Source organism: Salvia splendens, chromosome 5, assembly GCF_004379255.2.
Source record: "Salvia splendens isolate huo1 chromosome 5, SspV2, whole genome shotgun sequence".
In the NCBI taxonomy this organism is placed as follows: domain Eukaryota; kingdom Viridiplantae; phylum Streptophyta; class Magnoliopsida; order Lamiales; family Lamiaceae; genus Salvia; species Salvia splendens.
The window spans coordinates 4,154,290-4,221,593 of NC_056036.1; the positions used below are offsets into that span (position 1 = coordinate 4,154,290).

Consider the following 67,304-nt stretch of genomic DNA (forward strand, 5'->3'; position numbering starts at 1 on the left):
ACTATTTTCAATCAACTTTTAACATTGAACATTTAAAGATTTTGTCAATTGTTGCCAATATAAAATGTATAAATGTTAACATCAAATCATTGCTTATATAGTACATACATGGATGTCGGTAAGGTATTGACCGAGAATTGTACCTAATAATGATCTCAGATACTTATTTAATTTTTGGAATAAACATATATACTATTTGACGCCTTTACATTAAAATATTGACCAATTAAGACAAGACCTACTAAAGTAGCTATTAAATTTACAAGGCCCATCTAAACTTTCAACATATTGGATTTATTATATTTAAATACCGAAGCTTTATGTGGGTGGCATCACCTCATGTTCAAATGCTCTGTTTAGGATTTCTTAAAAAAAATTAATACCCGTACAAAAGAATTTACTTATTCCCGTAATGACTCGAATGAAAACCAACTGAAATGCGTTTTATTACGACGGAGTCTAGAAAATGGATGGAAATTGGTGACCAAATTTCAATGCAACTTTACAGCATAAAACTTTCGGCAACGACTGGAATTTTGATCACGACGTGTTTGAAAATGATCACACTTCTTGCCTGCCTTAGCAATATCAATGACTCTTCAATTGATGTGGATTAGTTGGCTTACTAGACAAAGATTACATGGTCGAATAGTACTACTAAATCATCCACTAATTATCACCAAACCCACTAATTAACAGACAAGGATAAATTATAAAAGACGATAATTTCAAATTAAAAGTATTTTCAATAAGCAATGCAAATTTTGCCGCTTTCTAAGTCATGGTATGAAAAGTCCATGCAAATATTGGCCACCAATCCATATATTATACTCATATTTTATTTATGCACTAATATCTTATCTTGCCGACCTTATTTTCTAGAGTTCTATGTCCAGTTTAATATCACGTGTATATTATTAATTTGAACTTTATTGTAAATACTCCTATTTTATGTCAAAATAGGCGGAGGATTATAGTTAGAACTTAGAATGAAAAACTAAGCGAAAGCATACTCACAAGTCGTTACAATTATAATACAGAAATAAAACAGTATTGAGTAGTAATTTACTAATAAATAAAATAATTTACACTGCAGCGCATGTAGTTTGGTGGAATATCCGGCGGAGTTGGGCCACGCTGGGGCGGCGGCGGAGGTATCACATCCGGCCCGTGCGGTGGCGGTGAAGGCATAGGCGGCCGTGGGCCGTCTGGCAGAGGTGGAGACGGGCTTGGTGGGCATGGGAATTCTGGGCCGGGCTTGGGCCCAAGTGGCGGCCCAGGGGGCCTTTTTGGAATCGTGTCGAAATCCGAAACAAAAGTATTCCGCCGTGGCGCCGCCGCCGCGATCCATGCTCCTCCGATAGATTGTGGCCGTACCGGAGCTGAAACAATTTTACAAAGGAATTTCTTCAAGGAAATGGATGAGATCGACATTTTGGCTCAATGGGTGAAGAATTTCAAAGAAGTATATTAATATTGGATGATTAATTTATGTAGACGTGGCAGTCGTGGGACACGTGGATATCATGCAAAATATGTATCTTGTACTTTCTCAGATTAATATACGGAGTATATTAGAATCTCTAAAAATCACGATAGTATTAATTAAGATTGTTTAGTATATTTAATAAAAGGGTATTAGCATATTAGAATGTTACTCCACTCCCCATCAGCCATCAGCCATCAATCATTCCAATTTATCATTTTCATCCATCCATAAATAATTTCTATTTCACTAATTTTTTCTGGTAATGAACGTCACTAACCACCAACTTTATCTCACTCACATTTTATTATAAGCACTAATATAAAAATAGATACTGCATTTTACTAATTTTTCCATCCATTTCTATTACATTTCATTAAACCTAAACCAAGTTAAAAGCAAGTCTCCTATTGGCGGACGGGAGTATTTTTTTATTAATTTTTGTGTATACACGAGGAACAGGAGCAGCTAGAGAAAATGGAGGTGGTCTCGGCTTCTTGGAAAGAGTAAAAATTTGGTATGACATTTTCAAGACAGCAACTATAGGCCAGAAATCAAGAAATAGAGTAAACAACATGCCAACAACTGCCTGCCTTTAACAAAGAGCAATGTGCGTGTATTCTGTTGCAGTGAATTAGAAGGTACATCACATGATTTACCATTCAATGATAACGAAACATCTCTGTCGAGTGCTTCTAGCTCGTTGCTTTTCCAGCGACTCTTTGTGCGATCCACCCCAAACCATCATATAGGCCGTCACCGGTTAGTGCAGAGCAAGCCTGGATGTGCCAGTCGTGCTTCTTAATACTGTGAAGGGATAGTGCGTCGGTTATCTCAGCAGGGGTCATTGCGTCCTTCAGATCCTGTTTGTTTGCATACACGAGCACTACTGCGCTCTGGAGATCCTCGTTTGGAAGCAGACTGAATAGCTCGTCTTTCATTATGGAGATCCTGGCTCTATCCGTGCTGTCTATCACTACTATAACAGCATGTGTCCCGCGATAATAAGTTGCCCATGATGTCCTCAGCCTATCTTGTCCACCAAGATCCCACACCTGATCATGAATGGTGGGAGGTTAAAATGACATCACTCAGTGAATAAAACAATAATGAAGACACTGCCTGACTACTTTTTACAGTGATAAGCAATACAGAAGCAGATACAAGCATTTCGACCATATTCATACGTGCAATGCTTTATAGGAGTAATAGATTGTTGAAAAGTTCTACTCAGGCATATGCGAAGAACATAAGTATGGGAGCCATCTTTATAGATATAACAATTCGATACGTTAAGCAATTCAATACTACCAGGGAGTCTTTCTCAGCCCTAAAAGCTCAAGTTCAGACTCAAAATGTCACGGTTGTAGCCTAGTTAGTGAGGATTTGTCTCTGTTCATACATACACACTACATCATATCTGATATACAGCATATGGTATATCCAGTAGTTCTTGAAACAGAATGATGAATCAAACAGACAAGCAGAAGGATTCCAGAATTCGCATGCATACATGGAAATCTATGCGCTAACCTCTCAGCTCTCTTGAAAAAATCAGACAGCTCTAGGAAAATAGCGAATCTAATCTAATGCAACTAGTTTCAACAAAAACAGGCAACTCCACACAATTGTGAGGAACAAAAAGAATGAAGTTTTGACCATCATCATGCATCCTGCTTTTAATTCCTAGCTAAGTAAAGGCAGTGGGAGAGTCAGAGTCGAAAAGAGGATTCCTCACTTCTTTCTCTCATTCAAAACCGTGCATGAGACTTTCATCGCAAGTACAGAACTCAATATGTCAATCGCACATATCTGATCCACATTACCTTCAGGCTTGAGTGCAAAAGAAAAGTAGAGCGTTCATATGTCGTGGTATAAATTGATCCTATAGTAATATGTTGATTCAATTTGTCGTAATAGACATCCCAAACAAACACTACTAAAGAGAAACATAACCAAAGACAGCCCAAAATGTAAAGAAATGGGCGAAAAAAGCAGCCAATAACTCCCATATCAAGTAATTCTTACAAGAAACATATCAAGTGGAGTAATTCTTTCAAAGAAACAACAACATTCCTGATGCACCATATATAACTAGTCAAGCCAAGAAATACAGACTGAATATGTGAACACTTACCCCCAAAATCATCATAGAGCCAAAATTAAAAGAATCGAACATGTCATCAACAGTAACTGACATCAACCACCACCAAAAAAATCCAACTTGCAATTCAAACCCAATCGCTTCTGATCGACGATAAATAAAATAAAATTAGAGCTTCAAATTCAAGAAACACGCACCTCAAATCGAATATTTTTGTAGACGACCTCTTCAACGTTGCTGCCGACAGTTGGATGCGTGGTGACCACCTCCCCCAAATGAAGCTTGTAAAGCGTCGTCGTTTTGCCGGCGTTGTCCAGCCCCACCACCACGATCTTGTACTCCTTCGCCGGAAACATCATGAACCACATCTTCGACATCAGCGCCCCCATCGATCCACTTAATTTTTTCAATACAAAAGAGATTCAATAAATTCAGATCGGATGCGAACTTACAATTCAGATAGCTAAGAAAATACTCAGATGTCGTGAACGAATTTGGGTTTTGGTGATTTTGCTTTTTTGGAATTTTTTATTTAAAATATTCTTTTCTAAATTAGTGGAGGTGCTTTTGGATATTTATAATATTTGGAGGGCAGATGAGAAATAATTGTAAAAGTACTTGGATTTAATCTTGTGTCAGAGTTATTAGTACTACATCTATGTCACTAGAAAATCTATTTTTGTGATCTTTTCTTCAACTCAAAATAGCAAATCACATGAATGATTCAAGGTCATCATATTCATTCATAATTACCTCAAATAAAACAAAGATTATCACCTGGTCGCAATTTGAATTTTATTAGCTGCATTTTTTTCATCTTGTGTGAAAATGGTTAAATACGAACTTAATGAAAAAAAATGATGATATATTAATTTTGGGCTGGAGAAAATAAGCCCAATCATATAATGTGCCGGATTTGGGCTCGAACTGTCCATTTACCACTAGGCCTAATTGACTTCGGCCCAGCCAAGCGCTTCCACAACTTTGACAAATCTGTACTGAAATTCAAGTTTTGAATATTCTATAAACATTGCCTTATTCAGCAAGGTAATTTTGTTAGTAGTGAAAGCAACTTATTCATCACGATCTATTTATAGATGTGGCAAAAAATTGGAATTTAGGTATAAGTTGAAATTAGAAGAATCAAATAATTCAGTATTCACATGAACTCTTAGCTTCTCAACTGTGTTTTTTTTTTCAAGAAAATGCATTTTTCATCCTCTAATTGCAAATTTTCCTGTATTAGGGCTATTTTGCCTCATTTTTTATGATTTAAAACTAATACGATGTAGTAAACTTTACTCTTGACTGGTTCAAATTTAGAACTTCATTTTATTTAGATATCAACATCATATTTATGTATCAGTAAATGTTTTATAAGCAACTATCAATGTTGATGTGCTCTATGATATCTTCCACACACCATATTTTATTCCTCCCTATTTTTGGCTTTTTCCTCATGTCTTTTTCTACTGAGTTAGTCATATTTATTTATTTATATATGGGCAAACAGCAGTTAAACACACAAATTATAGGCTAATTTCAACGTTTTAGATTTCGACCAAGCTAAAATTTGTCATGGCAAATTTAAAGTTGATGTGGCAGCTTAATGCATCAAAAATGACGTTTTAAATATTAAAGTTAATAATGATTCCTCATTTATCCCTGTAAAAACTTGAATTAGTCGACTTATTAGATAGTGAAGAGGCGTTTTACTAACTATGTTGCGTTTTATAGTCATTTGACTACTATTTGGCATCCGTTCGCATCGCGCCACGCATGACACTAGAGAGCTCTGTTTCTTCAAAATTCAAATCAATGGCTGGCCTTGTTTAATTCAGCTAATGTTTGGATAAGCTAATTACATTAAGCCTTTGATGCTATTAAAAATAGGTGTTTTGGCACTTTGCATTCAATGCTTTTTCTAATTGAATCATTGCTCATTCATGTCTCTCTCTCATCTTGAGATAAGGCAAATAGGCCTTCTAACAATAAATATGTATTTTATTGTATATTTCGACAAGAACTATATCCTATAAATACAAGCTGTCTAAGTTTTTTTTTTAAAATCTAATGGGAATGTTGATGAATAGAAATGAACAAGTTCGTGAGTTGGGGAAAATAAGATGGCTCCACTAATCCATGACCACAAAATTATCTTTTCTTATTCATGTAATCATAATCAAAACTATTTTTTTCTAAAGAAGACCTAACTATCATCAAGATTTATGTCACATAGGCCCTGATTTCTTCATCTTTGAAGCTCTAAATTCTTAAAAGTCACTAAAATGTCCTATTTATATTAGTATGTTTTAAAACTCAGTGAATTATTCAATTACTTTTAAAATGTGTTTGGTATCATGAAATTAAGGATTTGGATTTGAAAATGGCTGCCAAAAATTTCAAAACTTTTGTTTGGCATTAAATTTTTCTTGGATTTGATTAGATTATAACATCATACCCTCTAAATTCAACGGCTTGAATTCTATACTCAAAATAAATATTTGAAAATTTTAAAATTGAAATTGACGTTTTATTGCATCAATTATTTAATTTTATTAGATAAAAGATTTGAAATAGAATAAAATTAAATATTGTCTTTAAATTCAAATCTATAAAATTGTAATTATAATACAATTAGAAAACAGATATGTTCAAAAATACGAGATGTCACATTCACATATTTACTCAAATACATACGTCACATAATTAAGTATGGGTACATATCTACTAAATTTTAATGGGCATTGTACTCGAATATGAAAAAGCAAAAAATAGTGTCATCATTTCTTATGCTCTTTATCAAACAACTTTCTGTCGTTATCTACCACTGTCCTTGCTTATTTTTAATCATGGTAGTATTTATTGTCATTTATTTATTTATTTATTTATTTCTTATGTCGTGTCGCAAACACTTCAAAATTCGGTGCATGGATATAAACGTATATTTATGTCTTTAATTGCAATCATGCACCATACAGTAAAAAAGATGAACCCTATAAATTGTTGTAGCTTTTTATACTCAATCATTTAGGAGATAAAGTGGCCTCTAGCTCTAGCTATCTAATTTAAAAGAATAAAAGAATTGTGGTGCCACGTCGTGTAATGTTTCATTAATCAGAAACTTTAGTACTACTATGTTATTTAAATATGAGTGAAAAGTTTTAAGTTTTACAAGTATATTTTAATTATGTGTTTGTCCTAATGAATTGCTGATCAACACTGGCGCAATCGACTTGGTTTGGGCTATAAATTAGATATTGTTTGTTATTATGGTTTTTCCTTATATTAAAAGCTTCATCGGCTGCTTTAGCTTTTAGACTGTGTAGTTTGTTGTATAGTTGTTTGAATATTGGCAATATAATTTCTTAAAAATAGACATTTATGATACTATTGTTTGTTAGTTGATTTTTATCTTAAGTTAGTCTTTGTGTTATTCCTCTAATATATTATGTTCTCTTAATAGGCTTTGCTTGTGAATTGTGATGTCTGGATTCCGAGTAATTTAAATATTTAATCACTGCAACAAAAAGAATAGCTAAGGATATTTTTAATGCTATTAAGAATGCTAATTTGTGTGTCTAATTATACTACCAATGCTTCATAAAGTGTTCTTATTATTGGTGTTTCAACTAAAATTAAGATACACAAATAGAAACGTTCTAAAAAAATAAAAGATTAATATAATTTGCATCAATTTAAGGATGCTTTCTTCTGTTTCCTCAATTATGCCTATTTTAAAAAAAAATTCAAAGGCTAGTGATTTGCGTCTTTGTGTCCTTAAACGATAATTTTTTTGCATTCATTGAATTTAGAGAGATTGGCCAATAAAAACATTCAATGCCAAATATAATTAAATTACTAGCATTGTACAGACTATACTTTGATATCTTTGATATGATGTAACTCAATACAATAGTTTAATCACCATTGAAACGACGAAATTAGAAGCAGTTGATTTTTTATATAAAATAATTAATACTAATAGATAAGAACATTATCTTGGAGGATTGCCCAAGAAATTAGACACTCACAACGTTGGATCAACTGTGACACTTAAAAACAAAGTTTTTTAGCCTCATATGATAGTATGTTATAATCATTCAATTATAAATAACAATTTGACTAAGACAATCAAGGCATGACATTAACATTTCCAAAGTCCACCGGAATTTATTTGGCATCGCAATTGGTACTTATTATCATCAAATTACTGTTTTACATTTAAATATATAGATTATTCATTTATTTTATACAAGTATTTGGCAAAGTAGTACTAATTTATAGGACTGCATGTGGTGAGTCATATTATACAATAAAATCTATATATACAATTATACAAATATTAACCTTGTTAGTGCTATAATAGGAAGAAAAAAAAAGCTACATAAAAAATGAAATTTAAATAATAAATTAAAGATTCACCTGGAAAACATGATTTTATGTTTTAAATTACAATGTGAAGAAAAACAGATGAAGTATAGCAAGAGCCTTTAATATAAGACTCTTGCCAATTAATTGATACACATTATTGGTGGGCTATATAATTAAAAGCTTGTGGTTATATCAATTATCAATATGATGGGATGTGCACTAAATATAGCATAACATCTCTATTATAGTTTATCAACTTGGAATTTCATGTCCATTCATATGTCCCACCGACACCCCCACACGCTAATTTCAATTATAATTAGCTAATATAGAAAATGACATTGATTTTGGAGTATTAGAGACCCCACCACCATCCTTTTCATGGTAAACCAATTTTGCGTTTTCAAGAATAAAGTTTGAATATCTCCATGATTATAGGATTTCCACACGTATTTAGGTAACTATAACATATATGTGAGAAATTTATATACTACTATATAAAAACTTTTATTTTTTGATTTATTTTAAGATTAAGGTTTGCCGAAACAACATTAAGTGTTAGCGATGATGTTGTCAGCGACACACTAGGTTTAAACATATACAAACAACATATACATATAAAATATTTGGGTTAATATATATTCCCTCTGTCTCACCGAAGATAACTCACTTTCCTCTTTGTTTTCTTCCAAACAAGATGACATATTACTAAAAATAAAAAACACTTTTATTTCTATTTTATTATCTCTCTACTACTTTACTATATACAATCATTGCACCAATTTTTGAGCTGCTGGAGTGTTATGAACTAGCCTATATGATGGAAATTCACCAATTTACTTTCTTTCTTTAAAATTTTATCTCGGAAATTCACATCAATTAATTTACATGATGTGGTAATAATGATGTTGTTGGGGCCCTTTTTGCAAAAATTGTGGTAAAGTCTTGATCAACTTTTATGAAAGTCACAAAAAAGGGGCCGGGGGAGTGCAACAAAGTGAAATACAAAAGGTAAAGGATTCTTAAAATTAATAAGTAGCCCATGTTCCCAAAGTCATCAAATAAAGAGTTAGTAATGAGCACTTAGGAGATTCAATAATTTCAAGACATCATCAAAACTCTACTCTCATTAAAGTTTCAGCACTAAAAACCAAACTTATTTAACTGTATATACATTATTTGAAGAGTAGTGCTAAATGACCACATTATGGCCAGCCATAAAAATAAAAAATTAATAAAAGATAGTGTGTTTAATGTTATTTTGTTGAAATCAATGCTTCTAAAAAGTATCAATTTTATTTGTACAATTGTACCCTTAGTTATAAAATATAAATATGAAGAGACTAGAATTTATTCAATTGGATCATTCAATATTTATTAAGGTTACATGATAATTAATTTAATTCTTTCTTATATTTATAATACCAACGTGGTAATACTTTTATTTTTCATATTTACTTAAAATACTCTAAATGTTTGTATATTTAAAAATAAGTAAAATTGAGATTTGATCAATATACTTATTTATATTAATAATCATGGGTTAATATTATAAACGACCACTAAACTACAGAGCATGTATCAAATTAGTTCCTAAATCAATTTATTTCTTAAGGAGTACTAAACTTTATATTTCATTCCATTTAATGTTTTTATTTAAATTTCTTAATTACTTTATTTTAAATAGAAGTAAAATTCTGCATAATCACTTCTATTTAAATTAAATTACTGAACTTTTTTATCAATTGAATCTAGTATAATATTCAGTTGCCACCAATTGAAGATTAAGAGGGCTGACTGCAATTGCAATTTATGGAAAACTATACAATTACAACAACTTCATGATAAAAAAAATATGCACTATAGGCAAAGTAACTAGTACCCTCATCCATGTATGCCCAAGAACAAAGTAGTAATTCAAAATACGGTAAAAAGTTTCTTAAAAAAAATTTCCATGTTGATATTATGCGTTTTACATTATTTTGAATAAAGAATGGTGTGGTAGGTAAATATTTTATCAATTTCATTTAAACTGAAAAAATTCTAACATATTCTAATCTATATTAACAATAATAATATTAATTGCTATTATAATTATATTATAATACACTATATTTTTAGTATAATTAATCGTTTTTACAATATAACATAATAAAATATTGTACACAATCTAACCGTGTCATAGCTTAGTTAATATTGATTCCAACTTGGTATAATAGGAAAACATTTTTAAAAGGACAAAAGCTTAATCTTAAATTAAAAAATAGTGTAAAAATAAATAATTGAAAACAGAAAATTAAAAAATGAATGAATCTAATAAAAGAAATACGTATAAAAGTGTAAAAGTTGGATTAGAGAAATGAAATAAAAAAACTAGAATTAAATAGAAGGGTAATAATGTAAAATTATTTGAGCAATAAATGACTTATTTGAAACATTAATAGTCATACTATCTAAATTTACTAAAATGTCATTTTATGGCCAGCCATATTATGGCCGCGTAGCATTATCCTTATTTGAATTGGATTCAATATGATTTTATCAATATTCAAACCTAGAGAATGACTTATAATGGACAATAAATTCAGACACCTCCTCCCAATCAAAAGTACTACTAGTTAGCAATTCTCTACAATAAAAAAAAGCGGCAAAAAATTAATAGGTAATTATAGGAAAAATAGAAATTTATTTATAGTGAATTTTTTGGAATTAGACCCCTTTCTTTATTCATAAATTGGGTCTCTACCCATATGTGCTTTACACTGAACAATAGTAGTACTCCCAACAACCTAAATTTCGAACACATTGTATAGCAAATCTTGATTTAAAAATATTAATATAACTACTAAGGGCATCCGCAATGGGCGGACGATGGCACGCCCGATGGCGCGCATCGTCCGCGCCATCCATCGTCCGCACCCATTGCAGGTGCGCGCCATAGGGCGCGGACGATAGTCGCGCCCTATACTTCGGTCACGGAGGATAGCGCGGACGATGACCATCGTCCGCGCCATCGTCCGCCCCATTGCAGCTGTCGCGGACGACATCGTCCGCCCCATTGTGGAGGTCGCGGACGATCAACCGCGGACGATGGCACGCGGTTTTATTTTTTTATAAATACCGTTCATGTGTAACATTTCATTTCACTCGATTTCATTTTCGAAACTTACATTTACATAATTACTACGAAATGGATTCAAGCCCCAATAGTCCTACGTTTAGCGCAGGGGCGCATTGGCCGGGTACAGAACCCGGCGATTATTATTCGTTCGACACCAACACCCATTACGATCCCGATTTCAGTACGGAATCGTGTGGGTTGTCTGACATGGAGCCGTCTCCGCACCGCCCAACCGCAGCGACCGATCCCGACCCCGCCGCGACCGCTTCCGCCCCAGCCAGAAAGAAGCGGAACCGGCAGCGGGAGCAGAAGTTGCCGCCTCCCGGTGATTGCGATGAGTACGCCCCCGGCCGTACGAACTACAACGACGATGAAACTCTCACTTTGGCCCGGTGTTGGGTAGATATATCGGAAGATCCGATATTCGCGAACAACCAGCGACAGATCGCGTACTGGGAACGCATCGCGGACCTCTACAATTCGGTCAAGCCGCCGACCGCGTACAAGCGCAAGCGTGAGCAACTCCGCAAGCACTGGGATCAAGTTGTAAAAATCATGGATTAAATATGCCCGGTCAATGGATTTTGACCAAATAATAAATGTGACGAAATATTTAATTTTGTGAAATTAAATGACATAGCGTCGATCTACATTTTACGTAGATAAATGTAGTATATTCACTTTCTCAAATCCGATTTCCGGTGAGTGAGAAATAGTGGATTAAAGTTGGGCATAATTAGCTTTTAATTAAAGCTTGGAGTTGGAGCTTAGAGAATAATTAACTAGTGTTAATTATCCCATATTGGAGGATTAACACATCTTTTAATGTGCTTAAATTAAGTGCCTTTATGTTACTTAATAATTATAGTGGACCAAGATGGGTGAAAGAGCCCACACGCGCGCACACGCGCGCGCTGCCTCCGCCGCCCGCCCGCCCGTGTCCGTGCCTATGCCCGTGCACGTGCTCGTGCTCGCGCTCGCGTTCGCGGGCCGAAGGCCTCGGCCCCGGGCCCGGGCCCGATCCCGATATCGATCTCGATCTCGAGCTCGATCTTGATCTTGGACTTGGACATGGACTTGGACTTGGATCTTGGCAATTGGTCTTTTGGTGGTCTTTGGGCTTGGTGCTTGGCCCAAACTAATCTTTTTAGACCACCGCCGAGTCAGCAGTCCAAGTGGCTTGACACGTCGTCAAGCGAGGCACAGTCACAGCTGCCACATAAGAAATCCACACGCTCCACACGCGAAAGGCACACTCCTGCCACACGCTCGTAACCGCCGGCGGTTACGAATCTGCCATGATGAGCCTTCATGGCTTGGTTGACCCTGCATGGTGGCTTGGCCTATAAATAGGCTAGCCATTCCACTGCATTAGTATAACATTATTCATAAGCATTCTCAGCATCATAAGCTCTCTCCCTCTCTGCATTGTTTTTCTGTCGAAAGCCCTGCCCTCTCCTCCATCCCGTTCGCCGGAGCTCTGCTGATTGCGGTGCTGCATCAAAAGAGACGTAGCCGTTTTACCTTTGGGGACGACACGCCAAACCGAGAGCACTACCGGGGCGTATCTCGTCTTGCGGGAAGAGGCCTCCTCGACTCGGCTATCATACAATACTGGTTTAGTTGCTTCATTTTTAAGTTGTAATTTCAGTTCAGTTCTTCATTCTGTATTCCTTCTTTTGGGTTGTATTACGCCCGGATTTGCTATCTTGTAATCCAGAAACCAACACAAGTCAAGAAGCAAGTGAACTTGTACGCGGCGGAGTTCGAGAAGTTCACGCGGTCACAGGGGAGCGGCGATAGCTTGAGCGACGTGCGCGCTAAAGCGTTGTTGTCGTACCGGTCGATGTACGGCGACTTCAAGCACGAGGCCATCTGGGCACTCTTGAGGGACAAGCAGAAGTTCTAAGGTGGAATTCTGCACACTGGTGCGCCGAAGAGGACGAAGACCACTGAAGCTGGTGATTACACGAACAGCGGCAGCGGCAGCGGCAATCACCCGGTTGACCTCAACCGGACGTACGTGGATGAAGGGAGTTCCGACACACCGGTGTCCGTCCGGCGTCCTCGGGGCGTCAAGGATGCGAAGGCCAAGGGGAAGGCGACCTCATCGTCGACCGCTGCAACCCAAGCTCCGGTCCCGGTAGAGCTCCCGACCCAGACGGCCACCGCATTTGAGTCGTTAGCAACAGCGTCGATGGCAAGGACGATGTTGCAGACGCACAGGGCCCTCAAGAAGTGTACCGACCCCGACGAAGCCGAATATCTCCGGGCGTTACTCGATGAGCTGCGTCGGAAGTTGGGAATTGGTCCGACTTAGTTTTTTTTTTATTAGTTCAATGGTGTAACTTTTTTTTATTAAAACTTCGCCGTTTGTTATTTAGACCGTTTTTTATTTACTCGTTACTTGTTATTTGAAAACAGTTAAATTAATTAAATAAAACAATAAAATGATAATGTGGCGCGCCATAGGGCGCACCTTAGGGCGCCCCACTGCAGGTGGGGAGGTAGGAGGATAAAACTGCTGACGTGGCGCGCCATAGGGCACGCCTTAGGACGCCCCATTGTTAATGCACTAATGGTACGTGAGTGTATAATATTAGTGGACTTGTTCAACCCAAAGTAAATGGGAAAAGTTCAACACCTCATGTTTATTACTTTTTTCAGATATTTTGATAATCGACAAAGTTAAATGAGGTCCATATTTATTATTTTGTTGACTCAACGAGCATTACTGCAACAATGACATAATTGACAATTGATCTCATAACAAACATTAGGCTTACCACATTATTTTATAGAGTTAATTTATTTTATCCATTGAATAACCATGTAGCCCTAATATAATTGCTACTCGGGATTATATTTTGGCTTTTGAATTGTCTACATTTACTTAAATATATGCACATAGAAAAATAATAATGAGAGAAGCTCCACGGGAGAAAAATGTTTGGATAAGAATCACATGCATTTGTATTCGTGCTTCATGTTCAGTTTCTTTCTGTGTTGATTAGTGGTACTATTTGCAATTAGTCAGAAACAAAATAGAAAGATTTTCATAATATGTATTTGACCATGAAATGGATAAATGGAAGGTGATAAAAGTTGTTGGTAATAGATAAAATTGTGTCCGAGATAGGTCCCTCCCCCCCATTTTCACATAATTAGTTGAATATGAATAGTATAGAAGGGGACCTCTTCTTCTTCTTCTTCTTCATAATAGAGTCAATTAGGTTTTCAAGAAGATTGACTCAAACAAGATTATTTTCTTGACTGAATTTATAGCATTAATTGTGAAAAACTCTACTCAAAGACTGCATAATATATAAAAATTGATCTAGGTATAGGTTTGTAGAATATCATTACATTTGGATAGTGTTCTTGCCACTTAACATTGACCATTTTTAGATATTAGCTGGAGTTAAACTCAATAATGAATTTATGACTATATTAATCATTTTGAATAATCATACACAATAGTAACAAGTAACAACCGATAATTCTGACGTTTTAGTTGTATATTAAGAACTTTATTTTTAATATTAAAAAATCGTGCTTTTTGTTGACATTAATTTCCATACAGCATGGTACGTAATGCTTATATAGAAATTGTTCTCTTCTCAATTTAATTTAGGTAGACAAAATGTATATGGAATTTAATTGGATTTCATGGTCGGAATCTATACCAGAATGAATTATACCCGGTGGCGGACGCAGGATTTTTCTAGTGGGTCCAATTTAGTTAACAATTGTTGCATATGGTATTATTACTTTATTAGTCACTGAAATAATTAAGAAATATATTTATTAAATAAAAAATATAGCATTCAAATTAAATTTACTAATATTGATATAAAAATCCTAAAGAATTAAAGTAAGAGAGATGAAAAAAGTCTGAGAAGTGTATTGCTTTTTAGCAAATATAGAAACGACTTTATTATGTTGGAATGTCTCAAAAAGGAATACTACTCAATTAACATGGAACGGAGGGAGTACTATTTTTATTTCAAGATATAAATATCATTACTTAATATTTATACAAATGAAGAAGTAAAATAAAATTACTAAAGTGAAAAAATATAAAATAAACCAACTGCATAAATGTTTTGCATGAAAAAATGCCAACAAATGAAGAAGTAAAATAAAATTACTTAAAGTGAAAAAATATAAAATAAACTAACTACATACTCCATCCGTCCGCCATTAGGAGTCTCATTTGTGGACGACACGAGTTTTAAGAAATGTTAAAAAAAGTGGTTGGAAGAAAGTTAGTGGAATAAGGGTCTCACTTGTATATATTAGTTTTAAATGAAATATGAGTGGATTGAGTTAGTGGAATGCGTGACCTGATTACCATTTATGATAAAAGTGAACCACAGACGGACTAATATGGAAAAACGGGACTCATATTCAAACAACTGACCTCAAGTTTCCAAATCACAGTTGCCAACCATCTCTGCTACATCATGCGTTTAGTATTTGCTTGAATATATTATACAAAGTAAAAATGTAAATAGTTGGAGGTTCCAAGGATCCCCATGACACCATCTAGGTCCGCCGCTGCTCATTGGTTATACCTATAGAATAACAGATTCCAACGGGTTGCAGCGAGGAGCTATGATGATCTTGAGGTTAAGGATTCAAACTCAGCCACCTGAAATGAGACTTACAGCCTTAACCCTCATACTCGGTTGAGCATGACTAATCCGATTTCGTCAAGAATTCAGAACATTTGCGATCAAAACCCAAAAAAAAAACAGATTTGTTCTAAATAGGTTCAGATACTGCATAACTAAATGCTCCCTCATTTCACGATTTAAAGAACCCTTTTGTCCTTTTGGTTTGTCCATGATTTATAGAACTATTTACTTTATTCCACTTTTAGTATGCGGACCTCACATCCCACCAACTTTTTACACTCATAATCCAATATAAAACTAATACTACTATTTTAAATGTATCTCATATTCCATCCACTTTCTCACTTCACTTCACTTCACAAAGTTAAATAATTTCTTAAAACTCGTGCTGAGTCAAAATGACTCTTTAAATGGTGGACGGAGGGAGTACTGGAGTATTGGGTACTGGATTAGTATTTTCTAAATTTTGTAACCGATTAATTAAAATTTGACTTAATTCAATTCGATTTTCGACATACATTTAAACTCGTGGCAAGCTCCACCTTTCGCATGCCAAGTGTGAATATTACTATCCTACAATGTTTATTCATTTAAGACAGAGTTCCTCATTCTAGTTTTTTTAATTGTAGAAGCACGAGTATCCTCCTACACCACAAATAAGGTAACACATGTACAATTTTCCATGGCCAAATAAGAAAATAAACTAAATGAAGAAGTAAATATTTGTTTCCAAGCTGAATAAATTTAATTGGACAAAATTTATATAAATCTTGTTTCTAGTGCTCTTGGTCATAGACTCATAGTGTACACAAATGGCACATCCTCGGTTGTCCTAATCCTAGGTTGATAATATGAGAACACCTACCTATATTCATTGAAGTGCATCAATAATTTTGTTAATATTTATTTGAGGTATAAGTCTGTTATTTGTGATATACAAGATTTTAAATTCAATTGACTAACGCGAAATTAAGTAAACAAACTATATAATTAGGAAAAAAAAGATAGTGTTGTTTAAAAACAATTGTATGATATGGAATGGAAGCTACGCTTATAGTCATATACTCTCTATATCCCACAAAAAAAAAAAAGAATTATAGGAATGACATAAATTTTAATACAGTATGAAATTAGTAAAGTAAGATAGAGTAGAAAAAAGATTGAAATGTTGTAAATAGAAAATGAGCTCATCTCATGAGATAATTTTTTTTTTTTTGCCAAAAACAGAAGTGAATTGATTTTGTGGGCAGACTAAAATGGAAAACAAGACAATTATTTAAAGACGGTGAGTATTTTGCTATATTAACAAAAACTAATACCGTTATATTGACAGACAGTCTTATACTCCAATACTTTCTCATTCTAAAAAACAATACTTTATTAGGATATTCACGATTTAAAATCTAATTTAATTTTTTTATTTTTAATAAATGGGTCTCACATTCTAATAAATAATTACATTCATATTTAATTATAAAATTAACATTAAAAAGATAATTCTTCATTAAATTTTTAAAAACATTTTCTCACATTTCTTAAAAGTCACAATAAAGCAAAATGAAACTTTAATATGTGCAACATATTATACATAATATATCAATTTTTTTATTTAACTAATGTGGAGTTCTTCACAAATAAATGATGTTGAGTAGTACATCATATGTTAGAATTCTGTGATCAAAGATGATAATTTGATTGGGTCCAACAAACTCTAACTCGGAAAACTGGCACAGATTCAATAACAATTGTATCATTTATTCATTTTATATGATTTGTACCAGATATATACTGAATAAAAAATAAAATAAATACAGGAAAGAAGAGATCTTAGTTATAGTGAATAAAAATTCATATAGCAAAAAATGTAACGCTCGTCGCATGTGATTACAGCCCCGGAGCTCTGGATAATCCACGAGTGGAAGGATACCACGTGTCTCACTCGGCCCCACCTCTACGTCTCGTCTTTACTATATATAAAATCGTCGCCCACTCATTTCTTAGCACACATAAAAAGAAGAGAGGAAATAAATCCCAAATTGAAAAATCAGAAACATCTATTCGCCGGCGACTTCAGCATCGCCGGAAAATGCAAATTCCGGCTCACGGTTTTTCTTTCTTCCCCGTACAAGCACAATGTTCGTGTTTCCTTCCATTACCGTCAGGTTTTTCGAGAAAGCCCCTAGCAGAAGCCGTTTCCCCTCTTCTTTTCCCTTTTAAAGTAAATATTGCTGCGAAATTCTGTTTCGATCCTTTTGTTATTGTGTTGGATGATTGTAATAGGATGATTTGCGGTTGAATCGAAGCAGTTGATTTTAGATTGCTTGTTTAGGTGTAGTTGCATTGCAATTTTTGTAGAAGGAATTTTGTTCGAGTTTGTAGTGATTTATTCTCCAGTTAAATGCCTTTTCCGATGAGAATCCAGCCGATCGATGCGATCCGGCACGACGTCGTCAAGCCGCCGGTGTTGAAATCACGGCTGAAGCGGCTTTTCGACCGTCCATTCAACAGTGTTCTGAGGAATTCATCAGCTGAGAAGCAGGCGCCCGGAGGAGAGAAGGACGGCGGCACGGCGCCGGAATTCGAGCCGAGCTCCGTTTGTTTGGATAAAATGGTTCAGAATTTCATGGAAGACAACGATAAGCAATCGCTCGCCTCCGCCGTGAAATGCGGCCGTCACCGATGCAACTGCTTCAATGGCAAGAGCAACGACAGCTCCGACGACGAGATCGATTTCTTCTCGGACTCGTTAGCAGCGAATTCATCTTTCACTGATCCCTCCGATATTCTCAAGGTACCGTGAATTTCCAATTTTCCTTTGCTGTTGAAAACCTAATTTGTTTGCTCTGTCGAATTATGCTTTAACTCTCTGTTGTTGCCACTGTAGAGCTTGATCCCTTGCGCGAGCGTGGAGGAGAGAAATTTACTGGCAGACACTTCGAGAATCGTCGAAAAAAACAGCAAAACTTGTAAACGGAAAGACGAATTGAGAAAAGTCGTCAGCGATGGCCTTGTTGCTCTTGGATACAACGCCTCTGTTTGCAAATCGAAATGGGAAAAAACTTCTTCTGTTCCAGCTGGTAAACTCTCTCTTCCATCCTAATTTCGAATAAACGAGAGGAAATTCGTAAAATCCAGTCAATTGAGGCCAAATTCATCATCAAATTTGATTAATTCTCATCTCTATTGATGTCAATTTGCTCAGGGGAGCACGAATACATCGATGTGATAACGGAAGGCGGAGAGAGACTAATAATCGACGTGGATTTCCGATCGGAGTTCGAGATCGCGCGATCAACAGGCGGTTACAAGTCGATATTGCAGTGCCTACCGTCGATCTTCGTCGGGAAATCCGACCGGCTACTGCAGATCATCTCGATCGCGTCGGAAGCGGCCAGGCAGAGCCTGAAGAAGAAGGGAATGCACATCGCGCCGTGGCGCAAAGCCGAGTACGTCAAGTCTAAATGGCTCGGCCCTCACACACGCGCCGCAGCCCCAGACGGCGTCGTTCAGAAGCCCGACGACGAGGCCCGGCCCGGGCCCGAAGTCATTGAAGTTCTAGAGAGCGAGATGGGGGAGCTGGACCTGATTTTCGGGGAGGAAACGTCATCGCCGGAGTCTGGTGGGGAGAAACCGAGTTCGCCGGTGGTTTTGTCCGGCGAAATTGCGCGGTCAGTGACGTGGCAGTTGCCGGAGCTGAGGCCCAAGAGTTTGGAGAGGGGGAATAAGATGGTCGTCACGGGATTGGCCGCGCTCCTCAGAGAAAAACTCTGAACTAAAGTAAAAAAGAATAAAAAATAAATTTTGTTTTTTTATTTGTTAGTATACTTTCTTTTTCACTATTGTATTTTTGAATTAAAAAAATTAGAACAAAGAATGTATATCCCCTCGTAAATCGCTTCTATGTGTAAAAACGAGAACTTCGAGGGTTAATATGAGGGTTCAAATTGGAATTAAATTAAATTAAATTAAAATTAGAATTCTATAGAAGGGAATTAGAAGGAATTCCAAATCCTTTGTTCATCCTTTGTTCGGTATAAATAATGAATTGATGTGGAATTGTATTATAATTTTAAATCCTTTATTTGATAACTCTAAAATTAACAAAAAAAAATTGACATTGATTAAGAATTATCGGTAACATCATTTACAAATAATTTTAAGTTTAACAACTACTATTGCATTCACTCGAACTAAACCAACCAAAATAAAAATCCACTATAAAATTATTGAAAATATAACACTTGGTACGTTATGAATGACACATCCAAATTTTAAAAATAAAAAAATGCGTAATGTTATAAAAACATCCAAAAAAATTTTGAGTCGGCGTTAGTCTTTTGTCTAACAAAGGATTGTGTTTCTTGTTTAGACTTTAGAAGCTTTAAATGCTGAAAATCCATTTAAAAACTAATTGAGGCTTTTTGTCAGACGGTTTGAAGACAAAAAAAAACTCAATACACAGAACACAAACAAACTACTACAAAGAACCAGATTAACATAAAATAAAAATAAAATAAAAATAAAATAAAATAAAAATAAAAACTCTACAAATTTTCTGAGAGAACCAGATTTAACTCAGAAAGTTGAACACAAAAAATACTCGGAACAACATAATTTCAATGAAATTCAACCAAAAATTTAGAACTTCACGTTGGCTTTCCATCAGCTTTCAATCGAACACGATACTCAACAGATTGGATTGACGAAAAATATGGATCTTGATCAGTCAATCGATCCTGGCCAGGGCAGAACGCAATTGAAAAGAAACACAATCAATTGAATCAAGAACAAAACACTCAATTAAATTAATTATATAAAGTAATTAAATCAATTAAATATTTTTTATTAAATTATTTTATACTCATTTTAGGGTTGAAACACATAACTAAAAATATTCAACTCTTTATATCATTATGGATAAAATTCCCAATTTTAAATTTTTAGTATGACTATATTGATTAGTTAGTAATTTAATATAAAATAATAATAATAATAGTAATAATAATTATAATAATTATTATTATTATATAATATTATATGATTCATAATTTAAGTAATTATACTATAATTATTTATTAATTACTACTAGTTTTTAGAATTATAACAATAATATTATTATAATAATTAAATATAATTATAACTATAATTATAATTAAATCAAATTGTATGATATTAAAAAATAAATTAATTATTAATTTATACTGTCAAAATATTAATATTAATATTAATTATTAATAACAGTATTAAGAGTGTGGAGAATGAGAGAAGATATTATAATATAACTAATTTTGTGTATGCCCAAATTATCCTTTATGACACAAATTGAAAAATGTATTTGTTTAGAGGGCATTTTGGGGTGGAAATTGCACTAGGTACCAAAAATGTGATTTATAGGTATAAAAATGATATAAAATAAAGATCAAGTATCATTTATATGCGAAAGTGAAAGATCAGGTATCATTTATATTGTCCACTCTTGTAAATTTACTTCTACAGTTCTACCTATAGTTTTTATTATTTTGAAATCAATTATTGATTTATAATCTCTAGGTAAATAGATAACGACGTCGTTTCCCAGATTTGAAACAGAGTTTGTTAGATAGAGATGCATGCATATCCAATTGTTTTGTAGGTGGGAAACAGATGGGCGGCTACATGACTGTCTTTCTTTCTGTGTTTGGGAAGAGTTGATGATTCTCAATAAAAATGGTGTCACGGTGGGACAGATCTTATTGCAATGAGTTTGGTTCAAATCTCACTGCTGTCGTGTAGTTGCTTCTATCTCTTAGGCATAAGTGTGAGGTATTGGAAGATGGGGAGGGAGAAGTGAAATATGGTGGAGAGAGATAAATTACTGTAAAAATGGTGCAAAAGGACAAGTTGCATTTACATTGAGTTTGTGAAATTTATATTATTATTATGGAGTAGTAAAGAATAGAAATTGATTTGTGAAATTTATATTATTATTATGGAGTAGTAAAGAATAGAAATTGATTTTTATATGTATAAATGGTTTGATGTGTGTGATAGTAAGATACTCCCTCCGTCCGTCATTAAGAGTTTCATTTATGAACGACACGAGTTTTAAGAAATGTTAAGAAAAGTGGGTGAAAAAAAGTTAGAGCATCCGCAATGGGGCGGACGATAGGCCGCCCGATGCCTCGGGCGCGCCATCGTCCGCCACTGTGGGTGTGCGAACGATGCCTGATGCATCGTCCGAGCCCTATAGATCGTCCGCGGACTATAGGGCATCGTCCGCGCCATCGTCAGCCCACTGTGGGCGACGCGGACGATGGCGCGGATGATGCAACGCGTTTTTATTTATTTATTTTTAATTGGAAAATTATTTTTATATAAATACCCCCTACCCCACATTCACATTTTTAACATTTCCATTCACATTTCCACTCTCAAATTACACTATAAAATGGATTCTGGTGAATACCCAAGTCTGAATAGTCCGATGTTTGGGGGTGGTGCACGTTGGCCGGGTACAGACCCTGACGAATATCGGCCCTTCGACTCCAACACGCAGTACGATCCCGAATTCAGTACGGATTCATACGGTTTTTCCGACATGGAGTCGTCTCTAACCCGCCCCGCCTTTTTTCATTTCTAACTCATGTAACTTTTTTTAATCAATGTAGGATTTACCGTTTTTAATTAATCGTGGTGTTTTTTAATTATTTTGCATTGACATATTTGAAAACATTTAAATTAATTAACAAAACAATAGTGAAACCTATAGGGCGGCCTTTAGGGTGGCTTATAGGGCGCCCCACTGCATGTGGAAGGGTAGGAGAATAAAATGATGATGTGGCGGTGCATAGGGCGCCCTATAGGGCGTCCCATTGCTAATGCCCTTAGTGGAATAGGGTCTCACTTTGTATATATTAGTTTTAAATGAAATGTGAGTTGAATGAGTTAGTAGAAGATGAGACCCTATTACCATTTATGATAAAAGTGAACCGGGACTCTTATTTGCGGATGAACTAAAATGGAAAAACGGGACTCCTATTCGCGGATAGAGGGAGTTGTACACTATTAGATGAGAAAATATACCACAATGGAATAATCGGGTGTGTTACGTGTGTAATTTGAGTGGGTGTATAGAATTTTGAGGTTGCTAGGGTCATAGTTCATAACAAGATGATATTCCCTATTTCTATTTGATGGTTGGCATCACCTTTTCTTTTTCATTTTTAGAAAAAGTGAGAGTATGAAATTTTGAACCCATACTAGAATTTCAAATATTTGAGGCTGTTCCTATAATTTAAATTAATAATTTAAAATATCCTTTGAAGCACTGGAAAAACACTACACCTTATAATATTATCAATGCCTCATAGTAATATTTAGATTCCTCTTAAATGTGATTGATTATAGTATCATCCCTAACCATATATCAAAAATGAATTTTGATATAGAAAACTTATCCAATCATACATCAAACTTAAATCCATTTTTTAGATTTTTTTATGGGACAATATCAAATACAGTGTTACTGTATAACATATATACTAAAAAATGGTAGTATAGAATTTGAAGTTAATATAAATGGTTGAAGTAAAACTATTTTTTAGTACTCTATGATATATACTAAAAAAAATGGGTTTGTATTTGATGTAAATGGTTAAATATGATTGCATTGTTATTAATAAATAATTCCACACCTTAATATCAGTGAATATCATAATATTTAAAATTTTAGTTCTAATTTGTCAGCACGAATATCATAATATAGTATACATATATATCGAGTAAAATATTTATGGGTTTGAAGATTCTTTTAATAAATTTTTTTTTAATTTAACACGAGAAAACTAGGATTCTTGAAACTCCTCATTTATGTTCTCAACAAAAAAATTACTCTATAATTATTCGCAAGACACTGAAATTTGTGATATGAAATCCATATATTTTATGAATTATTGTTGTCAATTTGAAGCTTTATCACTTTGGCAGACAAGAACGAGTGGGGCTGTAAATATCCTGCAATTGAAAAAGATGAGTTTTAAAGGATGTTACACGTGTTGGTCGTGCATTGGGATCAGTAAAATTGAAGAAAAATAACTGCCACCACTTGAACAAGTAAATAGGCTTGTCAATACAAGTAATAGCAGTACTACTACTACTACTTATACACGTCGATTGATTTTTAACCTAATAATTTTGATCATAAGACAAAATTAAGGGTGAATCAGGTTAGGCTATGTTTGGTATTACGGAATTGGAGCTTGGAATTCTGATCGGAGCCTTCAATTCCAAATCTGTTATTTGATACCACAAAAATATTAGGTTTTGGAATTGTAATTTTTCAATTCCACAATTTAAATTGCATATCAAAATTAAAAAAAAAATAGAATTCTAAATAGTCATAAATTTAGATAGTTTGACTATCTATCAACAATGTCACACTACACATTTCACATACTAAATACACTACATATACTTAACACACTACACAAATTTCACACGGTACACAAATTTCACACATTACACACATTTCACGCACTTCACGTACTCAGTACAACACGCATTTCACACACTTCAAAAAATTACACACATTTCAAGCATTCGATTTTTTGATTTTTTTTTCTTTCAGTTTTTAGATTTTTTTCGATCCAAACTGAACCGAAAAACTGAAATTCTTCAAAAGTCTAGACGGAATCAAACCAAAACACTGAAAAACTAAACCAAATTTGAAATTTCAGTTTGTGAATAGTGTGTGTATTTTGTGTATAATGTGCGTAGTGTGTAATTTGTATAAATCTTGTGTAGTGTGTGTATTTTGTGTAATATGTGCAATGTGTGTAGTATGTGTATTTTGTGTATAGTGTATGTAGTGTGTTGATTTTGTGTATGGCGTGTACGTAGAGTGTGCAATATGTGAAGTGTGTTTTTTTTTGTATAGTGTGTGCAGTGTGTGTATTTTGTGTATAGTTTATGCAGTGTGTGTATATTGTGTGCATTGAATGTATTTTGTGTGTAATGTGTGTATAGTGTATATATTGTGTGAAGTGTGTGTATATTGTGTGTACTGTATAGTATATGGATTTTGTGTAGAGTGTGTGTGAGTGTGTATTTTGTGTAGAGTGTATGAACAGTGTGTATGCACAAGTTCTTCGAATTCAATTCCATATCAGTTATTTCATTTTACCAAACATCAGATTTGAAATTGAAATAGAAACCTATTCCTTCCAATTCAATTCTATAGAATTCCAATTCTAATTTAATTCCAATTTCAATTCCAATTTTAATTCTAATTTCATATATCCATTCCTTATAAAAAAATTTCTGACACCGGGTAGATTTTTAATTAATATAAGAAAATCGGATGAAAGATTGATAAAGTGTGAAAACTCTTTTTTTTTTCTTTTCAAAATTTAGTAGTACTCCACACGATATTATTAATAATTTAATAATAATACATTTAATTCCACATGTATGCCTTGCGGCCACAATTATGTCACATTAGCAACCTGTCATGTCTAATTTCTAGTTGATGTTGCAATATCGTAAGCTCTTCGTCTCGTAGAAATAAATCTTTAAAGTTCACACATATTTTTAATGCGTACAAAAGAAAGAAAGAATGTGAAATATAGTTAAAAATATTAATTAGATGGTATGACTCATAAATGATACTCGTATTAAAAATGAAATATTTTTCTTTTTGAATTGTACTATTAAAAATGAAAAGTTTTCTAAAATGGAAACAACATCATCTCTTTTACTTTATTCTCTCTTCTTTAACCTATAAAACAACACATAAAATTCAGTACTGAAAATCAAATGTTTCGTATTTATTGGGAAGAAAGAAGTAAAGTAAAAGAGAAATGAACTATTTATAGGAAAGGAATGAAAAATGAAATATGGTCTATTTTTATTGGAAGGAGGGGTATTAATATCAAAAGTTAAATAATAATTGCCACACAAAATTTGAAATTAATTAATGAAAGTCTAAAGATGCTTAAAGTTTAATAAACTACAGATGAATAATCCAAACAGTTTGAAAATATAGTATTGAAATGATTCAACAGCCGTAGCCTTTATGCAAACTATTATTGGTCAACATCGTCGCATTACTTTATATCCATATTATATAGCAGAACGTTTTCGAGTAAAATATTACATTTGATAATTTAATGAGATGTGTGCTTTACAAGATTAAGTGTCAATCAGTTTCTGAGACCGTTTTACAAATTCAATATAAACTGGATAAAAAGTTGAGACTAAATCAAATCAAAAACTAACATTAATAATATGCAACCAATATTATAGATATGATTTAAGATTAAAATTTCATAATAATTCAATAATCTTGCATTCGAGTTTCTTAATATGGGGAAAAGTATTATCTTGGCCACAATAAAATCAATCATAATAAAAACATATTCATAATTTAATAGTGTCATAGTACTAATAAATTTAAATTAGTTTGCTAATTTAATTTAATTTAAATTTTTTTTAAATTAACTTCATATATTAACTATATTAATCTTCCACATATTAACTATAGCTAATTTAATTAACTATATTAATCTTCCACATATTCTAAAACAATACTACTCCATATAGCTAGTTCTAGTCACTACCATTTTTATATCACAATCAATCATTGTGGTGGTGGGGTTGAGGATTATATCTTATAACATTAACAAGAGGTTGTGGGGTCATATTTGCTATATTTTCTTCTACTATAATTTAGTGAAATGGGACCCTTATACCTTGCCCACAGCAAAATAATAAAATCCCTAAGTTTTAGACAATAATACCACCTCTTAAAAGCTACTCTCCACCAACTCTCTCTCCTCAATGGATATGGTTTGTGAATTGATATTTCTTGTGAAGTGTAAACTCTTATGTAAAATGAGTGATTGATGTTTGATATCAAAGATTAAGGGTTCAGTTTTAAAAAAATTTGTTTACAAAGGACAATCTTGCAATACTCCAACGTTATCATTTTGGTTCAAAATTTTCAAATTTAAAATCCACAAAAAATAAAGCGAATATTGAAAATGAAATCCCACTTCTTATCCAATAAAGTAGTGGGGCTTGTTTTGTGGTACTCCACTATATTTGCAAATATAACCAACCATAGACATGTACTAATAAAACTTCTGTATCTATCCGTTGCTGTGTATGATGAAATTCAGACCGTTGATGTAATATGGTGTGCTACTTCATTTTCATGTCCCCTTGTTTTGTAAATCCCACTTCACCTTTATTTCTTTTTTTATTTATTTGGTTTTTTATTTTAGTTTCACACTTCAATTATATGTACCAGATGTCAGTAGAAAGAGAGAATCTGATCCAGAAAGACTATTCTTTAACTTATTTTATTGCTTTTTTCTTTAGAGTTTCAATTATAGGATTTGGAGAAGATTCTGGATTTTTAAAGAGTGATTTATAAAGTAGTACTCATTAAAATAATATATGTGCTAATATGTTGAGGATTTTCATTTTTGGAGTAGAAAAATATCATAATGTTGAAAAAATCAAAGTATCTTTGTTTTGGTTGAATAATCAAAGTACTCCACATTCAACTGTTGATGGTTTAATTGTAACAAAAGAAAATATTGTAGAACAAGGTACACGAATTAATCTAACCTAGATGGGCAAACAATCATTGGAAGTCTATAAAATATAAAATTACATGTAGTCATAATCTTGAAGTCAATGTATGGAGATTGTTTAGGTTACCATATTAAGTATATTTTCCTTGATGTACATTTTAATAGGAATAGTACATATTGTTTTGACCAAATTTTGTTAGGTTGAAGCACACTAATGAAAAAATTAAAGGGGCTTCCTCAAATATATTTTGAAGTGCTTTTAATGAATCAAGCCCTAATCCATTGGTTATACTGGTAAAGAAATTACTCCATCCGTCCTCAAAGAGTATGCACTTTGAGTTCGACACAGTTTTTAATAAATAAGAGGAAAAGTAAGAGAGAGAGAGAAATGATAGTGAAAATAATGTTAATGGAAAGTGGGGTCCACATTATTATAATGGTACAAGTGTTAATGATAATGGTATAAGTTGTAAATAAAATGATAAGGGTAGTATGTTATTTGAATTTTTTAAAATTAGAAAGTTCATACTCTTAGGGACAGACGAAAAAGGAAATAGTTCATATTCTTTGGGGGACGGAGAGAGTATAATGGTACGAAAACTAAGTACATGTACTATAACCTATAAGGAAATTAAATAAATTAGGAAAATTAGTAGTTGATGCTCAACCAACCAATCAAATTAAGTAATTGAGGGGGTGGTTCCGTGGTTGGGATAAATATTGTTCAAGAAAAAGGGAATTTTGGTTAACAGTTTCCAACAACTCTTTTACTACCCTAATAATGCATACGTATAGTATAAATAAAACGGGTCTAGTAATCAAACCAGTGGCTAATTTGGAGTCACCTAGTTTTTAATTAAGAAATAAAGGGAGAAAACTAATAATTTGGCACTAAAAACAGTCGGTAACTATAATTAGAAGGCTTCATTTGTTGTATAAATTCATTTAAGGCCGGTTTATTATTAGGCGATTACATGTTCATGGAATCATGGTGTTTGTTTTGATAACTATTGTTCGATTGATTAGTTAGGGTATTTAAACTCTAGATTATGCCACATATGAATAGTCTTGGTCTATTCGAACCCCTAACGTATTAGATAGACGATAGATAACTTGAGCATTTTTAGACCATATACTTAGGGGCTGACGCAGAAAAATGTTACAGTACGGACTATATATTCAAATTTTGTATGAGATAATAATTTTTCTATATTTTGTTGTTTTGGTAGGGGCTTTTGTACTTCATTTTACATAAAATACCAACATAATCATAATATTATATAACTAAAATAATGAAAAAAAATAGTTGGGGGAAGGGCTTAAGCCCCTCCTTAATGACATGTGTGTCCGCCCATGCATATACTATAGTGCGTGCAAATTCTAATACTCCACTATACGATTATAAGTGATACGTATTCTTTTTTAGACTATCCCACTATAAAAGAGTCATTTCCTTTTATAGCAAAAAACAACACTCTATCTCTCCTATTTCATCATCTCTCCTACTTTTACTCTTTATTTTTTTTCAATCTTAAAATTTAGTGCCCAAAAGTTTTGCCTCACGTGAAGTAGGACGGAGGTAGTAGTATTATTTAAATCATAATGGGCTCGAAAAGGCCCGCAATTTAATCAATTTAAGTCCATCTAATGAATTTCAAATTAAATTAGCTTTATGACGCGGCTCGAACAAGCAATTCGGCCCGTTTAGAGAGATGCAAAAGAGAGAGCAAATCAAGCTGGGCGGAGCTGCCGGCGGCTCCGCCCCTCCCGCCGCCAAGAGAGGCCGTCCAATCGGCAGTGGAACCAACCACGCCGCGCTATCTGCCGTAGCGACAGCTGCGGCCGCGGCTTCTGGTGATTCTATCGCACCCTCCATCCTCCTCGGGCCCTCGCTACAGGTCCACTCCGCATTCGCCGGTAATTCCCTACCAAACCCTAATTCCTCTGATATTCCAAAATTATGTTTACAATTGTAGCTATGCTCATGATTCTACTCGGAAATGCTGTTAAAATCGTGAATTTGTAATTTTGAGCTTTGTGACCTATTCCGCGTGGTGGATTTGTTTAGTAGTTAAAATAGGGGATTCTTCTTGCGTATGTTTAATGCGTGCTTTAGCTATCTTACTTGGCAATTCTTTACAGAAACTGAGATAATTCATATGTTAAAGACAGACAGATTTCCTGATTTCTGTCCATAGGAAAAGTCGAAACATAGGGTGTATAGTTTAGATATGAAGTGTCCAAGCTAAAGATATACTAGGATTGAAATTTGATTTTTCAGTATATCGGCCATGATGTCCTTGAAAGTGGTTTAATTTTATTTACTTTCTAATTTGCTTATGGTTTACGAGTTTTTGTTTGTCCTTCTGCAATTACTTTACCAGAGCAGAATAACAAAAGGATAGTTATGGCTCTTCAAAGTGGATTAAAGAGTGAGTTGACATGGGCATTGAATGCTCTCACATTGCTTTCATTTAAAGAGAAAGATGATGTCCGAAAAGATGCCACTCCTCTAGCCCGGATTCCTGGATTGCTTGATGCTCTACTTCAAGTTGTATGTAGCGATTTCTGTATATCTACTTACCTATGTTCTATGTATTGAGCTTACATGATTAGTTTCCAACTTGAGCAGATAGATGACTGGCGTGACATAGCTCTACCAAGGGTTCTCACAAAGACACCAAGGTCGAGACTGCTGGGTGCTAATTCTGCTGTTACTGGATTTGGGAATGATTATGAGACTGTCAATTCCGGTGATTCTGTTACACATCCTACGTAAGGAATAATTAACACCGTCTCTCCTGATGATTCAACTTCATATATTTCAGTTTGTGTTACTGGCTTAAATCCTGATTTGTATTTGTGCGTATGGTAGTGCTGGCTCTGGTTCTTCAAATAAAGATCCATCAGCCCAAAAGAGTACTTCGAAGTCTCGCCCTTCAGGTTGGTGGTTCGAGGAAGATGGCCTCTTTAATCTCAATGATGAAGGGCGGGCAGAAAAGCAGCAGTGTGCTATAGCTGCTTCAAATATAATTAGGAACTTTTCTTTTATGGCTGAGAATGAACTCGCAATGGGTCAGAATCGACATTGTCTTGAAACAATGTTCCAGTGTTTGGAAGATTATGTTACAGGTTACGAATCTTGTGTCACGTTAATATTATAGCGCCCCTGAATTCTCCATTTTTTGGTTTACTTTCACCATTCTTTTCCTAAATTTTCCAAAATGCTTGAATATGAACAGAAGATGAAGAACTCGTCACAAATTCCCTTGAGACAATCATGAATCTGGGCCCATTGCTAGACCTTAGGATATTTAGCTCATCAAAGCCTTCGTTCATCAAAATGACGTAACTCTTTTGACTCAATATTTTGTTCTTGTCATGGATGTGCTGCATGTGACCCGTTACTCTAATTCCTATTTATGTCTATCCAGAGAAAAACGTGCTCTCCAGGCCATCATGGGGATGCTCGGATCTGCTGTTAGAGGCTGGCATTGTGCAGCTGCTGAACTGCTTGGCCGCATGATACTCAACCCTGAGAACGAATCTTTTCTCATGCCGTTTGCTCCACAGGTCACTTTGTCATTATATAACACGCAGCTTAGTTACTGTTCTCCTAGACTCGTGCCAAGTAACTCGTACAAATTGCAGATATACAAGCGATTGGTTGATATTATCAGTTTCCCAGCTGGCGACGCTCAAGCAGCAGCTGTTGGTGCGCTATACAACCTTGCAGAAGTTAACATGGACTGTCGGCTGAAACTAGCTAGTGAGAGATGGTTGGATGCAATTCACGAAATCTGCTAAAATTCTTCTCATCTCTCAAGTTAAAAGTTCGTGTCTAAATAATTCCAGGGATAAATATTTTTCAGGGCAGTGGATCGGCTTCTCAAGGTGATTAAGACACCACACCCGGTGCCAGAAGTCTGTAGAAAAGCAGCGATGATTCTGGAGAATCTCGTACTGGAGCCTCAGAACAAGCCAGTGCTGCTAGCATACGAGAATGCGTTTGCAGAGATGCTCTTCTCTGAGACAAGGTACGCCGACACGTTTGCTCGGATATTACATGAATTGACATCTCGACCCAGCAACAAAATCACATCTGCTCGTGGTATTTGGGGCATGTAATAGACTCAAATTGTAAAGTGTGGCTTCTTGCTTTATCTTTTGGACGTGTATCACGCTTAGTATGTTTCTTATTCTGGATAGCTCTGCTCTGTAATGTTAGTACACATTCACCTCTTTTTTTTCCTTATATATGGTCTCTCCCATGAATTATGCAAGTACTGTATAGTAGATAATCACAAATGCTCGTGGTATACGGTCTTCTCCCTTTTGAAGCCTGCAAGCTCCTTGCTGATGTCCGAGGGCTCAACGGGCTTGCCCACAGTCCGTTCTATCTCTGAGCATATCACTGGCAGACTACTTATGAAATGCCTGATCGGAAATGCCATGGTTCAGCTTGTCAACAATCTGGAGACGGAGGTGGGGCGTCTCTAAACTCCACGTGTTGCATCTTGTGCACCTGGTTGGAGATCCTCAGCGTTGGCAGTGGAGAGGGCGGCCAAGAAATCATAAAGAGCTGACTTTCTACAGCACTTGTACATGAGAATGAAATCTACAAACTCCCAAGAAAAAAGATCCCAAAAACAGCATAAACAGAGCTCATAATCTTTGTTCATAATTTGAAGAGAATGAAAGAAGAAAACCAAGAAAAACTCCGAAACTCAGTCAATACCGGACATCTTATCAAAATAGTACGAGCAAATACCATATTGTTACCTAGACCTGCACAAACCGAACTGAACCGAACCGGTGGTTAACTGCTTATTCGTAATCGGAACCGGCAAGGCGGTTCCTACGGTTTGGTTCAGGTTCAATATTTTGAGAAACCGGAATAGCCGGTTCGCTGGCTTGAACCAGTGGTTCAACTGTTCAAAGTAGGTTTCCGGCCTAGGCAATAGGCTTTTCAGGAATTGTAGGTGTAGGGGTGTAGGAAACTGGCGGTTTTCCGTAAAAAACCGACGATTCAGACAACTTTTCAGGTGGTAGGCGTAGGTCGGCAGGTCTAGGCCTGAAAACCGGCCAGAAACCGTCAGTTTTATGTGAGAAACTGTGGACTTGAACCGCCGGTTCAGGAATCGGCGGTAAACATCTCCTTTACCGAATAAGAGTATATACTTATAAATTTATTGTTCAAAACTTCAAGTCTTTTTTGTAAGTCTCATTGAAATTTACAAGTATATTTAAATTTATTGTTTAAGACTTTAAGTCTTTTGTAAATTGTAATCGTTATAAGTGTAAGTTGTAACTTGTAACTTGTAGACTCGTTGAAATTTATATCAATAAAATTGCAATTTTCATCTTTATTGTTTTAATTTTATTTATACGCCTTTTGTAGATAGATTAAAACTAAAAAGACAAAAAAAACAACCGTCGGACTGGCCCTGAACTGCTAGTTTCGGCCTTAAAACCGGCGGTTCTGAACCGTGAACCAGAACTGCCAAACACCTTGTCGTGTCGGGTCGGGTCGGGTCCATTATTTTTTTGAACCATGAACCGCCAATTCCAAACCAGAACCGGCGATTTTCTGAACTGTGAGCAGGTCTATTAGAGTTAGTTAGTTAGTTAGTAAGAGAAGTTAGCCTATATAAGGCATAGCTTGGTGTAGTTTAAAAACAACAATTTACAATGTAGTCAATAAAGATTTTCGATTCTCTCCATCTCTTCTTCTTCCCATGCAACAGAAACCGGTAGTTTCCCTTCGTAAATATGTAAATATGTTCTTCATCTCCTCCCATGGAGTTCTATCATTTCTTCATCCATCTCTTCACATTTCACCTCTGATTTTCACCATGATCGGTTTGATAAAACTTGACATGGTATCAGAGCAAAAATCTTCCGCTGCGTGCTTCATCTCCGCAGTATCTGACTTCGACGGAGTTCTTCATATTTTTTTTGGATCCGCAATTTCTCGTCGGATTTCATCTTTTCACCGGTGCTTCTCACCGTTTTTTTTTCTTACCGATTGAATTCGGTTCTTATATTCTCAAATCACCGATTGATTCGGTTTTGTTTTTCTCTACCACCGATTGAATTCGGTTGTTTTTTCTCTATCGCCGATTGAATTCGGCTTTCTCATATTTTTCTCAAGTGAATCTCTGTATTCACGATCTATTTCAGTCTTTCTCAAGTGAATCTTTGTGTTCACGATTTGTTTCGGAAGTGAATCTCCGTGTTCACGATCTGTTTCATTTTTTTTCTTCTCAAGTGAATCTCCGTGTTCACAATATATTTCTTCTCTTTTTGAATCGGTTTAATTTTTCTCTCTTTGGCGTTTGATTTCAGCCGATCTTTTTTTTCTTCTTCTCCGATTGTATCGGATATTTCTGAGGTTTGATTCGGTTCTGTGGAGATTAGGATGTGGTGTTGTTCAAGTTAAGTAAAGTGAAGTTCAAGTCCAGTAGAGTAAAGTTGAAGTAGAGTGAAGTTGCCAATGCAGTAGAGTGAAGTTGCTAATGCTGTAGAGTGAAGTTCAAGTCCATGCATGAAGATCAAGTTCAAGTTCAGTTTGTCATTGAATCTGTTTCAGAATATCATTTTACCATTTACGAAAAATCATTTTATCATGTTTTGTTTGTTGTTTTGTTGTTAAGATGGTAGCAATTGTCTTGCTTACATCTTGAGGGGGCTATTAGAGTGAGTTAGTTAGTTAGAGGAGTTAGTTAGTTAGTTAGTTAGATGTAAGCCTATATAAGGCATAGCTTGGTATAATTTGAAAACAACAATTCACAATGTAGTCAATAAAGATTTTCGATTCTCTCCATCTCTTCTTCTTCCCATGCAACAGAAACTGGTACTTTTCCTCGGTAAATATGTAAATATGTTCTTCATCTCCTTCCATGGAGTTCTATCATTTCTTCATCCATCTCTTCACATTTCACCTCTGATTTTCATCATGACTGGTTTGATAAAACTTGACTAAGGTCTATTGTTACCTTAATAAAATTTTCGGAGTAAAACAGTATTTCGGCATGGTGAATTTTAAAAACCGATACCGTGGAATATTGCTCTTTCAGTTTATAAACAGAATATAATTGGGCCAAAGCAGCCCAATAAATAGCGATAGCATCGAATTTATAATCATCTTCTTCTTTTTTAGTAGCATTATCGAAGCGCGACATTTTTCAGGTGTTTGAATTCCACCCACCGTCCTCCGCTGGCTATCTCTGCGAGCTAGGGTTCCGGTCAAGAGATCGAGCGCACTTGCAAGGTGATGCTACCTGAAAGACTACTTTTCTTTCCAGATTATTTTTCTCGTTTTATCCAATGTTTTTTTTCTTCTTCCCATTTTCTGCAGTTTTAGGTCAATAGCGAGCTTAGGGATTTGCATTGCTTTCGTTCTCACTCTTTAACTGAATTATGAGTTTAATTGCAGTTATAAATGTAGAGTTGGGATATAGTGAAATCAAACTGATGAAAATGAAAAATTGAACAGAAGCTATTTTAATTTGAGATTTTAGGCATTTGTTGGACTATCTCTTAGTTTGGCTGAATTTTCTCCCTAAATTGGGGAACTGCTTGAGAAATGAGAATGATGCCTCAATTTGAACTTGTGAATTTTGTGATTAAAGCATGCATTTTAAAAACTTCAAGCAAAGTGAGATAGAAAGCTATTTGGTCCAAATGATTCGAGAAAGTTGAGATTCTCTCTGTAGCAGTCGTAATGGTGGAGGTATGGTGGACACTGCTCGGTGCAGCCGTTCCCGTTTTCGCTGCTGGTCAAGCTCTGAGAATCAAGGCGAGACATGCTGAGGAGCAACGGATCAAAAGTGCCCGGGGAAGGGAGAAGAGCGCAGACGACATCTTTGTCTGTGAGAGGGTTTGCACGTCGAAGAGGATGCTGAAGAAAGTGGGGGGCTTCTCCAAGGATCCAATCCCAGACACATGTGTCACGGTCTGTGGAGTTTCTGAGCTTGATACTTGCGCGGATGCCTGTGCTCGGACTGTGTGCGTTAACCAGCACCAGGTACCCAATTGGAACGACGTTTGCCTTCGTAGATGTCAGAATGAATGCCTCAAGTTATCTGCTTCTCACTCTTCATGACACATATACATGTTCTTGTTGTATCTCCTTTATCAGTTTGTGAGCAATGCTGCACAAAATGGTTGTTTTTGGAAACTTTGGAGTTATGATATGTTGCTCATTTGCACCATGTTTCCTTGTTTTCCTTCATTTCTAGTGATATTATTTCATGATCATGTCAATTGTTTTGTTGATCTCTATTTAACTTTTTAGTTGATTAATGCTCAGAAAAATGTATTGAAAGTGGAACACATTTTATTACCCCTCAAAAAGTTGAACAGGAACACCAAAGCTGTTATACAAACGAGTGATCAAGCAAGAACAACGCAATTGCAGAGAACTAAGTTGTGAACAAGAAAGTAATCGAATCTTGAATAATGAGAAAACCAATGAAAAACTCTTATTCAACAATGTGGAACTTGATACAATTGATCTCTCTTCTTGTTGTAGAAGCAGAGTATTTGTAGCTGAGCTAGACTACTTACAACCGCTCTCAACAGCTCATTTACTACTACATTGCAGTTACAACCAACTTACAACTAAGACTAACTAAGACTCCAACGGCTATGATCGAGCAACGGCTACTTCATGATCCATGCACACGAGATTGAGTAATCTTGTCATGCAGCGTCGAGCTCGTGGATTCCATCTTCACAATTCTCCACCTGAATCCACAGCTCCTCCACTGCTCAAACTTATAAGATTCTTGCAATACTCAAACTTGTCTTTGCCAAGACATTTTGTTAGCATATCAGCCGGGTTGTCCAATGTGCTTATCTTCAACACTTTCACTCTCCCTTTTTCAACCTCGTCTCTGATGAAGTGTAGACGAATATCTATATGTTTGCTCCGCTCATGATAAAACTGATGCCGAGCCAAACATATCGCAGAACTACTATCGCAGAAAATCACCATAGTTCTTTGATCGATCCCAAAATCTGAGAGCACACCTTGTATCCAGAAGCTCTCTTGCACGGCTGATGTGAGTGCAATATATTCAGCTTCTGTTGTTGACAACGCAACAACACTTTGTAGGCTGGACTTCCAGCTTATGACAGCACCATATAAGGTAAACAAGTATCCGGACTGAGACTTTCGATTGTCCAGATTAGTTGCGTAGTCAGAGTCACAATACCCTTGGACAGCTTCCTCACCCTCCTTATGACTTCCCTTAAACAAGATCCCACAGCTCCTAGAAGTCTTCAAGTACCTGAGAGTCCACTTGAGTGCATTCCAGTGCTCCTTTCCCGGATCAGCCATGTATCTACTTGTGACTGAGATGGCATGTGCAAGGTCTGGCCTTGTACAAATCATGGTATACATGATGCTTCCCACAATATTTGAGTAAGGAATTTGCTTCATCTCCAATGCTTCTTGATCAGTTTTTGGAGACTGCTCTTTTGACAGCTTGAAGCTCTGTGACAGAGGTGTAGAAGCCACCTTAGTATTTTCCATGTTAAACTTCCTCAAGACCTTCTCAATATAGTCTGACTGTGAGAGCAACAACAATTTCTTGCTTCTATCCCTCAAGATATTCATTCCCAGAATCCTACTAGCTTCTCCCAAGTCTTTCATCTCAAAACTCTTCATCAAGTCAGCTTTGATTTTCTGAATTTCAGACACTGATGGACCAGCAAGTAGCATATCATCAACATAAAGTAATAGATAAGCTACTGGAACATTTCCAGCTTTCTTGATGTATATACAATCATCATACTCAGATCTGAGAAAACCAAGAGTAAGCATCTGCTCATTGAACTTCTTGTTCCACTGTCTTGGACTCTGCTTTAAGCCGTAAAGACTCTTCTTCAACAAACAAACCTTGCTCTCTTCTCCCTTCTTCTCAAACCCCTCAGGCTGACTCATAAAGATAGTTTCTTCAAGATCCCCATTAAGTAATGCAGTCTTGACATCAAGCTGCTGTAATTCCCAATTTTTTTGATTTGCAACTGCAAGTAGAATCCTTATGGACGTATGCTTCACAACTGGAGCAAAAACTTCATTGAAATCAATGCCTTCCTCTTGTGTAAAACCTCTAGCCACCAACCGGGCCTTGAACTTGATTCTGCCTTTGTCAGTTGTCTCCACCTTTTTCTTGAAAATCCACTTACAACTTATGAGCTTTCTTTCCTTAAACTCCTGTTTCAGATTGCTTTTATCCACAAGAACCCAAGTATTATTTCTGAGTAATGAATCCATTTCTTCATTCATGGCCTCTATCCATCTTTCCCTGTCCTTACTCATCATGGCCTCCTTGTAAGACAAAGGATCAGCACATTCCAGATTCTCAGCAGCACACAAAGCATAATATACCACATCAGCTTCAGCATATCTGGCTGGCCGCTTCACATTGGCTCTTCTGACCCTGTCTCTAGCAAGTTGATAGTTCCTCAGACTGTTGTCAGTGGACTGATGCTCAGCTCCACCTTGATCCAAATTAATGGATTCTTGTAGTTCACCACTCTCTGAGTCACTATTCTCATCAGGTGAGTTGAGACTCAGCCTCTCTAACTCCACCTCAAACAAATCTCTGGGAGCAACTGTTTTCTGATCATTCTTGTTTAAACATGGCATCTGATCCTCCACGAAAACCACATCCCTACTTATCACCACCCTCTGATTATTAGGCTCAACACACCATAGCCTATAACCTTTTACTCCCTTTTGATATCCTAGCATCACACATTTGATTGCTCGTGGCTCAAGCTTGCTCTTTCTGTCATGAGCATAGACTGAACAGCCAAATACTCTGAATCTTGAGTAATCACCATGAGTTCCATACCACAAGAAATCTGGTGTCTCTGACTTTAGGCTAGTGGAGGGGCATTTGTTGATAAGATGTGCAGCAGTACACACTGCTTCTCCCCAGAATCTGCTACTTAAACCAGATGCAATGAGTAAGCACCTTACTCTCTCCAAAATTGTTCGATTCATCCGCTCAACAACCCCATTCTGTTGAGGGTTTGAAGGCACGGTTCTATGGCGCTTTATGCCCTTTTCTTTGCAGAATTCCTCAAATTCTTTAGACAGGAATTCCATCCCATTGTCTGTTCTCAGACACTTCACCTTGCTTCCTTTTTCAAGCTCCACTTCCAGGCACCAACTCTTGAACCTTGAAAACGTTTCTGACTTATCCTTTAGAATGTACACCCATAGCTTCCTTGAATAATCATCAATAATGGCCAGATAGTACTTCCCTCCACCAAGAGTGGTTACTGGAGCTGGCCCCCACAAATCACTATGGATATACTCTAAAGGAGATGTAGAGGAATGTGTACCTTTAGGAAATGGCTTCTTCTTTGCCTTGCTCAAAATACACTGCTCACAGGAGCCAATCTTGCTTGAGGTATCTCCAGAGATGAGGCCTTTCTTGGCTAGTTCTTTTAGACTTCCTTCAGCAGGATGTCCCAACCGTAGATGCCATAGCTTCAAATTCTCAGAGGCTACTGCATTTGAATCACCAACCACCACCTCTCCAAGTAGATAATACAAGCTGTTCCTTCTTTCAGCAGTCATGGCTATTTGATCACCTTTCTTGATTATCATCTTCCCCTCAACAGAAGAGAATGAGAACCCCTTTACTTCCAACAAGCCCAATGATATGAGATTCCTTTTAATCTCAGGAATAAACCTCACATCACTAAGTAGCTTCACAGATCCATCCGGCATTTTGAACTTTACCATCCCAATTCCTCTAACACTGCAGATTTGATTGTTTCCCAAGAGCACTGTTCCATTTGCTGGTCTCAACTCTTGAAACCAGTGTTCATGGGGACACATATGGAAGCTACACCCTGAATCCATAATCCATGACTCACTTATTCCACCATCCATCACATTCATGATTTCTGGAAGCTCTGCCTCCTCTACACAATCTGCAGTATTTGGTTTCTTTCCCTCAGATGCCTGCTTCCTTTTCCAGGCATGGCAATCCTTTTTTAGGTGTCCTGGTTTCTTACACCAGTAGCAAGCCCTTGTCTCCTTCACTTCTGAGCTTGAAACCTTAGCAGTCTCAAATTTCTTTTTCTGCTTTGGTTTCTGGAACTTCTTGATATTCAGGCTTTCAGCTGCAGCGTCTTGAGACTTAGATGCACCTTTCTGCAACTCCTTTGCCCTTAATGCAGCCTTTACTTCTGATAGTGTAATTGTCTTCTCCCTTCCATACACCATTGCATCTCGGAGATGATCAAAACTTCTTGGTAAAGCATTAAGTAGCAATATGGCCTGATCTTCATCACTTATAGTGACATCTATGTTTTCAAGATCATCAATCATCTTTGAAAACTCCTCCATCTGTTCACAAACGCCCTTGTCTTCATGGAATCTGTAAGCATACAGCCTCTGCTTCATGCACAGCCTGTTAGCCAAGGACCGAGTCAAATAAAGACTCTCCAATTTGGCTATCACACCTGCTGCAGTGGTTTCTTTTGCCACTTCTCGTAGCACCTTATCTCCCAAGCATAGGATCACAACACTGTGAGCCTTGGCCTCAATTTCAGCCATCTTAGCCGCGGCCTTATCATCCACTTCGGCCTTCTCGTCTCCAACAGCCTCCTTCTTTTCAATCGCAGCAGATAACCCTTGCTGGATTAGTAAGGCACGAATCTTCATGCGCCAAAGTCCAAAATCATTGGAGCCGGTGAACTTTTCAGCTTCTAGCCTTGACATGGCCATTCCTCAAATAGATGATGTGCAGCAACAGAGATAAAGTAACTCAAAAAAATACCAGAAAACCAAGCTTGCAATCGATCCGCACCTGTTCTTGTTCGATCTTCCCACAGACGGCGCCACTTGTTATACAAACGAGTGATCAAGCAAGAACAACGCAATTGCAGAGAACTAAGTTGTGAACAAGAAAGTAATCGAATCTTGAATAATGAGAAAACCAATGAAAAACTCTTATTCAACAATGTGGAACTTGATACAATTGATCTCTCTTCTTGTTGTAGAAGCAGAGTATTTGTAGCTGAGCTAGACTACTTACAACCGCTCTCAACAGCTCATTTACTACTACATTGCAGTTACAACCAACTTACAACTAAGACTAACTAAGACTCCAACGGCTATGATCGAGCAACGGCTACTTCATGATCCATGCACACGAGATTGAGTAATCTTGTCATGCAGCGTCGAGCTCGTGGATTCCATCTTCACAAAAGCTGCAGTGAAGAAAAAAAAGCAAAGAGAGGGGAGGAGAGAGAGCATATGACATTGAATCAAACATAGGCATCTGGGTTCTGAATGAGGAAAGCTTCAACAGCTTTGTACATTCCCAACACCCTCTCTTTGCCTGCCTTGACTTCCTCCTCCTTCAGAGTGAAGTCCCCTGCAGTGTAGTACTTGCTCGTAACCTTGGAAATCGAGCCCCCATTGCCCGACTCCTCGAACTTAACCTCGTAGGTTATCTTCTCCAGCTTCTCTGCCAAAGCATCGCCTTCCACCAATGTGTAGCAATAAGTTAGTGTATCCTCATCCAGTTCGTCCACACGGTATTTCACACACTTGAGTGGGCTACCTGAACACAAAGCTTAAATTTATCGATTTTCCAATTACCATAGCAATATATAGGGGAAATAATAACTTTGAAAACTGACCTTCAGCAAAGTTGATCTGCTTGATGCTCCCAGCACCTCCATCACCTTGTGTGATCTCAATGCTTTTGATGGCCTGCGGCAGGAGCTTCGGGATCAAGTTGTGAGAATCAACGATCGAGGCCTTGAAGATCCTCAATGGCGCAATTGGGGAAGTGTATTCGTCACAGAATGTGGTAACTCCCATGATTCTTCTCCTGACAGATGAAAGATTAAGTAGATTTCTTTTATGACTTGATTTGGGATGAGGATGAAGAAAGCATGGATATTTATATGTGATTTTGGGTTGTTGAGATGATTCCAAACCGTGTCTTAAACTGCAGACGGCCGAACTTGTACCATTATTATTCCATTTCAAAGGTAGAGAATAGTTTTTTATGTAATTTAGGTGTCCCAAATTCATATCCAATCTGAACATGTAAGACAAAGAAGAGCATATCTTGAGCTTTGCTCAAATTCAAACAATAATTTAAGACCCAGAATAAACATTATCTTTATTTCACCATAATTTCCAATGTGGGGCAAAACTAAAAAATGGATATGTACCTGGATATATGCTACTCTTTTTTACTAGCAAGCACCAGCTAAACTTCGTCATGGCTAAGTTCATCACCATCCATGTTAACGATGGGGGAAATAGATGTGGCCCTGTCCTTCTTCCTCGTCTGCTCGAGCTTCTCCACAGTGCCCTTTGGAACTCCACATTACTTGAGATTCGAGCATCTCGTGGAAGGTAGCTACTGCCCCCATCGTACCTCCCAGCAGCTCTAATTCTCTCATCTGTCTCACACGTAGTTTTTGAAGTTGCACACAAGAATCAAACACTTTCTCAGCTAGCAAAACACACACTCTCTCACCATAAGCATCAATGTTTGCATAATAGCACTCGGAGTCGGAAGTCATCCCCCCTCCACGGTAAAACCTCTGAAATCACGACCACGACTCGTCCACCAAGCCAGATTCTATATACATTCTTGTCAAGGGAGACCGAGTAAACTCATCAATCCCCAATCCTCTCTCATCCATCTTAGCCGCCAGCTCCTCTGCCTCACAACTATCTGCTGATTAATGCTGAAATAAAACGTCATTAAGAATTAATTTGTCCATTAGTCAGCAAGCCGTCTTAGCTCAGCTGGTAGAGCGCATGGCTTTTAACCATGTGGTCGTGGGTTCGATTCCCACAGACGGCGTTTTTTCACTTATTTTTGGAGTTAAATTTTTTGCTTTTGCCTTCAATCAACTTTATTTGTAAATTTATTTCAATATTCATTTAATTATATCATGAATAGCAAGCTTGTCATGTCTCATGTTCCTTCCTTCCCATAAAAATATGGGCAATGAATATGACATGAGAATTAAGAGAGAGATGGAGAATAATAGTTAAAGTAGTGCGTGACCTATATTATTAAATTAATATAACTTTTTAAAAATGGAATGCATATATTTTTATGGGACGGATAAAATGGAAAATGCACATATTTTTATGGGACGAAGGGAGTATATTTTACTATTTCATACTCATATGCCAAAACCAAATTATAGGATTTAAAATTCTCTATATTCATATTTACGAATTGCCCTTTTCTGTTGAATTGTAAATTGTTCTAAACTACTTAATAATGGTTTGGTAAGACAAACTAAACGCAATCATTAAGCAATACCAACTTTTTTCTATAAAAAGAATAATTAAATCTTCCACAACATTTTTATTAAGTTACCTTTGTTTAATTTAATCAAATAGGGCCACAATAAAATAAATACACAAATAAAAATGATTAAATTCATATAATCGCCACTGTTGTCATTTCCAGCTCCCACTTTCCAATTCTTCACACCTCGAAAACCTAATCCCCAAATTTTGAACGCAATCGACACAATCTCCGGCATGGCGACGAACCCGTCGGAGGGCTACGCCACCGACTTCTTCGACCAAATCCTCTCGATGCCTTCCTACGCCGGACTCACCGCCACCGCCGTCGGTAGTTCGTCGGTGACACCGCCGTTGAACCCTAGTGCCTCGCAGCTCTACCAACCGCCGTCCATGTTTCCGCCTGGCCTCAGCATGGGTAGCTCCCTTGCTGCCGTTGGCAACGCTGGACTTGTAAGCTCGATTTTTTTAGTGGTATTGTTTTTATCGGTTGAATTGGGTTAATTTGCTGCCTTTGCGTCGAAGAATTTGGTTGTCGATTTTGAAAATTTGCAGTTTTCTCTGATGAAGTGGTTTGTATTTGTGGTGAATGCTCCTTGATTAGATTTTCTCTCTGTTTCAGCAGGATGCAGTAGCTGTAAATAGCATGAGCAATTTGTATCCTTGTTTTGATCAATCACAGACTCATTCTATCTCTCAGGTTCAACAGATCATTCTCTAGCATTCATTTGTCATCTTACTTGCTTGCATGCTTGCAGTTGCGTGCATCCTTTTCAATTGTCATCTATCTTTGGCTGAAAAACCATCTCTAATTGCTAGCATATGTGGGTTCCTTTCAACAGTTTTCTTGTTTTTCGCCGTGCACTAGAGATAAACGAAGTCTTTGATACCTTGTGCAGGCATTTCAAGGTCATCCTACATCTGGTCCAGCTGTTTCTGCGCCACCTTCCATTAGGCCAAGGGTACGGGCACGAAGGGGGCAAGCAACGGATCCACACAGTATTGCTGAGAGGGTATATATATCATTATCAAAGCAAGTTGCTAGAGAATTTTTTGTTTTCTGCTTCTAGTGAATCTGATTTATGTTTTAATACAGCTGCGTAGGGAAAGGATATCGGAGAGGATCAAGGCATTGCAAGAAATCGTTCCCAGCTGCACCAAGGTGCGTGCGTCTATTCTTCAACAATGTTTATGCTCATTGCACATTTTGTGATTATGGTTATACTCTTTTGGCAGACGGATAGAGCTGCCATGCTCGATGAGATACTGGATTACGTCAAGTTCCTTAGGCTTCAGGTCAAGGTATAAGAGTCGCTTATGATATAGTGGATTTAATCACCCTGTGTGAAATGTGCATTCATACATTTGGTGATGAGATAATTTTTGCATTCATTTTCATATTGTGAAAGGTTCTGAGCATGAGTAGAGTGGGTGTGGCTGGGCAGATCAATGCTGAACCTAATAATCCCGTGTGGGAGAAGTGGGCGAGCGAGGAAACAGAATGTGAGGTAGCTAAACTCATGGAAGATGATGTGGGAGCTGCTATGCAGTTCCTCCAATCCAAATCACTCTGCATCATGCCTATCTCACTTGCATCACTAATCTACCCCACTACTCTACCGGATGACTCTACACTTGTCAAAGCTGAGCCCTCATGAACCATCTAGAAAACTTTTTGCACGTGCCTTTGACAACTCCCGGTATCCCCTCTACTCGCCTATAAATGGATGTAAAAATCGTTTTCTACTCAGTTGTTTTGCATACTTGTCATATGCAATCCCACACTTTTGCCTTTCTCGGCTTTATCACGTCTTGTAGAAGTCGACCCGACTACTACTTTTTGGGTCATCTCTCCCTATGACCCAGCTGGAAGGCTAAACTTTGGAAAGATATGATATTGTATGTTGTATGTAAATCTAATGTTAGGTGGGCATTGTATGTTGTATGTAAATCTATGGTCATAATTTTGCCTCATGTTCTGTCCCTTATTTTGTTGGCGATTATATTGGTGAAAATGGACTTTCGCATCATCATCATCGACAAATCAATTCAATAATTAATCAAATCAAACTGGCCGATTAATCACACCTAATCCAGCATGTTTACATATAATGTGACCAACAATGTATTGAACTCTTGTATGTGTATAATGGAAGTGCTTTGATTAGAATTACAACATTAATAGAAACAAGAAACCAATAAATAAAAACGAAAAAGTTGCACTTTTTTTTATATCAACAAACAACACAAAGGAACTTAACCAAAACAAGCCTATAGTGTATTTAATACACCGACATTATTCAAGAAGCCATGTTGTGCGAAATGGGATAATTTTTAGCAAGGCAGCAATAAAGTCACAATTTCCTAAACTTTTTTATGTATTTCAACACAACTTCAAAACGTGCGATAACTTTAGACTTTGGGGTGGATGATGTTAGGAAAATGTAAAGAAAATAGACTTAGAAAAGTGAAAATAGACAAAGTGCAACTAATTTATTAGTCCATCCGTCTCAAAAGAATATGTATTTTGGTTAGGACGAGTTTTAATGCAAAATTGATACAGTAAGAGAGATGTAGAGAAAAAAAGTAATTAAAGTATTGTTAGTGGAGAATGAGTCCAACTCATTAGAGAGAAAATATTTTTCAAAATTAGAATGTACATGTTCTCGTGGGACAGACTAAAAATGAAATAATACATATTCTTGTGGGACGGAGGAAGTACGTATCTGGTCCGACACTAAAGTTGCATTATAAGTGACAAAAAAATGCAAATAATTTATTTTGAAGTTCAAATCTCATCTATTTGCATTGCACTGTTAGAGCATCCGCAATGGCGGACGTCCAACCAGCGTGCCGGATGTCCGCGCGGGACGTTCGCCATTAGGCGTGGGAGGGAAGGATGCGGACGTCCGCTGTGGACACCGCAGATCCGTGGCTTTCCGGCGATCCGTCGTGACGTCCGCCATTGCGATGCCACGACGGACGTCCCGATTTTTTAATTTTAATTTTTTTTAACTATGTATTTTTAAAAAAAATAATTATGTATGTCTTTTAATATTTAAATTAAATTGTTACATTTTTTCCGTATTCGTGTCGAAATTTTAATTCCGTAAATTGCATATTTGTGAATTTGTGAATTTTTATTATTGTGGATGTCCGCCGGGATGTCCTTGGAGATGTCCGTCATTGTGCAGTGGGATATCCTTATACGTGGCAATGCAGTGGGAGGTCCTTATGACGTGGTATGAGGTGCTTTTGGAAAGTCCGTCGGGACATCCACCCCACTGTGTATGCTCTTATCTTAACTAGTGTCAACTTTATTCCTACGATTATCATCAAATCAAATGAAATCAAATAGGAGTAAAAGTTTTCACAAGCAAATCAAATGAAATCAAATAGGAGTAAAAGTCTTCACAAGCAATATATTCGTTTTCACCAAATTTAAATTCAACATATAATAATATAAATACATATCTTAATATTTTGAGAAGCATCAAAAATGAAATAGGAATCAACATTATATATTACCTTGTCGAAGAAATTAAAATCAACTCCATTCTAATTATGTGGGTCGTCTTCTACTGAGTTTATCACCTTAATCTCAAATTGAGACTGAATATGGACCATTTGATCCAAAAAACAAAGGTTGAGATTGAATAAAAAAAATATCAATAAATAGTAGAAAAAATATCAACAAAAAGGTAATATCGTCATTATATTATCATATGATAATTTTCGTGGGTGTTTTTTATATCAACATAGTGTATTACAAATATCAACAATATGACATGAAAATATCAACACAAGTACAACAAAATATCAACACAGTTTTATTGATATTTCACCTACATTATATTGAGTTTTTGTATACACTATGTTGAGTTTTTTGCATATGTTGATAAAATCTGCTTATCAACATGTACGAAAATTAAAATATAATTTATCAAATTTCATCATCCGAACATTGTCGGAACATATGCAATTGAGATCTCGTTCGAATCATTATTTAATTATCTTTAATTTGATATATTTTTTGCAAAAAACTAATTTAAATCGAGAGAGTTACACAAATTTAAAGTTTTAAGATGATTTTGATTAGAGAGAATTGACATTAATACCCTTTAAATTTATTTAATAATCTTTTAATTTAAAATATAATTCATGTAGCATTATTTCAACCACTAGATCTCATAATATAATGGGTAAGATTTAATATTAATTTGTAATTGTTAATTAGTTAGCAATTGATCACTCCCCTAATTATGTATATATTATCTTTAGTAATTTAAACATGAATACATTACTACTAAATTATGGAGTATATAACTTGAATATTAACTATAAATAATTGAATTTATTTATAAACTTAATTAAATAATTTGAACATACTTAAGAATAATAAAAAATAAATTAATACATATACTTACAATTATTTACTTAAATTTAAAAAAAAATCAAAATCAGATATACTGATCATTATACAAAATTCAATTAAATTAGAAGCCCAAATTAAAACCTAGCTAACACATATTTTAGCCCAACGCATGAAAGCCCAAACTAAAATACTTAATTAAAAAGGAATATAATTAAGTGGCGCTTCCATTTCCTTCTCTCTCCATTACCGGCGAAGCGCCGCGCCTCCTTCCTCAGTTGTTGAATATGGGGCACGGAGGCTACGGGAAGCGCAAAGGCGCCTCCACCATCGAGAGGAAGAAGCCCGCCGGCCAGCGCCGCCCCAAGGCCCTAGCAATCGACAAGAAGTCCAAGGCCGGCAAGCCAAAATCCGTCACTTTTAAGAACCAAATCCGCTCCATTGAACGCATGCTTCGCAAAGTATGTCCTTGCACTCTCCCTTTTTAACGGTTTTCCCTGCTGTATGTTAACCATTGCTGGTTATGTGGTGAGATTTTGCGGTTGATTTGGCGAAACCCCTTATTTTGGGGGTAGATATCGGCTTATTAAAATCAATTTCTGTTTGGTATTACACTGGAAGTAAGTTATTGGCTATTGCAATGTATGGAAATTAGGGTTTTTTTAGGTTAAGCATTAGTCTTTTCGGATGCTAGAACTTGTAAAACTCAAGAATCTTTTTTTCCCCTTGAATTGGATGTCAGAGTGTTGATAAGCTAATAAACTCTTTTGAATTTGCTTATTTTAACGAAAGGTGTAGATGATCAATTGTATCGTGATGCACAGGATCTGCCTCTCGAGATAAAGGAAGCTCAAGAGAAGAAGTTGGAGGAGCTCAAGAGACAACATGATATTCAAAATCGTCTGGCTCTGGAGCGTAAAATATTTTTGCGGTATAGAAGGATCAAATTTTTTGGTGAGTATAGTTCCGTTTGGTTCTTTACTGCAAATGTCTTTGTTCTTAGTACTCCAACTCTAAAGAATTGCTGGAAGTGTTTACTAATTCCAATCTTTCGTTGCCAGAGAGAAGAAAGATCGAAAGAAGGATAAGGCGGCTGGAGAAACAGCAGCGTGCTTTAACTGGGCAGGCTCAGGAAGCAGATATATCTGAACAACTGTCTAAACTGAAGGAAGATCTTGAATATGTGAAGGTATGTTAAGGCATGTTATGCAGCTGATCAGATACTAATTAGTCATCCTCGAACTGTATATGGTCGTACTATCTTTTAATCATAGCTATCTCTATCTACACAATAAGACCTATAGATTCTGTGCTCATCTTAATCAGAAATGCTTTATGTGTAAAAAAAGAGCAGCTATTCTTGTTCCTAGGTGATTTATGGTGATGAAACGGAGCACAATAACTTTATGCACAAAGTGATTTTGGGTTTATTCAACGACATATAGTGTTGTTGATCGCTGCTATAAGACTGCCTATATTCTTTTCTCATTGGAATTAAGTCTGTGCATTAGTTTCAGAAAGACTCTTACTTATGATTTATTCTTTATTTTGTAACATCAATACAGTTCTTTCCAAAAACCGAGAAATACGTCTCGTTATATGTTGGAGGTGATGAGGCAGAAATCGTGGAAAAAAGAAGTACTTTGCGCAAGCAAATTAAGGATAATCTGATTGCAGCTGCTGCAAGTGGAAAGGAGTTGGAAGGTACATTTTTTTGCTTAGTACTACTATTAGTTTTGCTTAAGCTAGATAGTAGTTGGTTTTTTCTAGCAGATAGAGTGAACGGATTGTCTTACTTGTATTCTCCTAGGACTAGTATCATACTTCTCAAGTAGTTGTGAAATTTAGAGGCCATTGGTATAGAAGTTAATTGGAAAATCATACTATTCTACAAAAACATTGGATTGTTTATTGATTGTTTTGTCGATTAGCAAGTGAATGATTTTGCTGGAGCTGCATATCTTATTATAACTAAAGCAATAGCTTCTATTTTAGATATAGCTTACATCCCCCGGTGATGCTAGTATTGAAGAGAGCTAGTGTGTGATGTGAGAGCACGATATGTCATGTTTTTTATAACTACTGTATATTTATAACATTACTTCAATAGAATTATATCAGTATCAATTTATGCCACAGAAACAGGGAGTGAGGATGATGGTGCCTTGGATCCCAGTGATGATGATTTCTTTCTAAATGGGAGCTCTAGTGAAGAGGGTGAAGCAGATGATGAGTGGAGTGCAAGGTACTCATCCCAACTAAGGGCCGTCTCAGTTTTGCATTTCATTTCATTTCAATATCCCAAGATCTCTAGAAATTGTGCTTTCGTCCTTTGATTTTCCAAAGCCCTATTAGAAAGTGAGCCCACAAATATTCAATTAAAGATTCTGTTCTCATGCTATGTACAAGCCATTGCATTGTCTCGATGATGGCAATATTTAATTAATCTTCTTGTCGTAGGAAACTTTGCTCCATAAAGTGTATAATGTACTATGTATCAGCTTCTCACTTTCCATTTCTTCATTGAGTACACTATCAAGAGAAACTTTTCATTTGGCATGCAGGGATCAAGCCTCTGGCAAGGCAGCATCCGGAATGTCCAGTGACGAAAGAAATCAGGTTAGCAAGTGGTATAATGGTTTCACTTCTTTTATACTACAAACTGAAAGCTGATATTTCTTTTTTGTATACTTGCAGAAGCTGATCTCTGCTCGTGCTCTAATGCCACCTCCTGGTCCATCCAGGAAGCCAGTTGCAAGTTCAACTAAGAACGAACCAAAATTTGCAGGATACAATAAGAAGCCATACAACAGAGCTGAGATATCCACATCTAGCAACACTTCTAGTATCAACGGTAGACCTACCTATGATAAGAAGCCATACAACAAAGCTGATGGTAAGAAGCCATACAGAAGAGCTGAAATATCCACATCTAGCAACACCTCTAGCAGCAGCTTCGGTAGACCTCCCCCACAAAAGAGAGGCCCCGTGGACTCTACCACTGGTACCTTGAGCTCCAACTCAGACGCTAGAAAACCACGAAGAAAGAGGAGGCCTAAGAAGAAAAAGCAATAGACAAAATAGTCATGAAGCATGCTTGTGTTAATCTTCTTACTATGATCTGAGGTGATTTTGAATTTGATTCTTGATTAAGGATCGACTCAACACTGGCTGAAGAATGTTGTCCTGAAAAATGTTGTCCTTTCTAGTTGTAGGTTGATTGTCCTACTGTTAAGATATGTAATCTTCAAACTTCTCATTTGTAATATCTAAACCAGTTTTGCTATCAATTTCTCAATTTTAGTTATTTTTTGTGACATTATGATATACTCCCTTTTTATGTACTCCCCTGTCCCAAAAGGAATCTTACTCAACTTAGGGACATCCCAAAAATGACTCGCTAACATTGAAATGTCCCAAAAATGAATTTGAATCACATTGAATTGTCCTAAAAATGAATACGAATAACTAAACAAGGGACTAAATCACACTTTTCTTCAAGAATGATTAGGTCATCATGCCTTTTTTCACGCAAGAGCGGCACAAAGAATGTTTTGCATAGGTAAAGAGGGGCAATGGTTAGTGCTAACATTAAAACCTGTATTTTCCTGGAGAAAAAAGAAGTAGCTTTTCTAGCACATGGCTCTAAAAATAGTGCAAAACAATGCTTAAAGAAACTTCTTCTTTTGCTCCACCTTTAAGATATATATATCATCTGATGGATGGAATCATAAATCTATTTGTATATATAACTATATAAGTCTATCTTAGTGAACCATAACACCAAATTTAGTTTAGAATTGAACTACAAAAAATCAAATCTCCAACACATGAACTCTCTCTATCATTTTAATCTCGCATCTACCTCATCACTGAAAGATTCTTGATGTCCTGACACTAAAAAATCTATGGATCTTACAAACAACAGTAGAATTAAAATCACATGAACTCCAAATAGTCAATGATTCATTTGATTTCAATGTGTCAACCAATGACACAAGATACAACCATTGAATTACACAACACATGAAGAACCTCATCCCAAACTCGAAAAGAAATACACTGTATATACACAACAGCACCAAAAATGCGTATGCCTTCGGTTTACCCTTCCCCCCTAATTGCAACAACAAATGCATCCAATGTTGGATGCTGCAATATTATCAAGAACACCTCTGTTCCAAGGGGAAGTTTCACTATCTTGTTTCATCTTCGAAAACCCAAGCTCCAGGATGATGATGATGATGATGATCTCTCCACATCCTCTCTCTCTTGATGATTCATACAGCACAGCCTAAGCCTCTAGCATCTGAGGCTTTCATGATCCTCAGCTTCTTGCAAGATGACTCAAACATCTCCCATGGAACATCTCCAACAAGCATCAAGTCACCATCTTTATCTTCATAGGCAGGTGCATATTCAGACCCTTTGTATCCCTCTCTCTCACTGTATTCACCTATGGTGAGTTTGAACATCTTCTCCAAACCCTCAAGAAGCTCCAAATAGCCATTGTAAACCTTCAAATCAATCTTCCTGAGGTAAGGAGCTCCATCCATGCTCACCTTCACAAAACTCCCGCTTTCCGCCTCAGCCAAATTGTTCTTCCGGTAAGATCTAATCGGCGGCCACCCCACAATCTGTGCCCTATTGTCAAAAACCATTCACATAAAGTCAGTCAGAGCTACAAAATTACAAAAATTGAAACCCTAACACAACAAATTCAAGTCGGATTCTTCTTACTTGGGAGGTGAGGGGGCGGAATCGGAGTCAGGGGAAGAGCGCTTGTTATTTTTGGGGGGAGAAATTGCATCGGTGGTGCCGGGAAGTCCCAATCGGAGCTCGGTGGCCTTCAAATTGAGATCGGAATCCATTAAAAATCGAGTCTTGGAAGGGGGAAACTGAAATGGTGGTGATGGGTGAAGAGGATAAGGATGGACAGGGGGGTTATAAAAGGAAGGGAGAGTGAATATGGGAGAAAGAGAGGGTAGAGTTGTCGGAAGGGGGAGGGACAGGAATGGAAGGAGGAGGGGACAAGGGAGGGACAAGCTCAGCCGCCCAGATGGTCAAGATGCGTTTTTGGGGGTTTTGTTTAATTGGGTTTTGGGAAGAGATGGGAAATGAAAGGATGATGTATTCAATGATTAAAATAATACTATAAAAATTAATACTCCCTCCGTCCCCGGGCTACTCGCCCCTTTCCTTTTCGGCACGGAGATTAAGGAATGAGTGTATAGGAAAGTAAAAAATGACGGCTGTAGGTGAAAATTTTTACTAAAAATGGAAAGAGTGCAAGTAACTTGGGACTCCCAAAAAGGAAATAAGTGCGATTAGCTTGGGACGGAGGGAGTATAATTTGACTACTTAAAAAAAATATTCGTGGCTGATATACCCTTTGCAATGAAATGTACTCATGTTGTTAGTAACAATGGTATTATATGAAAGAAAGTATGGCTGGCAAATCGTACGGATTTGGTCGTTATCGGGTCAACCTGATAATGACCCAACCCAATAAGGCCTAACCTGAACCCGACCTGTTAAGGAAACTGTAAATCCGAACACGAACCCGACCTGCTACCTTCAAATCCGAACACGACCCGCACCCGACACGAACCCGTTATCGACACGATATAATATGGGTTGACACGACACGATAACAACCAGAACCTGATATTACACGATTAAAACCTAATATTACACGATTAAACTTAATTTTAAACCTAATTTACACAATTAAAATTCGTTTTATACTATTTAAACTTAATTTATAAGAAATAAAAAAATTAAAGTAATATATATATTTTTTAAATAATAATAAAAATAATAATATTATTTCTTAATGGGTTACCTGTATCCGACCCGCATCCGACCCGAACCCAACCCGAAATTATCGGGTTCTTAATGGGTCAACCCGATAAGGACACGGATCCAATAAGACTTGACCCCAACCCAATAATTTCGTGCGGATTCGTGTCAGATTATCGTGTCGTGTCGAAAATTGCCAGCCCTAAAAGAAAGTTACCCATTTCGTCCCTAGTTATTTGATGCAATATTTAACAAATTGATATATAAAATTTATAGTGAAGAGAGAATAAAATAGTACTACTCCATTGAGAGGAAAAGAAGAGTTGAGAATGAAAGAGAAAATTTTTTTATGCCAAAAAAAGAAACGACTTAACTATCTTGAGATTGTACGGAAAAAAATACGACTCAACTACATTGGTACGAATGAAGTGATAATTTACTCTTCTAATTTTGATTATTATATGAAAGTTCAAATAATTAAAATTCATGGAAATAAATATAAATGCAAAGTTTAATAATTTTATATATTAAATGGAGTAATAGTTATGTGGAAATAGTCATAACAGTATTTGATTTGTTAGATATGATTATTTGAAAATTAGTTGGTTCGTTGAAATTGGCTCTAACCGAATTCTGCTTAATTGAATAAATTAAATATATGTGGAAGTGTGGAACGTGAAGTCGGAATCAGATAACTTATTTAACGACAATCTCCAGTTGACAGTTTGATTTTCATTTTTTAATCTCCAGTTGATAGTTTGATTTTCATTGCATTAATTAGGGTTTGTTCCCTTAGTTAATCTATACCACATACTCCCTCCGTCCCGCACTACTCGCACCTTTCCTTTTGGGCACGGAGATTAAGGAATGAGTGATAGACAAAGTCAACAATTACGGTTGTAGGTATAAATTATTACTAAAAATGGAAAGAGTGCAAATAACTTGGGACACTCAGAAAGGAAATAAGTGCAAATAGTGCTGGACGGAGGGAGTATTATATTACATTTGTTAAAATCCATCATTTTAACTAGAAGTAGTTTAATTCTTTCTTTTTCTATTACATTAATATAACACGATTTTAATTTTAACTACGCCCACATAAATAAAACCACGCACATCATTTTTATGTAGTACTATTATTAATGACTTAGGCCGTGAGATTTGACTAAAAAAATGCTTATTATGTTCACTTCTTATTTTCGAACTACCGATTCATGAAGCTTTATTTTGGCAAAGAATAAGAAAAATAATTGTTCAAGAACTTTATACAACTATAAATAAATAAAATTAATAATTCGCTATAATGATTAATTATCAATCATTACTTTTTATTCTCCAAATGGAGTAGTATTATTTATTGCAATATATTGAATCTTATATGAATTATGTCAACTTAAAATAAAGCATTTTTTCTTTAAAATACTCAGTGCTGCAGGGAATATTAATGACGACCCCAATAAAATTATTGTGTTCATTTAAATATTAGGTTTCAAATTTTCAAAATGAATTATGAATCCATTTTCTAAAAATAAAAATCTTTTATTTAGAAAAGATACCATTTTCTGTCTGCTTTATGTATGACAAATTATATTTAACATTTCTACTTTTTCTCCTTGCCCTGTTCGAAATTATTAAAAGTGACTTGATATATTTATTTTATTTCTTCGATATGAGAAGATGATGGGGTCAAGTTTTAGAATAATCGCAACCTTTCCACACAACTGATTAAAATGTTAGATGTCTCATCATTTATACCATTTTAACTAATTTTATTTAATGTGTGGAGCCAACTAAATTAGGGCTGACATGAAACGAAGCTAAAATCTTTATATTTGCCTGACAAAGAAAGGGATACACAACTAACAAACACCAAATATCATAAAGTTGAGCAGTTCATACTTTGTTTCTTATCCACACAAAAAAGAGAGAAAAAAATACACTAAACATTTGATGAATTATGACGTGTGGATATGCCTAGAGTTCGGTAGAACGAATTAATTGAAAATTCATAAAAAAAAAAAAAAATTAAAGGATCCTTACAAAAGGTTTGCAAAGCACTAGATCAGTTAAGGATCACTTTTCCAAAGACAAATGTCTTTTAATTAGCAAAAATTGATTAGACATTAATCAAACTTAGAGCAAACTAACATACAAATGTAACATTATAATAATATGTATATGTGTATATTAGAACAAAGTTTGGTAGATGATCATGGCCACCTTGCTTTGATAAGAGAGTATCCTTAAAGCCTAGACATGATGGCATGATGGAGTACGTACTAAACAAGCCCAACAGCAGTAAAGCCCATCAGCCTAAAGCCCAAGAAAGAGTATCAGTTCGGCATGACTAAAGAGTATCAGTCCGGCATGACTAAAGAGTTCAGTTCGGCACAACCAAAGAGTTCGGCCCCAGCCTACAGCTCGGTAAAAGCCAACCAATCAAACTCTGCTCTCAGGTCGGCATCAAGCTCTACTCTCAGATCGGCAAAAGCTGCTCGGCAATAATTCAGCAGTTCGGTCTCAGTATTCGACCGAACTAGGAGATAGTGGACTCATGCAGGATTTCCACCTCCACTACACCCACGATCTATTTAGTGGTGTCAAGCAGTCATTAACTCATGCAGGATAGTGGACCCATGCAAGATCGCCACGATCTCCACGACATCCACTACCTAGTAAATAGCTGCATGCCACGATCTTGGTTCAATGTATAAATAGAACCTAGATCAGATAGATAGGGTTAGACTCTCTCGCTTTCTAGAGATCAAATACAAAATAGCAAGTCTGTATTGTAAGCTGTAGAAAACAGATCAAGCAATACAACTCTGCCCTCTTTTCTTCCCGTGGACGTAGATTTACCTCAGTAAATCGAACCACGTAAATTCTCTGTGTCGTGATCTGCGTTTTTCCTGCATTCATCACCATCAAAAATTCGCGGACTCATCACTGGCGCCGTCTGTGGGAAACAGAGAACCAAATTTGTGATAAAGCGAATTTTTGACCCTTTTTCCACCCCAAAAAAAATGCATACCAGATCACATAACACCCATAATACCGTTCGTGATAACCGTGAGGAAGCTAGTCCAGCTCGCAGGTCTGAAAAACGGCCTCGGGAGACATCTACCTCCGGTTCTCACGAGGGAGGAACAAGCCACTCCAGGAGTCATCGCACCGAGTCTTCCCAGCAGCCCGATTTAAATGAAGCTGTCAAGCTGTTCTTGGCCGAGAAGCAGGAGGAGTTCTTAACCTTCCTGCAGAAGAGCCAACAGCCGGAGAAGACAACGACGGATTCTCCCTCCTCATCAGGGCATGAAAGTCACTACCGCAGTAGTGACGTGTCTTCCAGGAGAAAGAATCCTCAACCCCGACATGTTCCTGTTCCTCCTCGGTACCGGAACCACAGGAGAACTCCATCTCCTCCGTACCGAAGAGATGTCGGGTTCGCCATGTACGGAGCATTAAAGACTCCGTTCTCGGACGATATCACCCGAACTCCTTTGCCGCGGAACTACCGGACACCGTCAATGACTTATGACGGGCTAGTGGATCCTCATGACTTCTTGGGACGCTATCAATATAATATGGCGAACCAGGGTCTCAATGAGGTCCATATGTGCAAGCTGTTCCCCGAGCTGCTCATCGGGAACGCCAGAAGGTGGTTCGACAGCCTTCCTCAAGGCAGCATTAGATCCTACCAAGATCTAATGGATGCTTTCCACAGGAGGTTCTTTCAGAAAGCGGAAGCCCGAATTACTTCGGCTCAGCTGCTTTCTATACGTCAAGGTCGCGACGAAAAGATCAGCGACTTCCTGACGAGATTCCACAAGGAATGCCTACAAGTAGATGATCTCAACGATCTACTTGTCATTTCGGCATTCCAAAATGGAATCCTGCCCGGAGCTCTCTACAGAAAGCTCGTGGAATGCAGTCCGCAAACAGCTCAAGAGATGTGGGACATTGCGGACCAGTTCTCCCGTGCCGATGAGGCAGACCGTCGAAAACGGTCTTTAGACAGCTCATCTAGAGGGGACGAAAAGAAGCCCGATCATAGCGATCAGAGGCTTCCTCGCCGAACTCCTTTTGAAAGAATTCAAAGGGCACCGGTACAAGGCAGATTGGGACCACGTCTCAATCCTGAGAAGCCGCCCGCTCAGTTCGTACCACTGAACAAGTCAAGAGCGGAAATTTTCGAACTACATTCCGATATGTTCGAAAAGCCAAGGCGGATGACGAAATCGGCCGCGCGCCGACCTCAGGATCAATATTGCTCCTTCCATCAAGACTACGGTCACGATACCGAGGAGTGCCGACATTTGGCTGCAGGTATTGATGCCCTTGTGAAAGCAGGGACGTTAAAAAAATACCAAAGCAAGCAGCCGAAAAAGAACAAAAGGCAGAGAGGTGCGAACTGCAATCCTCAGGATCCGAAAAGGCATGAGGATCCCGAAGACGACGACGAGCCGCAATATGATGGAGTAATCCAGACTATTGATGCTCTCCCCGCCGGGAAGACTAAGTCGTCCCTAAAAGCAGAACGCAGAGGTTCCAATCAAGAGGAGCCAACACATAAAAGGCTGAAGAAAAGCGAAGTGATTACATTTTCAGATGCCGATCCCGTCCCAGCCATCTCTCCTCACCAAGACGCTATTGTCATTCAAGCCGGAGTGGCAAACAAACTAATCCACAGAGTATTTGTGGATACAGGAGCGTCAGTCAGCATTCTTTTTAAAGAATGTTTCGATAAAATGGAAGTGGATCCAGCTCGGCTCAGTCCGGCTCCACTTCCTCTGAAAAGTTTCGCCCAGGAGGACACCCGCCCTGAAGGTATTATCAGCCTTCCGATCACGGTGGGAAAAGCGCCTACAAGCTCCAATACGATGATCGAGTTCTTTGTGGTGAAAGCTCGGTCCCCGTACAACATCATCCTGGGGAGAGACTGGCTCAACACAGTTCGGGCCGTTTGCTCTACTTATCACCTCACCATCAAGATCCCCACTAAAGGTGGGATAGCGGTCATCCGAGGTGATCAAAAAGAGCAAAAGAATGTCTGCAGATTGCGCTTAAAAGTGCCGAGCAATCAGTTCGGCACCATCAAGCATAGCAATCACAGCAACCGGAGTCAGAGGCAAGCGAGATGACCGAAGTCACTTCAGAGCCGAACTCAATGACCGTTCAGTTATACGAAGATGATCCATCCAGAACGGTCAAGATCGGCTTCGCAGGAACGCCTCTACTCCGGGAAAAGACCATTCAGCTCCTCAAGGAGTACAAAGATGTCTTTGCATGGTCTCCGTTGGACATGACCGGAGTGCCCCCCGAGGTAATCACTCATCGGTTAAATATTGATCCTTCAATCCGGCCAGTAAAACAGAAGCAAAGACTCTTTGCGGCAGAGAGAAGCCAAGTCATCCATGACGAAGTCCGCCAATTACTAAAAGCGGATGTACTATTCGAGGTGAAATATCCTTCTTGGGTGGCCAATCCTGTGATGATCAAGAAAAAAGGAGGAGGATGGCGGATGTGCATAGATTTTACCGATCTAAACAAGCACTGTCCTAAAGATTGCTATCCCCTTCCGAATATAGATAAAAAAGTAGAAGCTTTGATCGGCTTCGAAATTTTCTGTTTTCTTGATTTATACAAAGGATATCACCAAGTGTTGATGGATGAGAGTGACGCTCCGAAAACAGCTTTCATTACCGATTTCGGCACTTTCGCTTATAAAAAGATGCCATTCGGTTTAAAGAATGCCGGAGCCACTTATCAAAGGATGGTAGACAAGCTTTTTCGGCACCTAATCGGAAAACAGGTTGAAGTGTATGTCGACGACATAGTCGTCAAAAGCAAAAGCACTTCGGAGTACGAAGACAACCTCAAATCCACTCTCGACGTGCTCCGAAAAGCCAACCTCAAACTCAACCCCCAAAAATGTACCTTTTTGGTAGATTCGGGAAAATTTCTGGGTTGTTGGGTTTCAAAGGACGGACTCAAGGCAAATCCCTCAAAAGTTCAAGTTATTCAGAACATGGCGATGCCGAAGTCCATACACGATGTGCAAAGACTAACTGGATGTCTAGCCGCATTGAATAGATTCCTTTCCCAAGCAGCCGAAAAGCAACTGCCGTTCTTCAAAGTGTTAAAAAAGGCACCAAAGTTCGAGTGGGGAGCCGAGCAGAAAAAGGCCTTTGACGAGCTCAAAAGTTATCTAGCCGAGCTTCCTATTCTCTCTGCTCCAACCGAAGCCGAAGTAATATTCTTATACTTAGCGGCATCGGATCAAACCATCAGCGCGGTGCTTGTACGAGAAGAAGGCCTAAAGCAGTTTCCCATCTACTTTACAAGCCGAGCATTAAGAGGTCCAGAAACAAGGTATCAACCTCTGGAAAAAATTGCTCTGGCGTTAGTAAATGCAGCAAGGAGACTGCGGCCATACTTCTATGCTCACAAGGTATGCGTCTTAACCGATCTGCCTCTTCGGCAAGTTTTGACCAAGCCAGAAGCATCAGGCAGAATCGCCAAATGGGCCATAGAGCTGGGAGAACACTCAATCGAGTACCTACCTCGGAAAGCCATCAAGGGACAAGCCTTGGCAGATTTTCTTACAGAGGCCAAGTTCGATCAAGCAATCCCTGTCATTGCCGAACAGAAAAATTCTGCCAATGCCGAACTAGCACAGCCCTTGGAATCCGAAGTAGAGCCGCCAGACTGCTGGAGCGGATTCGTAGATGGAGCTTCAAACAAGATGGGAAGTGGAGCTGGCATTTTACTCATCGCTCCCGACGGACACGAGGTAACCTACTCACTTCGGTTCCTATTCCCCACTACTAATAATGAAGCCGAGTACGAAGCCCTCCTTGCCGGACTCCAGTTAGCGCAAAGTCTGCTCGTCAAATCTCTCAAAGTCCATTGTGATTCACAAGTCATAGTAAATCACATGTTGGGTACAAGTGAAGCTCGTGACGAGAGAATGAAGAAGTATTTGGACAAAGCGCAAAGCATCAGCCGAAGTTTCTCCTATTTTCGGATAATCCGCATTCCCAGAGCGGAAAATAGCCGAGCAGATACCTTAAGTAAGTTGGCTTCAGATCCGAGCTCAAAGGCGGAAGAATTAATGCATCGAAGCATTGATGAAGCCGAGGTACATTCAGTATCCAGCTCGCCGAACTGGATGACGCCGATCTTGCAGTATCTGGATCAAGGACAATTGCCCGAGGATAAGAGAGAAGCTCGGAAGATCACGTGCCGAGCACTTCGGTACGAACTTCATGAAGGAGTCCTCTTTAGAAAGTCTTACCTCCAGCCGTTATTGCGGTGCGTAGGACCAGAAGAGACGGACTACATCCTCAGAGAAGTTCATGAAGGATCGTGCGGCAGCCACATCGGAGCTAGAGCTTTAGCTAAAAAAGTTCTGAGATGGGGATATTATTGGCCAACCATGGTACAAGAGGCAGTGCAGCTCGTCAAGAAGTGTACGAAGTGCCAAATTCATGCAAATGTCCCAAGGATGCCGCAGACCGATCTATACACTATGCAAAGCCCTTGGCCTTTCATGCAATGGGGCATAGACATAGTGGGACCACTTCCTCAAGCTCCTCGGCAAATGAAATTCCTTATCGTTGCCGTGGACTACTTTACGAAGTGGGTGGAAGCTGAACCATTAGCTACGATAACGAGCTCGAAGGCATTGGATTTCGTCTGGAAGAACATAGTGTGCCGATTTGGCATACCCCACATCCTCATCTCGGATAACGGGACTCAGTTCACCGACAAGACGTTCAAGAATTGGTGCCAAGAGCTGAATATTCAACAGCGGTTCACTTCGGTCTCTCATCCACAAGCAAACGGACAAACGGAGGTAACAAATCGTATCCTGGTGAAAGGGTTAAAAGCTCGGTTAGAACAAGCCAAAGGACAATGGGTAGAAAATCTCCCTCAAGTCCTATGGTCCTACCGAACTACACCCACAACCTCCAACGGTGAAACTCCGTACAGTCTTGTGTACGGCACTGAAGCCGTGATTCCGGTGGAGATCGGCATACCCAGTCCCCGAACTCTAAATTTCTCAGCAGAAATGAATGACGACGGACTGAGAGCCGAGCTAGATCTTGCCGAAGAAAGAAGAGAATTGGCATGCATAAAAGCAGCCAAGTACAAGGAGCAAGTAGCCCGGTATTACAACCAAAGGGTGAAGAAGCTTGCAATTTCAAGTGGGAGATCTCGTCTTGAGAAACAACGAAGTAAGCCGAGCAGAAAAGCTGGGCAAGCTCGAACCCACATGGGAAGGTCCGTATCGGGTGTCAGAAGTCCTCGGCAAAGGGTCTTACAAATTGGCTCACATGTCAGGAGAACAGGTACCCCGAACATGGCACATTTCCAACCTCAAGAAGTTCCATTTGTAAGAGACAGTCCGGTCAGTCAGTCTTGAGTCCTGTTCGGTCAATGTGCTTTATTTGGTTTGCCTGGTCTTTGTTTGTCTCTGTGCGTTTTGTCTGTGTGTTTTGTCTGTCTCTGTGCGTGTCGTCTCTTACAAATGTTACTGAGGTATCTTGTTCTTCGAAGGCTGATCCCCTTCTTAGAACATATACAAGCCAACGATTGTGAGTCAAAGCTTCTAAAGAGGATACAAGACCACAATTCAGCTTAAACAAGCAGTTCGTCTGAAACGAGCTGCAATAAGCCAACGATTGTGAAGTCCAAGCTTCTAAAGAGGATACAAGACCACAATTCAGCTTAAGAATCAAGCACTTCGTCTGAAACGAACTGCAACGAAAGTCCGATTCTCGCGATAAAACTTGCCTGAATTAGGACAAGGGAAAGTCCGATCCACGCGATAAAACTCGCCGAATTAGGACAAGGGAAAGTCCGATCCCCAAATTAGGACAACGGAAAGTCCGATCCGAGCGATAAAACTCGCCAAATTAGGACACAAGCTTAGTCCGGTCAAAGATGTTTATTTCATCAGACCAAAGACAAGTCCGGTCAAAGATGTTTATTTCATCAGACCAAAGACGAGTCCGGTCAAAGATGTTTATTTCATCAGACCAAAGACGAGTCCGGTCAAAGAAGAGTTCACTTCATAAGACCGAGGACAAACATCAACTTACCCCGTACCTTTATCCAGAATGCCGAAGTGATTCACTTCGCTTTTCGGGGGGGGGTAGTGATGGAGTACGTACTAAACAAGCCCAACAGCAGTAAAGCCCAAGAAAGAGTATCAGTTCGGCATGACTAAAGAGTATCAGTCCGGCATGACTAAAGAGTTCAGTTCGGCACAACCAAAGAGTTCGGCCCCAGCCTACAGCTCGGTAAAAGCCAACCAATCAAACTCTGCTCTCAGGTCGGCATCAAGCTCTACTCTCAGATCGGCAAAAGCTGCTCGGCAATAATTCAGCAGTTCGGTCTCAGTATTCGACCGAACTAGGAGATAGTGGACTCATGCAGGATTTCCACCTCCACTACACCCACGATCTATTTAGTGGTGTCAAGCAGTCATTAACTCATGCAGGATAGTGGACCCATGCAAGATCGCCACGATCTCCACGACATCCACTACCTAGTAAATAGCTGCATGCCACGATCTTGGTTCAATGTATAAATAGAACCTAGATCAGATAGATAGGGTTAGACTCTCTCGCTTTCTAGAGATCAAATACAAAATAGCAAGTCTGTATTGTAAGCTGTAGAAAACAGATCAAGCAATACAACTCTGCCCTCTTTTCTTCCCGTGGACGTAGATTTACCTCAGTAAATCGAACCACGTAAATTCTCTGTGTCGTGATCTGCGTTTTTCCTGCATTCATCACCATCAAAAATTCGCGGACTCATCATGGCACATATGTTGTATTTCATTATTCAATTCACAAACACAAACATTAATCATTTTATGTCTACTAAATGTTATGCTCTTTCGCAAGATGTAAAGACAACAAATTAAATGTCGTTAGGCTAGGTTAGTTGAAGAATAGGAAAAAGATAATATCGGTTTGATTTCTACAATTTCTCTTTCCCTAAATATTTTAAATAAAATTTCTACTACTATATATTAATGTTTGGACATTCAATACACAAAATCACAATTTTGCTTCACCCATGAACTTAATCATGATCTTTCCGTTGTTTCATTTTGCCAATCCTTGTTAATAATGTGTGATCGGAAAATAACTCAGATAGCTATGAAAAGAAAAAATTAACTCCTCCTCAGCTCAAACAATGGCATATGAAGTCAGCAAGAACGTTCTCTAGCCGTTAGCTAGTGAATTCCGGCTCCACGAGTTTTATTTTCTGAATAGGATAAAATATTGGTGTTTCATGCAATAAATCCGTGGGTGTTAAATTGCATCTCTGGATCCAGAGCATAAATATCACTAGTTATGGGTCCATTTCATTGTACTGCACTTCCTTCACATGTTATGGATATGCTCTAAAGTTCTAAGCTATTTTGTGTGCTCTAAATTTAGTCACACATCATTGTTTCTGTTTACTCACCACTCACCAACCCTACCTCTATTTATCATAAAAACATTATTGCTTGAAAAATATACCCTCAACTTGAGTTGTGCAATCTATAACAAACCAGCAAAAAATAAATAAATAGTACTAAATCAAATACTCTATTGAGACCATTATAAAAGTAAAGAAACAAATGGACACAAGAAAACAAAACAACGGGGTAATATGCATTATATTCTAACATTATCTGTTATGCTCATCCACTAGATGGATATGATAACAATACATAGCGAGAAATGGAAAACTCAAGAATGTAGACAACGATTAAACAAAACTTTAACTACCTCATCAGTTGAGTTGTTCTAGAGAATTTAAAAGTGCATTGTTTGACAAGTACTAGAGAATTTAAAAGTGAAGAATATTTAACCAATTCACCGTAATAATGCCTAAAATCGAGACATTGGCATACCTGAGCCAAACAGCAATGAGCACATATCCACATCTAACGTATGCCAACCAGGGACGGATAATAATACCTAATGCCACTTTCTAAGATTATAGCAGAATCAAGTTTACCAATCTAGCAAAACTTAATTAGAGCATAGTGAAATAAAATAAAATAAAAATTAAATTAAAAAATATATTGTGGCCCAAAAACTTCCACCCACCAACCCAACAACGCAACGCGCACGTGTTCTGTCACTAAAGCTAAAGCGTGTGGAGCCCTCCAACTTCACACGATTGGCTGTTACTTGTAATGTCTATTTCATTCTAGTTTTTGCTGTAATAAATAAGAGTAGCCGTAGAATGTTATTTTGTATGTTAGGTGAAAAGAGAAAATAATATATTTATATTAATATGAGATTGAGCTTTTTTTTAAAAAAGAAAATGTGATATTTTTTGTGGGACAAACTAAAAAGGAAAGTGTGACATCTATTATGAGACGGAGGGAGTATTAAAAGTCGATTAGGATTAGTAATTAATAATAAAGTCCGTTATTCGATTTGCTTGATTATTGTCTCTACAAGCCATGGGTTATCAGCCTAAAACTAGACATGTCTAATAATGTTATAATTGCTGCCCTTGTTTCTTTGCTTGTATGCAAGTTTTATGGTCATACAATAATTTGTGACCGAGTGAAATGAATATACTACTCCTATATATTTTTGATATGGTGTCTATAAATCTAAAATATTTTATTTCTCCCAAGATGATTCGGTATGGTAATTTATCATGATATTCAATTGATTATTTGTACTACTAGTTTTATATTTCAACTTTCGATTTGGATTCGATTTGATTGAGTTTGAAATCAGCTCCCTGTCAGTACTTCTCCAAAACAGGGCAGACCATAGCCACACTTTTTGCAAGTTGAAAGTCATGCCACGTCAATAACTATTTTACCAATCATTTCTTTTTGGAGTAATATTTTTATATTCAACAATTATATAAGCGATTTATTAGCATCGAGATTGTTTGATAGCAAATTTATGGCGGTGATTGACAAATAGTGAGAGACAAAAATGAGATTTTAGCATAAATGAGAATGATGTTAGAATACAGCAAAGAAACGTGGTTGTCTTTAGAGGAAAGCATGAAGTATAAAGACTATACAACTTACTATCTCCATTTCTTATAAACAGAAACTATTTTTATTTTGGATCGTTTTTAAATAATAGAAACTTTTTAAACTGTTATTTTAAGAAGTGGACACCACAATCCATTAGGGCATCATTAATGCGATAGGCCGGGCCGCAAATCGCGAGTCCCGGCCCGGGAGAGGAGGCGGATTTCCGGCGCCCATGCCGATCCCGGGGTCCGGCCCGGCGATGGAGGGAGAGGGGCCGTGACGGAGCTGGAATTTTTGCGTTTGGAAGAGGAAGAAGAGGGAGAAGAGGGAGAGGGAGAGGGGCGACGGTGCCCAATTTTCTGATTTCTTTTGCATTTGGAAGAGGAAGAATAGGGAGGGGGAACAAAGAAGAGGGAGGAAGATGAAGAAGAGGGAGAGGGAGAGGGGCGACCATCGACGTTTTTTTTTGCATTTTTTAGTTTTAAATTTTTTTTGCATTTTCTAATTTTTAAATTTTTTTGCATTTTTTTTGCATTTTTTTATGTTATAATTTTTAGTTTTTTAGTTTATAATTTATTATTTTTAAATTAAAAATAAATTTCTCGTGTTATAATTATTCAACGTTTTCAATGTTTACACGTAAAATAGGTCGAAGTTGTGAATAGTGTCATTTATTAGTTGCGACCCGGGTTATGGCCTGCAGGGTTAGAGCAGTTGTGGCCTGGGCCGCAACTGTAGAGGAATGATGACGTGGATGGGACTTGTGGCCTGAAACTGGGCCAGGGTTAATGATGCTCTTAACTCTATTTTTACTATTTTTTCTCTTCCTCTCTCTTACCTTATTCATTTTTCTCTCATTTTCTACTACTTTACCAATTATTCTCTCTTACTCAATTTTACCAATAATGCATTAAAACTCGTGTCGTGCCATTTAAATATTTTTATTTTTTAAAAATGGAGGAGGCAGTACTATTTTGATCGATTGACTTGTCACTTAATTTTAATTTTATCATATCAAATTCGTGACTTACACCTCACATATCCATTCACCACTATCTATCTACGAGATCAGAATTTATGATCTTTTTTATTCAATTTAAATTTCATGAAAAATATTAAATTTTGGCTAAATTGTATGATTTAATCAACGTCGTTTTTTAGTTTTTACAGATTAATTTAATCTTCAGCTAATCTTACCACGCCACTTTTCAATTTTTCATGATATTATAGATAGGAGAATGATTTTCCAATTTCACCAACAAGATGAAAATAGATTGAAATTACACATTGTTTTGGGCCTCTGACATGGGCTTAATGGCTCGTGAGGTGGTCCATCAATGGTTTAAATAAGTGAAAGAGATGCTATTATTAATAAAAAAAATCTAAATGAAAAAACATGAAAAACAACGAGAGTTTAACATGGATAGCATATTATCACTCTCACAGTCGTTGTTATTATTAATTTCAGAAAAAAGAATTAATTTTTGGATAATTATAATAATGGCTTGATTAAATTCATAACGGGGTCTGATTGTGATGGGAAGGAATGTCACAGCAACAGTTGTTCTCTGTTTTGGTCCAAATAATAATTGGATTATATTTCCAGGGAAATTCAAAAATTAGATTTATGGCAAAAATTGACTCCTAACTTATTCTGGACAAAAAAAAATTAATTCTCATGGTTACCCCATCCATATGAAATAGTCATACTTCCATGATATGATATACAAATATTGTTTTTCTTGATGAGGAAAAATCACTTCTTGGTCGATATATTTATTATTGAGTTTTCGATTTCCACACTAGCTCCTTCCCTGAGCCACTATTTTGAGTCAGTCTGATCCTCAATAAAAATATTAATGTTACAAATTAAACATATGTGAACTTTTATAAAATTACTATCACTATTATTCAGTACAAATCTTATTTGATTATTAGATCTACATTGTTGCTTTTTACAATCGATTTGGAATAAATATCCATCCAATTAAGTCCATAATAATTTGACTACAAGAATTTTGATAGTTTATTCGTGTGTAAGGAAAAGGGTCTTTGGTGACTAAAAGCAGAAGCCGAAATCATAAACTTATAGTGCTATCAAAGATTAAAATACGAAAACTTTAAACTGCACAAGGAAAAGTAAAGTGGTTGGTGTTAGATTATTTGATACTAATTCTTACTATATCATTCCCTAAATGTGCGACATAATTAGTAAGTTTGGGCATGATTAGCACCACTAACGAGATCCACACTAATATAATAATAAAATAATTAAAAACACTACATTTAACAATAAAATAGGGGAACAACCAAAAGGTTAATCCTGTCACATATATATAATACAAAATGAAGTGGAGAATTTTGATTGCTACAAAATCTTTAGAAGATCAAACTAAGCCGTATCTACACTTGTAAAGGTTATTCTATCTGATTGTAGGGGATTTTCATCATCTTTTTTGTGCCCCTAACTTATATTATATGATGC

General features: G+C 37.0%; 8 protein-coding genes and 1 non-coding gene across 12 annotated transcripts; 6 read left to right on the plus strand and 3 right to left on the minus strand.

The window, feature by feature from the left end:
• Positions 1-1,983: 1,983 nt before the first annotated feature.
• LOC121802110 (ADP-ribosylation factor-like protein 5) lies at positions 1,984-4,134 on the minus strand. Its single transcript, XM_042201685.1, has 2 exons — positions 3,788-4,134; positions 1,984-2,541 (listed from the first exon to the last, which is right to left on the minus strand). The coding sequence occupies exons 1-2, from the start codon at positions 3,977-3,979 to the stop codon at positions 2,182-2,184; spliced, it is 552 nt and encodes a 183-aa protein (XP_042057619.1). The 5' UTR covers positions 3,980-4,134; the 3' UTR covers positions 1,984-2,181.
• A 13,585-nt stretch (positions 4,135-17,719) lies between these two features.
• Positions 17,720-19,617, plus strand: LOC121802190. Its single transcript, XM_042201787.1, has 3 exons — positions 17,720-18,516; positions 18,610-18,802; positions 18,928-19,617. Exons 1-3 carry the CDS (start codon positions 18,124-18,126, stop codon positions 19,494-19,496), a joined length of 1,155 nt encoding a protein of 384 aa, XP_042057721.1. The 5' UTR covers positions 17,720-18,123; the 3' UTR covers positions 19,497-19,617.
• A 9,344-nt stretch (positions 19,618-28,961) lies between these two features.
• Positions 28,962-31,556, plus strand: LOC121805500 (armadillo repeat-containing protein LFR-like). The gene is made up of 8 exons (XM_042205378.1): positions 28,962-29,218; positions 29,686-29,855; positions 29,934-30,076; positions 30,177-30,433; positions 30,544-30,649; positions 30,736-30,874; positions 30,953-31,080; positions 31,174-31,556. Exons 1-8 carry the CDS (start codon positions 29,014-29,016, stop codon positions 31,427-31,429), a joined length of 1,404 nt encoding a protein of 467 aa, XP_042061312.1. The 5' UTR covers positions 28,962-29,013; the 3' UTR covers positions 31,430-31,556.
• Positions 31,557-34,442: 2,886 nt separating this feature from the next.
• Positions 34,443-35,569, plus strand: LOC121802649 (uncharacterized protein At5g64816-like). 2 transcript variants are annotated; one of them, XM_042202328.1, is made up of 2 exons: positions 34,443-34,574; positions 35,023-35,569. In XM_042202328.1, the coding sequence occupies exon 2, from the start codon at positions 35,028-35,030 to the stop codon at positions 35,406-35,408; it is 381 nt and encodes a 126-aa protein (XP_042058262.1). In that variant the 5' UTR covers positions 34,443-34,574; positions 35,023-35,027; the 3' UTR covers positions 35,409-35,569. The 2 variants fall into 2 exon arrangements, with proteins under 2 accessions (XP_042058262.1, XP_042058263.1); XM_042202329.1 differs by having other exon boundaries at positions 34,449-34,574; positions 35,020-35,569.
• A 5,030-nt stretch (positions 35,570-40,599) lies between these two features.
• LOC121802648 (major allergen Pru ar 1-like) lies at positions 40,600-41,165 on the minus strand. The gene is made up of 2 exons (XM_042202327.1): positions 40,982-41,165; positions 40,600-40,902 (listed from the first exon to the last, which is right to left on the minus strand). Exons 1-2 carry the CDS (start codon positions 41,163-41,165, stop codon positions 40,604-40,606), a joined length of 483 nt encoding a protein of 160 aa, XP_042058261.1. The 3' UTR covers positions 40,600-40,603.
• Positions 41,166-42,095: 930 nt separating this feature from the next.
• Positions 42,096-42,168, plus strand: TRNAK-UUU. The gene has a single exon. It is a non-coding gene; the product is annotated as a tRNA-Lys (tRNA).
• Positions 42,169-42,774: 606 nt separating this feature from the next.
• LOC121805804 (transcription factor UNE12-like) lies at positions 42,775-44,600 on the plus strand. 3 transcript variants are annotated; one of them, XM_042205809.1, is made up of 6 exons: positions 42,775-43,079; positions 43,249-43,326; positions 43,526-43,639; positions 43,723-43,788; positions 43,863-43,928; positions 44,036-44,600. In XM_042205809.1, the coding sequence occupies exons 1-6, from the start codon at positions 42,864-42,866 to the stop codon at positions 44,282-44,284; spliced, it is 789 nt and encodes a 262-aa protein (XP_042061743.1). In that variant the 5' UTR covers positions 42,775-42,863; the 3' UTR covers positions 44,285-44,600. The 3 variants fall into 3 exon arrangements, with proteins under 3 accessions (XP_042061743.1, XP_042061744.1, XP_042061745.1); XM_042205810.1 differs by having other exon boundaries at positions 43,252-43,326; XM_042205811.1 differs by lacking the exon at positions 43,249-43,326.
• Positions 44,601-47,216: 2,616 nt separating this feature from the next.
• On the plus strand, positions 47,217-50,305 carry LOC121805569 (rRNA-processing protein EFG1-like). The gene is made up of 7 exons (XM_042205476.1): positions 47,217-47,459; positions 47,823-47,952; positions 48,060-48,187; positions 48,564-48,702; positions 49,138-49,243; positions 49,563-49,617; positions 49,696-50,305. Exons 1-7 carry the CDS (start codon positions 47,286-47,288, stop codon positions 50,071-50,073), a joined length of 1,110 nt encoding a protein of 369 aa, XP_042061410.1. The 5' UTR covers positions 47,217-47,285; the 3' UTR covers positions 50,074-50,305.
• Positions 50,306-50,942: 637 nt separating this feature from the next.
• On the minus strand, positions 50,943-52,097 carry LOC121801829 (auxin-induced protein 22B-like). The gene is made up of 2 exons (XM_042201255.1): positions 51,739-52,097; positions 50,943-51,642 (listed from the first exon to the last, which is right to left on the minus strand). Exons 1-2 carry the CDS (start codon positions 51,867-51,869, stop codon positions 51,279-51,281), a joined length of 495 nt encoding a protein of 164 aa, XP_042057189.1. The 5' UTR covers positions 51,870-52,097; the 3' UTR covers positions 50,943-51,278.
• Between the last annotated feature and the right edge of the window lie 15,207 nt (positions 52,098-67,304).

What these genes read in the sequence shown, in the direction of transcription:
- LOC121802110 (XM_042201685.1), bottom strand. Translation starts at nt 3,979, where the DNA reads ATGGGGGCGCTGATGTCGAAGATGTGGTTCATGATGTTTCCGGCGAAG. An exon ending in ACAAAAATATTCGATTTGAG is followed by an intron (nt 2,542 to 3,787) that starts GTGCGTGTTTCT and finishes ATTCATGATCAG; the next exon opens with GTGTGGGATCTTGGTGGACA.
- LOC121802190 (XM_042201787.1), top strand. Translation starts at nt 18,124, where the DNA reads ATGCCTTTTCCGATGAGAATCCAGCCGATCGATGCGATCCGGCACGAC. An exon ending in ATCCCTCCGATATTCTCAAG is followed by an intron (nt 18,517 to 18,609) that starts GTACCGTGAATT and finishes TTGCCACTGTAG; the next exon opens with AGCTTGATCCCTTGCGCGAG. An exon ending in AACTTCTTCTGTTCCAGCTG is followed by an intron (nt 18,803 to 18,927) that starts GTAAACTCTCTC and finishes CAATTTGCTCAG; the next exon opens with GGGAGCACGAATACATCGAT.
- LOC121805500 (XM_042205378.1), top strand. Translation starts at nt 29,014, where the DNA reads ATGCAAAAGAGAGAGCAAATCAAGCTGGGCGGAGCTGCCGGCGGCTCC. An exon ending in GATTCTGTTACACATCCTAC is followed by an intron (nt 30,077 to 30,176) that starts GTAAGGAATAAT and finishes TGCGTATGGTAG; the next exon opens with TGCTGGCTCTGGTTCTTCAA. An exon ending in AAACTAGCTAGTGAGAGATG is followed by an intron (nt 31,081 to 31,173) that starts GTTGGATGCAAT and finishes AATATTTTTCAG; the next exon opens with GGCAGTGGATCGGCTTCTCA.
- LOC121802649 (XM_042202328.1), top strand. Translation starts at nt 35,028, where the DNA reads ATGGTGGAGGTATGGTGGACACTGCTCGGTGCAGCCGTTCCCGTTTTC.
- LOC121802648 (XM_042202327.1), bottom strand. Translation starts at nt 41,165, where the DNA reads ATGGGAGTTACCACATTCTGTGACGAATACACTTCCCCAATTGCGCCA. An exon ending in GCAGATCAACTTTGCTGAAG is followed by an intron (nt 40,903 to 40,981) that starts GTCAGTTTTCAA and finishes CTTTGTGTTCAG; the next exon opens with GTAGCCCACTCAAGTGTGTG.
- LOC121805804 (XM_042205809.1), top strand. Translation starts at nt 42,864, where the DNA reads ATGGCGACGAACCCGTCGGAGGGCTACGCCACCGACTTCTTCGACCAA. An exon ending in CCGTTGGCAACGCTGGACTT is followed by an intron (nt 43,080 to 43,248) that starts GTAAGCTCGATT and finishes TCTCTGTTTCAG; the next exon opens with CAGGATGCAGTAGCTGTAAA. An exon ending in AGACTCATTCTATCTCTCAG is followed by an intron (nt 43,327 to 43,525) that starts GTTCAACAGATC and finishes TACCTTGTGCAG; the next exon opens with GCATTTCAAGGTCATCCTAC.
- LOC121805569 (XM_042205476.1), top strand. Translation starts at nt 47,286, where the DNA reads ATGGGGCACGGAGGCTACGGGAAGCGCAAAGGCGCCTCCACCATCGAG. An exon ending in TAGAAGGATCAAATTTTTTG is followed by an intron (nt 47,953 to 48,059) that starts GTGAGTATAGTT and finishes TTTCGTTGCCAG; the next exon opens with AGAGAAGAAAGATCGAAAGA. An exon ending in AAGTGGAAAGGAGTTGGAAG is followed by an intron (nt 48,703 to 49,137) that starts GTACATTTTTTT and finishes TTTATGCCACAG; the next exon opens with AAACAGGGAGTGAGGATGAT.
- LOC121801829 (XM_042201255.1), bottom strand. Translation starts at nt 51,869, where the DNA reads ATGGATTCCGATCTCAATTTGAAGGCCACCGAGCTCCGATTGGGACTT. An exon ending in TCCGCCCCCTCACCTCCCAA is followed by an intron (nt 51,643 to 51,738) that starts GTAAGAAGAATC and finishes TTTTGACAATAG; the next exon opens with GGCACAGATTGTGGGGTGGC.